Source organism: Rhinolophus sinicus, chromosome 16, assembly GCF_057876585.1.
Source record: "Rhinolophus sinicus isolate RSI-liver-muscle chromosome 16, RSI-T2T, whole genome shotgun sequence".
Taxonomy (NCBI): domain Eukaryota; kingdom Metazoa; phylum Chordata; class Mammalia; order Chiroptera; family Rhinolophidae; genus Rhinolophus; species Rhinolophus sinicus.
In genome coordinates, this window is record NC_142516.1 from 82,850,149 (window position 1) to 82,922,237 (window position 72,089).

Below are 72,089 nucleotides of genomic sequence, written 5' to 3' on the forward strand. Positions count from 1 at the left end.
TTTATTCTTTTTGTTGCAATTGCAAAAGGAATTGTTTTTTTGTATTTCTTTTTCTGAGAATTCATTGTTAGTATATAGGAAAGCAATGGACTTTTGTACACTGATTTTGTAGCCGGCAACTTTACCGTATCGTTGATTGTTTCTAATAGCTTTTCAGTGGAGTCTTTAGGGTTTTCTATATATAGTATCATGTCATCTGCAAATAGTGATAATTTAACTTCTTCATTCCCAATTTGGATGCCTTTTATTTCTTTCTCTTGCCTGATTGCTCTGGAAAGGACTTCCAACACTATGTTGAAAAGCAGAGGTGATAGGGGACAGCCCTGTCGTGTTCCTGAACGTAGAACAAAGGGCTTCAGTTTTTCACCATTAATTATGAGATTAGCAGAGGGTTTGTCATATATGGCCTTTATTATGTTAAGGTGTTTTCCTTCTTACCTATTTTATTAAGTGTTTTAATCATAAATGGATGTTGTATCTTGTCAAATGCTTTTTCTGCATCAATTGATATAATCATATGATTTTTGTCCTTTATTTTGTTTGTGTGATGTATCACATTGATGGATTTGCGGATGTTGAACCATGCTTGTGCCCCAGGGATGAACCCCACTTGGTCGTGATGAATAATCTTTTTAATGCATTGTTGTATTCGATTTGCTAGAATTTTATTTAGGATTTTTGCATCAGTATTCATCAGAGATATTGGTCTGTAGTTTTCTTTTTTTGTGCTGTCCTTACCAGGTTTTGGTGTCAGGGTAATGTTGGCCTCATAAAATGAGTTAGGGAGTACTGTCTATTCTTCAATTTTTTGGAAGAGTTTGTGCAGAATTGGTATCAGATCCTCTTTGAAGGTTTGGTAGAATTCACTAGTGAAGCCATCTGGTCCCGGACTTGTGCTTTTTGTAAGGCTTTGGATGACTGATTCAATTTTATTACTGATGATCGGTCTGTTTAGATTCTCCAGTACTTCATGGTTCAGCCTTGGAAGGCTATATGTTTCTAAGAACTTGTCCATTTCTTCTGGGTTGTTGAACTTGGTGGCATATAGTCCTTCACAGTATTCTTGGATGATCCTTTGTATTTCTGTGGTGTCTGTGATAACTTCCCCTCTTTCGTTTCGGATTTTGTTAATTAGTGTCTTCTCTCTTTTTATCTTAGTGAGGCTAGCCAAGGGTTTGTCAATTTTGTTAATCTTTTCAAAAAACCAGCTCTTTGTCATATTCACTTTTTCTATTGTCTTTTTGTTCTCTATTTCATTTAGTTCTGCTCTAATTTTTGTTATTTCCTTTCTTCTCCTGACCTTGGGTTTTACTTGTTCTTCTTTTTCTAGTTCTTTAAGGTGTAACATGAGGTTATTTATTTGGGAGTTTTCTTGTTTCTTGAGATAGGCCTGTAATGAGATAAACTTCCCTCTTAAAACTGCTTTTGCTGCATCCCAAAAATTTTGGTAGGATGCATTTTCATTGTCATTTGTTTCTATGTATCTTTTGATCTCTCCTGTAACTTGTTCTTTGACCCAGTCGTTGCTTAAAAGTATGTTGTTTAGTCTCCATGTATTTGTGTTTTTTCCCGATTTCTTTTTGCAGTTGATATCCAATTTCAAAGACTTGTGATCAGAGAATATGCTTGGTATGATTTCAATCTTCTTAAATTTACTGAGACTGATTTTATGTCCCAATATATGGTCTATTCTTGAGAATGTTCCGTGTACACTAGAAAATAATGTATAGTGTGATATTTTAGGATGAAGTGCTCTATAAATGTCAATTATGTCCATTTCATCTAATGTGTCATTCAGGGCTGCTATATCGTTATTTATTTTCTGTTTGGATGATCTATCCATAGCTGTCAATGATATATTTAAGTCCCCTAGTATAATTGTGTTTTAGTCAAAATCTCCCTTTAGTTCTGTTAGTAGTTGCTTGGTATATTTCGGTGCTCTCTGATTAGGGGCATAAATATTGATGACGGTTATGTCTTCTTGTTGTACAGTCCCCTTCACCATTATGAAATGTCCATCTTTGTCTCTTGTTATCTTTTTCACCTTGAAGTCTGTTTCATCTGATATCATTATGGCTACACCTGATTTTCTCTGGGTACCATTTGCTTGGAGGGTCAATTTCCACCCTTTCACTTTGAGTCTATGCTAGTCCTTGTAGCTGAGATGTGTCTCGTGGAGACAGCATATGGTTGGGATTAGTTTTTTGATCCAATCTGCTACTCTGTGGCTTTTTATTGTTGAGTTCAGTCCATTTACATTTAGGGTGATTATTGATATGTGAGGATTTCCTGTCATTCTATCTTTAGTTTTCTGGTAAGGCTGTGTCTCCATTGTTTCTTTGCCTTTTTGTTGTTGTCTATTATTTCTGTGTGGTGGTATTCTATGATGTTTCCCTCTGTTTCTTCTTTTATTACAGTATATATTTCAGTTCTGGATTTTTTTTGAGTAGTTACCCTTAAGTGTATGTAAAAGAAAGTTTGATATTTAGAGTATTCCATTTTCTTCAGCACGCTTAGTTTCTTCATTCCCGTATTCCGGTTCAGGTCTTTACTCTCCCCCTTTTTATGTTTTGGTTGCCACAAATTGTCCCTGTTGATGGTGGTCGAATAGCCTCCTTTAGTATTTCATGTAGTGCATGTCGTGTATTAGAAAATTCCCTCAGCTTCTGTATGTCTGGAAAGGTATTTATTCTTCCTTCGTATCTAAAGGATATCTTTGCTAGATATATTATCCTTGGCTCATGATTTCTCTCTTTCAATAGTTTGAATATTTGGTTCCACTCCCTCCTGGCTTGTAGAGTTTCTGCTGAAATATCTGATGATAATCTAATGGGCTTTCCTTTGTGAGTTACTGTCTTCTTTTCCCTGGCTGCCTTGAGGATTCTTTCTTTGTCGTTGACTTTAGACAGCTTCAATACAGTGTGCCTTGGAGAAGGCCTGTTGGGATTGAGGTAATTCGGTGTTCTATTTGCTTCTTGGATTCGAGGATCCAGTTCTGTCCACAAGTTTGGGAAGTTCTCATCGACAATTTGTTTGAATATATTCTCTGTTTTCTTCTCTCTTTCTTCTCCTTCTGGTATGCCCATTATTCTTATATTGCTCTTTCTGATGGAGTCAGAAACTTCATGTAGAGTTCTTTCATTTCTTTTAAGTCTCAAGTCTCTTTCTTCTTCCATCTGTGTCATTTCTAGGTCTCTATCTTTGATGTCACTGATTCTTTCCTCGATCTGGTCAACTCTACTACCTAAGCTGGTTATTTCATTCTTAATTTTTTCTATTGAGTTCTTAATCTCCAGAAATTCTATTTGGTTCTTTTTTAAAGTTTCAATCTCTTTCGTAAAATACTTATGCTGTTCTTTGATTGTGTTTCTGAGTTCATTTTACTGCTTATTTGTGTTTTCTTGCATCTTGTTGAGTTTCTTCAGGAGTGGAATCTTGAATTCTCTGTCATTTAAGTCACATATTTCTGTATCTTTAAATGCCTTTTCTGGAGATTTTTCACTTTCTTTCTGAGCTATCTTGTTGCCTTGGTTATTCATGGCGATTACTGGTTTACTATTTCTCTTCCTAGACATCTACAGGAGTGGCTTCTGCAACAGGTTAATAGGAAGAGGTCTTTCTTTTGTTTTCCAGTACTTGTTGGTAGAATGTTTTATTTTTTCTCCGACTGCAGCTTAGTTTTTTTTCTCCCACACGGTAGTTCTATGGTTTCTCTGCACTATTCCTGCTTCTCACACACTGGGGGGATTCCCTGGGAGACGGGCTTCTCCTCTGTTAATAGTTCGTCTAGGTCACAGGGTGCAGTGTCACGGTGGATATGCGGAGAGCTTTTGAAGTTCCAAAGCTCTTCCAGCTCCAGATTCAGAGCCCGTTTGTTTCAGCAGTTCTGTTTACTCCTGCAGGGATCCGCCCAGATAGGTGGGGTCTGGGGCGGGCTGAGTTGTGAAAGGTGGCCCTGAGCAATGCCCCGACCACCACCACAGCCGGTCCTGCTTCCACAGCTCCCTCCCCTTTGCCGGAACTAGTTGGGCTGCGAATTTGTGTCTGCGATCCACAGTTCTCAAAACAGCAAATGTTCTGTTATTTTGATCTGACACTGCTACTGTTCAGCTTCTAGCACCGGGCAGGTGGGGGCGGGGCGAGCTCTGGGAGGGGTGGGAGGGGGCGGCTAGTCTCAGTGCCTGAAGCTCCGTTCTCTGCTCAGCAGTGAGGGCTTAAACCACCATTTTCAGCCTTCTTCCCTCAGTCTTTTCTCCGAGGTCTCTGCCGTGAGTGTTGGGTTCAGCCGTGGTATATGCTGTCCCCTCAGCCCTGTGGAGCCCTGGCGGAGCCCTAGCAGTCCGAGTTCTTCCCTCTCCCGTAGCTGCGGTAGTTCCGGGAAGCTGCGAGCTCGGAGCACTGAGCTGGGTCTGTGTCCTGCGCCCGCGTGGCTCTGTCTCCGCGCACTTCTCCCTTCCCTCCTCCCCCGCTTGCAGGATTCGCCCACCTGTAGGTGAATTCAGTAGTGGGCCTCTTCGTCTTGCCGGTCTGCTGTACAGGGAGTCCTTTGTGGCGTTATGGTTGTTCCGTTTTTTGTAAATTCCAGGGGAGATTTACAGAGGCTCACCTCATGCTCCCATTTTTTTTTTTTCAAGGAAATGATTCTAATCCTCTAATGTATTTTTCATTTCAGTTATTGTAGTCTTTATTTCTGACTATGTCTTGTTTATGTTTCTATCTCCATTCTTATGTTTCCTATCTCTTTGGTGAAGTTTCCCGAGGTCACTGATATCTTTATAACCAGTGTTTTGAACTCTGCATCTGGGAGATTGCTTGTCTCCATTTTATTTACTTCTTTTTCTGGAGCTTTGTTCTGTTCTTTTATTTGGGACATGTTTCTTTGTCTCCCCATTTTGGCTGCCTCCCTGTGTTTGTTTCTATGTAGTAGGTAGGGCTGCTATGTCTCCCAGTCTTGGCAGAGTGGTCTTATGTACTAGGTGTGCTGTGGGTTCAGTGGCACATTCTCCTTGTCACCAGAGCTGGGTGCTTCAGGTGTGACCTGTATGTGGGTTGTGTGTCCCCTCCTGTTGTAGTTGAGCCTTGGTTGCTATTTGCATGTCAATTGGAGGGATTGATCCTTGGGCTGATTGGTTTTGAGGACTGGCAATGACTACAATGGAGGAGCTGTTGTGCAGGGGCTGACCCTATGGAGCAGGACTGACTTCAGCAGGGCTCTGGTGACTGTCTAGTCTGCCCTTTGGATACATCATCCTTGGAAGAGGCCATGTGATGTCCCAGCTTTGTTGAAAGCTGGCCACTGGGCATGCCAGCCCCAAGGCCACCTGCAAAAGCACCTGCCACCGGACAAGTTCTGTCACAGCCTTTGCCCTGCCTGGGACCACCTCGTATGAGCCACCAAACAATCTGCAGATCGCTACCACTCACGTTATCCTTGGAGGTGCCTCAACAGGCCAAGCCATGAACAAAGGATGGCTGCCACTAGTTCTGGACTTGGGGCCTCTCAGTCAGAGCTACAGGACATTATGAAGTCAGATGATGCTTGTTTGGGTTTGTGAACCTTTGAGAGACTTTATAAAAGTCTGCAGCATGAGCTAAGGCAGGCAGTTTGTATGAAAAAGTCACTGGAAACGATTTGGGTGTGCCTGAAATTTGGGTGGGGCAGGGTGTTAGCCAGTTCGATGGAGATTCAGATATGATGCTGTCTGTGTCTGCAGCTGGTAAGGGGGAGGCCTCAACAAAGCAACAATGGCTTCCACCAGCTTCTTCATCTGGGAGAAAGCTGCCCCACTAAGCCAGACAGATCAGTTCCTTCCCTTATGTCCCTGGCACCTTTCGAGCTGCTGCCCCAGTACTGGAGTTCAGAGTGAGTGAGTGTGACAGTGAGTACATCTGTGTGTGAGCCCTCCAAGATGAGCCCCAGGGAGTTCAGCTACCCTCCATCTCACTCAGTCACAATCTCCATTGGTTTTCACGACCATAAATTATAGGGACTTCTCTCTATGGCACTGGAACCCTGGGCCTTGTGTGGGGCTGGGACCCCTATTCCTCTGGGTGGGGGAAAATCTCTGCAGCTGTGATATCCCTCCTGATTTTTAATGGTCACTCGTGAGTGTGGAACCAGCCTGTTCCATATCTCTGTGCCTCCTACCAGTCTCAAGGTGGCTTCTTCTGCAAGTCCTTAGTTGTAGGGCTTTGGTTCAGCAAGACTTCAGGTGATTCTCAGTGATGGTTGTTTTGTAGTTTAGTTGTAATTTTGATGTGATTGTGAGAAAAGGTAAGCACAGCATTTACCTACTTTCTACCTTGACTGAGAAACCTGAGCCTCCTTTATTTCTGTTCTGTCTTAGAGAGGAGAGGAGAGTCCCAACTACCCACCCACCCAGCCAGCAGAACAGAAAAAGGCTAAGACTGAGTTTTTTGACAGACTGGTAAATATAATATAAGTGTATCACAACAATGTTAACAGTTATTGCTGAGATTTTAGATTACCTTGGACAGAGCCAATCAGGATTTCCCAACACTTGGCTTTAATCTCTTATGTCTGTGGGTATCATTTGCTTTCCATAGCCATCCTAGTAATAGTGTAGTAATATTGCAATATCCTTAAATTACTTCTGGAAAAGTATGAAAGCTACCACTGTTTTGAGATGGGGAGTATTTTTTGATTCCTAGTGCCTTTCCTGCTCTGTGTTAAATCCTTGACCTGCCTTTACTCATTTAAACCTCTCAGCATTCCATACAGAGTTCTACATTATCCTTGTTTTATAAAGCTAAAACCATGGTTTAAAGGGGGTTCTCATGGCCATTCTGAGTCTATTCTCATGACCATTACATTTCCTGGCTACCTAAATAAATTAAAACAGCACTTTTTCATCATAACATTTTGACTTAGAGCAGATATAATCAGGAATACTGCTAGAAGATGCAATATTGCTCAGGATAAAAATCCTATGCCATGATAAACAATCAATTATAAAAATTATTGTTAGCATTATACTTTTTTATGTCACATATTTCCCAGTTGGGATATTTCTCAGTCCTGCTTTACTAATTATACAATTGAATCATGGACTTCACTCTTCCACTAATAATAGAGTAGAAGGTTTTTGCTTTTGTTGCTGTTGTTATTTTTTTATGGTCACTATTGTATCACACTGCAACAATCTGAAAATTCAATTACTTTGCATTAAAAATCACTATGAGTATGATTATATTCTAATAGATGCTTCAACCTATAAAAAAAATCAAATGCTTTCTACATATTTGCCTCATTATTTTCTCTCCTGAAGCTGAAAATACAAAGCTAAGCCATCAAGTTAAGATTCACCTGTAGTACCTATAAATGTTTGTGAACTTCTCTTTTCTTGAGGTACTCAAATATCCCTGGGATCCTGACCTGTCAAGCAGGGAACTTCTTCACTACCCTCTAAGACTTAGCAGTACCCTATAAGTCGGATACCAGCCAGGTTTTCCAGGAGAGTTTAGTTCCTTAAAAGTTGCTAGTCATACCAGATTAAGGGAGCATTATTTTCAAATATGACATTCTGGGCAAGGTCTTGATTGCATAAATATTTTTTCCATTATATCCTGCTAAGAAGGAGAGCAAATTCTTACTTAACTTAAGCAAATCACTATACCACCATGCAAAATAAGAAGGTTTCTGATTCAATAAAGGTTTCTGATTTCTAGGGTGTCCACCTTTGGGAGGAAGAGTCAATAAGAATAATATATTAAAGTGTTTTATTACAGTTTATAAAAGCAGATTCTACTAAATTGTTGTAAAGTTTTATGAGGCTTAAAATGACTGTGGTTAATTTATTACTGGTAATTTTCAATTGTGAGGGTTCTGATGAGAGTTCATAACGAGAACAATGTAACTGACAAAGAAAATTCGACCATGTAAAACAAGATAATAAAGCCAATCCCAAAGAAAAGCTTTAGATAAGATGTCTATAAGAACACCAATTAACATATTATTGAGAAAAGCAGTGAATGTTACATCTCATATATAAAATTGGTGAATATAATTTTTTAAGGGTATAAATCTTGACATTAAATAGTTTCAGTGAATCTGGGATAGGTCCTTGAATCTGTATTTTTATAAAAACCACAAATATGTCTCATATAAATATCCAGTTGAGACCAACTGGCCTAGAAGATGCTAGATTCAAAATGAAAAAGAAAGATTTGGCCAAGTAACCATTTTAAATAATAATTTAAATTATGACTAATAACCCTATGCTGCCATTGCCTAATATCATTAGGTAAAGCACCACCAAAATTCTTTAAGTGTAGGAAAATTCAACGGAACTAGTTTATACTGTTTTAGTGTTTTTCCTAATGTTAATATATAGCAAGTGAGGGCATTGACAAACTCTGTGGACTCTTCAGGAAGCATGTATTTTAAAAAATGTTTGTTAATATTTTACTTAAAAAAATTTAACTTAGAAATGAGTGAGCATTTCTTCTAATTTGACAACTTTTCCCATGAAACTCATCAATAGTAATATGTCAAAAAACTTAATTATTTCTAGCACTTCTTTTTATAAGGTGAAAGAACAAATCTTTGTGAATTATCAGACATCTTCTAGAGAATCTGAGTTTTAGGTACAAAAGGTATCCTGAAAATTTTTATTTATTTTCATTAGATTTAGGATCTGATTTTATGAAGGTAACAAAAAAATCCTGAAGTTGTCAGAGGCAATTTGGAAACTTAATTAACATTGAATCATAAGTGCTTGAGAAAAAACAGCTGGTTACATATTTAATCAAAGTAATAATAAATATCTATAAATAAACATAGAAAGCAACATAATTGTAAAAAACCTTAGCTCTTTCATAAACGAGAAAACTTTGTTTTCTTAAGTAATAAAGGAAATAATGACAACATGAATCAGAAAATAATATATTTCATTGTATCACAGAATTTTTACTGTCTAGGCAGATTACATATATATAAAACAATAATCCTTTGTAGTAGGTGGAATTCCTAAGATGTCCCCACAAGATTCCTGTTCCTTGGTTAATCAATCAAACATGAATCTAGGTCCTGCTCTAAAGGGACTTTCCAGATGGAATTCAGGCTTCTGGTGAGCTGATTTTAAAATAGGGAGATAATCCTGGGTTATATTGGTGGCCTCAAGGTAGTCCAATGACCCTGAAAAGTATAAGGGAAAGAAAGGCTTCAAGATGAGGTAAAAGTGGAGACCAGAGAATAAAAAACAGACATTGACCAACCATTGCTGGCTTTGAATAGAAGGTGGGTAGGGTCATGAAACATGGAATGTGGAGAGCCTCTAAGAGTTGAGAACGTCCTCTGTTGACTTTCAGAAAGAAACCAGAACTCAGTCCTACAACCATAAAGAATTGATTTTGGGGAACAATCAATCATCTTACAAGCTAATTTTCCCCCAGGCTCTCCAGAAAGAAATGCAGTCCTGCCAACACTTTGCTTTGGCCTGTAAGAATCTAAGCTGAAAATCAGATAAACCATGCTGTGCCTGGACTTCTGACCTACAGAGCTATGAAGTAATAAGTGGATGTTTATCACTTTAAACCTCTAAGTTTGTAGAAATTTATTGTGGTGACAATAGAAAAGTAGTGCACCGGTTCCTAGCATAGGCAAAGGCAATAGACAGTAAACAAGTCTATCACAATTGAATAAGCTTTGCTAATAGGTTAACACCTTTCATAGTTCTTCAAACTATGGCAAATAAACCAGGGCAAATAAATTCACTTTCCAAGTTGTTTTTAATGATGTTCTTTCAAGTTCAAAAAATAACTGATACTTTATGTCTGATATCAGGGGGTCTGTGTAATCAGAATTAATTTCATGGTAATACCAGTATGTTATTAACATGAAATGTGTTCATTGTTGCTATTTTCAAATGAATCATTAAATAAAAAATTTAAAAATTCTAAATTTCACTTTCTAATATAATAAATATTGTTAATTACAATCCACACAAACAAAAGGTTTTTGGGGTCCTTAAAAGGTGTTAAGGGAGACTTCCGGAAAAATGGCGGCGTGAGGTGAGCCTCTGTAAAGCTCCCCCGGAATTTACAAAGAATCGAACAACAAAAACTCCACAAAGGACTCCCTGCACAGCAGACAGGCAACATGAAGAGGCCCACTACCGACTGAAATCACCTACAGGTGGGAGATTCGCGCGAGCAGGGGGAGGAGGAAAGGGAGAAGTGCGCGGAGACGGAGCCGCGCGGGCGCAGGACGCAGACCTAGCTCAGTGCTCCGAGCTCGCTGCTTCCCGGAGCTACCGCAGCTTCGGGAGAGGGAAGAACTCGGACTGCTAGGGCTCCGCCAGGGCTCCACAGGGCTGAGGGGACAGCATATAACACGGCTGAACCTAACGCTCACGGCAGAGACCTCGGAGAAAAGACTGAGGGAAAAAGGCTGAAAACGGTGGTTTAAGCCTGCACTGCCGAGCAGAGAACGGAGCCTTAGGCACTGAGACTAGCCGCCCCCTCCGTCCCCTCCCAGAGCTCGCCCCGCCCCCACCTGCCCTGTGCTAGAAGCGAAACAGTAGCAGTGTCAGATCAAAACAACAGAAAATTTGCTGTTTTGAGATCTGTGGACCGCAAACACAATTCCACAGCCCAACTAGTTCCAGCAAAGGGGAGAGAGCTGTGGAAGCAGGACCGGCTGTGGTGGTGGTCGCTGCCATTGCTCTGGGCCACCTCTCACAACTCACCCCGCCCCTGACCCCACCTATCTGGGCGGATCCCTGCAGGAGTAAACAGAACTGCTGAAATATACGGGCTCTGAATCAGCAGCTGGAAGAGCTTTCGAACATCAAAAGCTCTCCGCATACCCACCGGGACACTGCGCCCTGTGACCTAGACGAACTATTAACAGAGGAGAAGCCCGTCTCCCAGGGAATCCCCCCTTCGCGTGAGAAGTTGGAATAGTGCAGAGAAAACATAGCATTACTGTGTGGGAGAAGAAAAATAAGCTGCAGTTGGAGAAATAATAAAACATTCTACCAACAAGTACTGGCAAACAAAAGAAAGACCGCTTTCTATCAACCTGTTGCAGAAGTCACTCCTGTAGATGTCTAGGAAGAGAAATAGTAAACCAGTAATCACCATGAATAACCAAGGCAACAAGATAGCTCAGAAAGAAAGTGAAAAATCTCCAGAGAAGGCACTTAAAGATACAGAAATATGTGACTTAAATGACAGAGAATTCAAGATTGCAGTTCTGAAAAAACTCAACGAGATACAAGAAAACACAGATAGGCAGTTAAAGGAACTCAGAAACTCAATCAAAGAACAGCATGAGCATTTTACGAAAGAGATTGAAATCTTAAAAAAGAACCAAATAGAATTTCTGGAGATTAAGAACTCAATAGAAGAAATTAAGAATGAAATAACCAGCTTAGGTAGTAGAGTTGACCAGATGGAGCAAAGAATCAGTGACATCGAAGATAGAAACCTGGAAATGATACAAATTGAAGAAGAAAGAGACTTGAGACTTAAAAGAAATGAAAGAACTCTACAAGAACTTTCTGACTCCATCAGAAAGAGCAATATAAGAATAATGGGCATACCAGAAGGAGAAGAAAGAGAGAAGGGAACAGAGAATATATTCAAACAAATTGTCGATGAGAACTTCCCAAATTTGTGGACAGAACTGGACCCTCTAATCCAAGAAGCAAACAGAACACCTAGTTACCTCAATCCCAACAGACCTTCTCCAAGGCACATTGTATTGAAGCTGTCTAAAATCAACGACAAAGAAAGAATCCTCAAGGCAGCCAGGGAAAAGAAGACGGTAATTTACAAAGGAAAGCCCATTAGATTATCATCAGATTTTTCAGCAGAAACTCTACAAGCCAGGAGGGAGTGGAACCAAATATTCAAACTATTGAAAGAGAGAAACCATGAGCCAAGAATAATATATCCAGCAAAGATATCCTTTAGATATGAAGGAGGAATAAAGACCTTTCCAGACATACAGAAGCTGAGGGAATTTTCTAATACACGACCTGCACTACAAGAAATACTAAAGGAGGCTATTCGACCACCATCAACAGGGACAATTTGTGGCAACCAAAACTCAAAAAGGGGGAGAGTGAAGGCCTGAACCGGAATATGGGAATGTAGAAAGTAAGTGTACTGAAGAAAATGGAATACTCTAAATATCAAACTTTCTTTTTCATAAACTTAAGGGTAACCACTCAAAATAAATCCAGAATTGAAATATATACTGAAATAAAAAAAGAAACAGAGGGAAACATCATAGAATACCACCACACAGAAATAATAGACAACAACAAAAAGGCAAAGAAACAATGGAGACACAGCCTTACCAGAAAACTAAAGATAGAATGACAGGAAATCCTCACATATCAATAATCACCCTAAATGTAAATGGACTGACTCACCAATAAAAAGGCACAGAGTAGCAGATTGGATCAAAAAACTAAACCCAACCATATGCTGTCTCCAAGAGACACATCTCAGCTACAAGGACAAGCATAGACTCAAAGTGAAAGGGTGGAAATTGACACTCCAAGCAAATGGTACCCAGAGAAAATCAGGTGTAGCCATAATGATATCAGATGAAACAGACTTCAAGGTGAAAAGATAACAAGAGACAAAGATGGACATTTCATAATGGTGAAGGGGACTGTACAACAAGAAGACATAACAGTCATCAATATTTATGCCCCCAATCAGGGAGCACCGAAATACACCAAGCAACTACTAACACAACTAAAGGGAGAAATTGACCAAAACACAATTATACTAGGGGACTTAAATACATCATTGACAGCTATGGATAGATCATCCAAACAGAAAATAAATAACGAAATAGTAGCCCTAAATGACACATTAGATGAAATGGACATAATTGACATTTATAGAGCACTTCATCCTAAAACATCAGACTATACATTCTTTTATAGTGTACATGGAACATTCTCAAGGATAGACCATATATTGGGACATAAAATCAGTCTCAACAAATTTAAGAAGATTGAAATCATACCATGCATATTCTCTGATCACAAGGCTTTGAAATTGGATATCAACTATAAAAAGAAAGCGGGAAAAAACACAAATACATGGAGACTAAACAACATACTTTTAAAGAAGGACTGGGTCAAAGAAGAAATTAGAGGAGAGATCAAAAGATACATAGAAACAAATGACAATGAAAATACATCCTACCAAAATTTTTGGGATGCAGCGAAAGCAGTTTTAAGAGGGAAATTTATCTCATTACAGGCCTATCTCAAGAAACAAGAAAACTCCCAAATAAATAACCTCATGTTACACCTTAAAGAACTAGAAAAAGAAGAACAAGTAAAACCCAAGGTCAGCAGAAGAAAGCAAATAACAAAAACTAGAGCACAACTAAATGAAATAGAGAACAAAAAGACAATAGAAAAAATTAATGTGACAAAGAGCTGGTTCTTTGAAAAGATTAACAAAATTGACAAACCCTTGGCTGGACTTACTAAGATAAAAAGAGAGAAGACACTGATTAACAAAATCAGAAACGTAAAAGGGGAAGTTATCACGGACACCACAGAAATACAAAGGATCATCCAAGAATACTATGAAGGACTATATGCCACCAAATTCAACAACCTAGAAGAAATGGACAAGTTCTTAGAAACATATAGCCTTCCAAGGCTGAACCATGAAGAACTGGAAAATCTAAACAGACCGATCACCAGTAACGAAATTGAATCAGTCATCCAAAACCTTCCCAAAAGCAAAAGTCCGGGACCAGATGGCTTCACTAGTGAATTCTACCAAACCTTCAAAGAGGATCTAATACCAATTCTGCACAAACTCTTCCAAAAAATTGAAGAAGAGACAGTACTCCCAAACTCATTCTATGAGGCCAACATTACCCTGATACCAAAACCTGGTAAGGATCACACAAAAAAAGAAAACTACAGACCAATATCTCTAATGAATACCGATGCAAAAATCCTAAATAAAATTCTAGCAAATCGAATACAACAATGCATTAAAAAGATTATTCATCACGACCAAGTGGGGTTCATCCCCGGGGCACAAGGATGGTTCAACATACGCAAATCCATCAATGTGATACATCACATAAACAAAATAAAGGACAAAAATCATATGATTATATCAATTGATGCAGAAAAAGCATTTGACAAGATACAACATCCATTTATGATTAAAACACTTAATAAAATGGGTATAGAAGGAAAATACCTTAACATAATAAAGGCCATATATGACAAACCCTCTGCTAATCTCATAATTAATGGAGAAAAACTGAAGCCCTTTGCTCTATGTTCAGGAACACGACAGGGATGTCCCCTATCACCTCTGCTTTTCAACATAGTGTTGGAAGTCCTTGCCAGAGCAATCAGGCAAGAGAAAGAAATAAAAGGCATCCAAATTGGGAATGAAGAAGTTAAATTATCACTCTTTGCAGATGACATGATGCTATATATAGAAAACCCTAAAGACTCCACCAAAAAGCTATTAGAAACAATCAACGAATACGGTAAAGTTGCCGGCTACAAAATCAACGCACAAAAGTCCATTGCCTTCCTATATACTAACAATGAAATCTCAGAAAAAGAAATACAAAAAACAATTCCTTTTGCAATTGCAGCAAAAAGAATAAAATACCTAGGAATAAACTTAACCAAGGATGTGAAAGACCTATATGCTGAAAACTATAAGACATTTTTGAAAGAAATTGAGGAAGACACAAAGAAATGGAAAGACATTCCGTGCTCATGGATTGGAAGAATCAACATAGTTAAAATGGCCATATTACCCAAAGCAATATACAGATTCAATGCAATCCCCATCAAAATCCCAATGGCATATTTTAAAGAAATAGAACAAAAAATCATCAGATTTGTTTGGAACCACAAAAGACCCCGAATAGCCAAAGCAATCTTAAGGAAAAAGAACAATAATGGAGGTATCACACTTCCTGACTTTGGCTTGTACTACAGGGCTACAATAATCAAAACAGCATGGTATTGGCAGAAAAACAGACACATAGACCAATGGAATAGAATTGAGAACCCAGAAATAAAACCACATAAATATGGACAGATAATTTTTGACAAAGAAGCTAAAAACATACAATGGAGCAAAGACAGCCTCTTCAATAAATGGTGCTGGGAGAATTGGATAGCCACGTGCAAAAGAATGAAACTGGACTGCTATTTGTCACCATGTACCAAAGTTAATTCAAAATGGATCAAAGACTTAAGCATAAGACCTGACACAATAAACTGCATAGAAGAAAACATAGGTACTATACTTATGGACCTTGGGTTCAAAGAGCATTTTATGAACTTGACTCCAAAGGCAATGGAAGTAAAAGCTAAAATAAACAAATGGGACTATATGAAACTTAAAAGCTTCTGCACAGCAAAAGAAACCATTGACAAAATAAAGAGGCCACCAACTGAATGGGAGAAGATTTTTGCAAACAGTGCCTCTGATAAGGGACTAGTATCCAGAATATACAAGGAACTCATGCAACTCAACAACAAAAAAACAAACAACCCAATTGAAAAATGGGCAGAGGACTTGAAGAGACATTTCTCCAAAGAGGACATACAAATGGCAAATAGACTTATGAAAAAATGCTCAACATCACTAATCATCAGAGAAATGCAAATCAAAACCACAATGAGATATCACCTCACCCCAGTCAGAATGGCTATCATCAACAAGACAAATAATAACAAATGTTGGAGAGGCTGTGGAGAAAAAGGAACCCTCATACACTGTTGGTGGGAATGCAGACTGGTACAGCCGTTATGGAAGGCAGTGTGGAGGTTTCTCAAAGAATTACGAATAGAATTGCCATATGACCCAGCAATCCCTCTTCTGGGTATCTACCCAAAAAATCTGAAAACATTTAGAGATAAAGACACGTGTGCTCCAATGTTCATTGCAGCTTTGTTTACGGTGGCCAAGACATGGAAACAACCAAAATGTCCTTCGATAGATGAATGGATAAAGAAGTTGTGGTATATATACACAATGGAATACTATTCGGCAGTAAGAAAAGATGATATAGGAACATTTGTGACAACATGGATGGATCTTGAGAGAGTAATGCTGAGCGAAACAAGTCAGACAGAAAAAGCAGAGAACCATGTGATTTCACTGATATGTGGTATATAAACCAAAAACAACAAAAGAACAAGACAAACAAATGAGAAACAGAAACTCATAGACACAGACAATAGTTTAGTGGTTGCCAGAGGGTAACGGGGGCGGGGGGTGGGGGGTGGGAGATGAGGGTAAGGGGGATCGAATATATGGTGATGGAAGGAGAACTGACTCTGGGTGATGAACACACAATGGGATTTATAGGTGATGTAATACAGAATTGTACACCTGAAATCTATGTAATTTTACTAACAATTGTCACCCCAATAAATTTAATTAAAAAAAAAAAAAAAAGGTGTTAAGAATGTAAAGATATCTGGAGACTAATGAAAAAAAATATCTCCTGAGTACTGCTACTTTCAGAATTACTCTTTTTAAAAATAGAAGTATGTACACAGTTATATTTCTGATCACTGTTGTTCCTACTATAATATCAACCACTTATATTAATTATCAATTTTAACCAAAATAACTAACTTCTGTTTTACAGAGGAAACTGGAGAGTGGAAAATTGTGAACTGTGAACTGTTAACACACCAGGATTTTAACAGAGATGCTAGACTTATGAGAATGCATAACAACTGTGTAGAGCCTCAAATATCCTTTCTACATATTCTCAAAGTGGCAAAAATGAATACATTTATTAACATGACCCAAAGATATAGCTTCTCTGTAATTATGAATTAAAGAGCAAAAGTATTTGAACTTAAAATTATGCTAAGTAATCAAATAACTTAGAAGTGACCTAAATATCCAATGATTATTTATCAAATAGCTCAATTGAACATCAGTACAGGTTACTGATAAGTTACCCAAAGATCCTGAAAATTACAAGTTACTGATAAGTTACCCAAAGATCCTGAAAATTGTGTTCAAACTTTATAGCAGAAAAGGCAAAAATAAAAAGCATAACAATTAAAAGAATGAAACAAAATTGTTATTAATTTGAATGATTATAATTTGTCATTTGTAAACAGTTCTCTACAAGAAGCAGGATTCTTCTCTTGAATTGTTATCTTTATTAAAAGCAAAACTTGTTTGACTTGAGGAAAAAACACTAGCATTTAAAATATTAATAAATATCTGTGCTCGCTTCGGCAGCACATATACTAAAATATTAATAAATATTTGTGGAAAATCAAAGGTGGTTTTAAATTTTTTAATTCAAATAGAGTCTATTTGAGTGTTTTTGAATAAGTAGGAGATATAAAAATAAAAGAACAAATTTAAAAAAAAAAATTTACAGGCTAGTGAAGAATGGTTTTAGTAAAAATGTCCAAATTAGGCTCCAAAATGTTACCCCTCAATTAAAGAAATGATGACACTAGCAAAAATTGTCAGTGCTAATTTGTTTTAGAACTTTGAAAATTAACCAAAGATTTGCAGCCACCCAGGAGAATGTATTCAAGAAAAATGGCTGAATCTCAGTAAGAATAGTGAGATTAACAATGGCTTTATGACATAGTCCCTGAGTCCCACCCCTGTTCCTCAGTTCTTCAGCAGCAGCCTCAGAAAAGAACATACTGGATTTTCAGTTACAGAGGAAACAGAATGCAGCAGTAGCTCTTTCAAAGCCTCATTCCTCAAAAACAGTACATATAGGGCTAAAAAGCCTCTCCTCTGAGATATTTTTGAAAGTATCTACGAGAAAAATATTTCAACATCACTACTGCCTGAGGCAGTGAATACCAGTAGGAACAAGCAGCAGACTACAAAAAGTCTTAAAATGAAAAGCTGAGGAATGATATGTCCATGAGAACTCTGAATATTCCTTGAAATCTATAATGCAATGCACATGAAAAGGGCTGTTTTCATGCCCAGATAACACTTGAGAAGGTTATAATCTCTCACCCCTCACTGACGTTCAAGCCAGGAGGAACCGAAGACTAAGGCAGAGTTGTAAATTGCCTGGATGTGTGTTCAAGGGACATCTGAACACATACATAGATCTCACCAACAAAGACTAGGAATTATTTTGGTTGTAGATGATTAAGGAAATCTCTGCACAATCATTAGATGACAAATAATCAAATTGAACAGAAACTTCAATGATCACATATGACAAAGAATATACACATTACAGAATTTAGTTCAGAAAAGTCACTAAAAATAAAACTACTACTACAACAAGCAGCAACAATAATAAATCCTGGGAATGGAAGAATCTAATTTTCACAGTTGTCACATTATAATACTTTAATTGTCCATTTTTAACAAAAAATTATGACGCATATATTACAAAAAACTGAAAAAACTTTGGCCCATAATAATGAATAGAGCAATCAAATATCATCCAGGCCAAATGTTGGAATTACTAGAAAAAAATTTTAATCAGTAGCATAACTCCTATTTCTGCCTTCATCATATTGTGTTCTCTGTGTATGTCTCTATCTTCATATGGCTATTTCTTATAAAGACACTAATTATATCAGATTAGGGGTCCACCCTACTCCAGTATGACTTCATCTTAATCCAAATAATTACATCTGAAATGACCTTATTTTCAAATAAATTCACATTCTGAGATACAAAGGGCTAAGACTTGAATATATCATTTTTAGGGGTGACACAATTCAACCCAAACACATCTATTTAAAATATGTTCAAAGAACTAAAGGAAGTAAAGTGTATATAATTAAACAAAAGTATGAAAATAATGTATCACTAAATAGTGAATATCAGTAAGGAAATAGAAATTGTATCAAAGAAAACAGAACAAATTTTGAAGTTCCAAATTATAACTGAAATGAAAATTCTTTAGAAGGGTTTGACACCACATTTGAACAGACAGGAGAAAGAATTAAAAACAAAACAAAACAAAAAACTTTAACATAAGTCAATTGAAATTATTCATTTTGAAGAACAGAAAGAGAAAAGAACAAATAAAAATGAACAAACCCCCAGAAACCAGAGAGACATCTGATTATATCTATATCCGACCAACATATGCACACTAGGAGTTCCAGAACAACAAATGGAGGGGAAGAAAGCAGAAGGAATATTTGAATAATCAATGGCTGAAAACTTCTCAAATTTAATAAAAAGCATTAATCTGTACATCCAAGAAACTCAGTAAATTCCAAGTAAGATGGACCCAAATACATTACACCTAGATACATCATAGAAAAACTGCCAAAAGCCAGAGACAATGAGAATCGTGGAAGTAGCAGAAGTGGCTTATCATGTATAAGGGATTCTCAGTAAGATTTAACAGTTCATTTCTCATCAGAAAGCTGTGATGATAAATTCAAAATCCTGAAAGAAAAGAATAAAAAAAAAATCTTGTCAACCAAAAAATCCTATATATGGCAAAACTATTATTTAAAAGTAAATGATAAATCAATATATTCCCAGATAGACAAAAACTTACAGAGTTTGTAACTAGCAGACTTATCCTACAAGAAATACAAGAGTGAAGAGTCCTACTGTCTGAAATAAAAGACACTAAATGGAAACTTGAATCCATATGAAATAAAGAACACTAGTAAAGGTAAACACAGGTAAATATAAAATACTATATGAATGCATTTGGAGGATTGTAACTCCTTTTTTTTTCCCTCTGTGATTTAGAAGGCAATTATATAAAGCAATAATGATAAAACTACTTTGGTGGACACACAATGTATAAAGATATAATTTGTGATGGAGCTATGTGGGAGGAAATGTTTTGTATACTATTAATATTAAAATCAAGTTGGTATTAATCCAAACTAGATTGTCATAAATTCAGATATTTATTATAACTCCAGGGCAATCACTAAGAAAATAACTAAAAAATACATAGTAAAATAAATCACAATGGAATTCGTAGAATACAATAAAAAATATCCATTTAACACAAAATAAAGCAGTAATCAAGAAACTGAGGAACAAAAATGACATAAGACAGATGCAAAAAATAGCAAAATGGCAGAAGTAAGTCCTACATTATCCATAATTAAATATAATTGTATTAATATGCAGAAATTGGCATACTGGATTATAAAACATGATCCCATTATACGCTGTCTATAATAGATTCACTTCAGATTAAAGACAAAAATAGATTGAAAGTAAAGGATGGAAAATAATATTAAATGCAAAGACAACTAAGACAAATGAAGCGTGGCTATGCTATGTAAGACTTTAAGACAAATATTGTTACTGTAGACAAAGGACATATTATAGTACTAAAAGGGTAAATCATCAAAATGATGTAACTATTAAACATACATAGGCACCTAAACAACAGAGCCTAAAAATACATAAAGCAAAAACTAGCAAAACTGAAAAGAGAAATAGCAAGTTCTATAATAAATATTGTAGAACAATTGCTAGAACGACTAGACTAAAGATCAGTTAAAAAAAAAAAAAGAAGGCTTGAACAAAACTGTAAACCATCTAGTTCTAACAGCTATCTTTAGAACACTTAATCCAATAACAGCAAAATACATATTATTATGAAGCACACATGGAATATTCTTGAGGATAGACTATATGTAAGGTCACAAAACAAGTTTCAAGATTGAAATCATATAAAATATGTTTTTTACCACAATAAAATGAAATTAGAAATCAATAACAGAAAAAAAATTGAAAAATATTCAAATATATGGAAATTCAACAATATAATCCTAAACAATCAGTGAGCCAAAGAAGAAATCATAAGTGAAATTAGAAAATACCTTGAGATAAATGAGAAGGAAAATACAATATACTAAAACTTATGAGATTCAGTGAAAGAAGTACTTGAAGGAAATGTGTATCTGTAAATACTTCTTTTTAAAAAGATCTTAATTCAATAAACTAACCTGCCACCTCAAGAAAATAGAAAAAGAAGAGCAAACTAAACTCAAAGGCATCAGAAGGAAGGAAAGGACATAATAAATATTTGAGATCAATGAAATAAAGAATAAAAACAATAAAGAAAAAACAATAAAATCAAAAGTTAATTCTTTGAAAATATTAACAAAATTGACAAACATTTAGCTAGACTGACCAAGAAAGAAAGAGACAAGACTCAAATATTAAAATTAGAAATGAGAGCGGAGTCATCACCACTGACCTTATAGAAATCGAGCTGTTGTAAAATAATATTAAGATGAACAAATTCCTAGAAACACACAAACTACCAAACCTGACTCAAAAAGAAACAGGAACTCTGAATAGACATATAACAAAAAAGAGATTGAGTAAGTAAACTAAAAACTTCCATAAATAAAAGCCCAGGACAAGATGACTTCATTTGCAAATTCTACCAGTTGTTCAAAGAAATATTAATACCAATCCATGTCAAACTCTTCCAAAAAATGGAAGAGGAGGAAATACTTCCCAAACTTTATACACATGTCACATATCAAAAGTTAGAAGTGTGATGTGATGTACATTCCCACCCAAATTTGCAGTAATACGGTCCAAGCTCATATAATAGTTCCACAGCATTTTCAAAGCATTTCTATGAAAATTCAAAGGAAACTGTCATGTTTCAAAATTTATTTAACACCAATTGAGATGTTTTCATTAACTTTCAATTGGAAGTGACTAATCTGTGATTTTATGACAAGATAAAAAACAATATGAAGAGTAAAAACTAATAGAATTCTATATGCTAATGGATTTATGTCAGTGTTTTACAGTACATATCTATGTGAAAAGCATTTTCAAAGATAGAAATATGAAAAAAGTCTCATTACAGATTAGCATTAAAGATGAACATTCCAATCAATTTGATGGTAGGGAATACTATCTTTGAGCCCCAATTAAGAAAACCATATTTCTTCCTCTCCCTCTAAAATAGAAGAATTTCACTCATCATCAGCAGACCTACAATTACATATATATACTCAATTATTATTATTATGTTTGAATTTCATAGAAAAATGTGGGAATTTGTGTTTAATAATCTGAGTGAGTTTAGCACAAATATAAACTACTGATGAGTAGGAATTCTGTATTGGGTTAAGTAAATATGTACATTAGTACCTTTGTCAGTGATGTTTGCTGAATAATTATCTCACTGAATAAAGTTTTTGAAGAAATATCTGGTAATTACATAGGAATTGAATAGAGAATGCTCTTGCTTGGGGCCAAAAGACAATGACGGAAATGTTACAACATCTGCGATGAAGTAGGAGAAGGATTCAATTTAGAAACACACAAAAAGGAAATTCAGCTAAACATTAAGACTTGATCTCTATTACAGAAATGAAAGTGTTCCCAATAGACTTCCTGGGCTTTACTGGTCTTTAGGAAAACTAAATGCCAGTGGTGTCACAGTCTGTATTTTCTGCACTTTATTCCTTCGTAACATGTTTATCTTAAAATCAAAGGTCTTTATGACTATTGGAAGTGCTGTGAGGATTACAACTGTTTCACTAGATGCTTATAGCAGACGTTTACGTAAGCTGGAAGATTTAAGATTTACTTCAGAGATGACTATTCCAGTTTAAGAAGAAAAACCTTTGGTACAATATAATATGCATATAAAAAATGAAACACAGATAACCTGATGAGAACAATTTTTTTAAACTATTAAGTTAATTAAATATGGCTGAGCTATTTCTCATGAGACTGGTAACAGGACCCAAACTTGTTATTTATATCCTGCCAAATTACTGCTGGTAAACAAAAACAACCATTCTTTCCATGGTATAAGAAATTCAGACACAATATTTATTAATGACCCATTCGGCAGTGGCTCTTTATGTGCATTATTTCATCTAAATAAATTTTTAAGAATTTAGATTGTTACCAAATTGAAGGATTGAGTGTTTAGAAAGCTGGAAATAGTTTAAATGGTTTCTTTTTAACATTTTATTGTGGAAATTTTCAAACATTATGCTAAGTGAAATAAGTCAGATGGAGAAAGACAAATACCATATGATCTCACTTATATGTGGAATCTAAAGAATAGAATAAATGAGCAAATTAATTAGAAACAGTCTCAGAGAAATAGAGGAAAAACTGAGGGTTGCTATATGGAAGGGGGGTGGGGATGAGGGAGAAGGTGAGGGGATTAGAAAGCACAATCAGTAGCCACAAGATTGCCGCGGGGATACGAAAGATAGTTTGGGGAATATAATCAATAATGTAAAGATTTTGTAGAGTATCCTATGGACACTTGTCTTATTAGGGAAACCACTTCATGGATGGTATAGGTGCCTGAGCTATTCTTTTTGGCTGTTCTCAGAGAAGGACAGAAAAATGCTCAATATTTGCAAACTCAAAAATTATTCCTTGTGCATTCATTTGTGAAATAACTGGTCATTAATCTTTATTTTCAGTGATCAAATTATGTAGGCTTATACACATATTTTCAAATTGTGTCACTTAGCTATAATTATTGTGTTTTATGGCATGCAATTGGAAATTACTTTTCTTTCTTTGCACAAACCTGCTTTTCTTTTTCATAGCTCTAGGTCACATTGAAGCTTTCTTTTTACTGTTTTCCTATGTTTTTCTCTATGACCAGGAAGGGTGTTTGAAAAAGGAATGAAATGTCATTAAATAATGATGCAAGCAGTAATATTTAGGGAAACAGCATAATCTTAACTCTTAAAAAACATTATTTTTAGTATCTATCAAAGAAATGTACATTGAACCTTTTCTTATACCAGTATTTTCTTTATTTACACATGCTGGGCAAGAGTCATTTGGAGGAAGGTGGGTTTTGGGTATTCACAGTAAAACCTAGTTAGTGAGGATGTTTAGTGTGTTCAGTGAATAGGTGATCATGTTTAATATTTTAATTCCTCTACACTGCTAAAAAAATTGTATGTGGTAGTCAGCTTTCTTGATGGCTGCCTATGATCCCTGCCTCCTAGTTTTCACACCCTTTACATAACTATGCTGAGTGTCATGTCAGCTGGACTTAGTGACTCAGCTTTAACAAAAAGAGTAAGAAGTGACAGTGTGGCTTGCAGACAGACCATAAAAGGCGGCATGGCTTGGCCTTCTCTCTTTTTCTCTGACTTTCTCTCAGGTTGCTCACTTTGGGGAAGCACCTACCGTGTCAGGCAGTCCTATGGAGAGGGTAGGAACTGAAACTGCCTGTTGTGCGGGAGACCCTGCTCGCTGTGCCATTTGTCGTGCGGGGTGGCCTGCAGGTTCTCTGCTCCCGCTCCCCACACAAGAATGCAGGATATGGTGAGGGCAAAAAGCAACACCCATGGAGCCATAGGGAGGGGAGTCATACCACTATGGTCTCACTGGAGGCTGGGTTCACCGGACATGCGACCTGCTGTCCGTTTTTCTGCCAACCGACCAACGACTCTCCTCCACTCTCCTCGGCTCTGTTCCTCTACTCTCTTCCGCTCTCCTCGGCTCTCCTCCGTAGCCGCAGCAGTTATATTAGCGGCCAATTGGCTAATTGGCCACAGCCGACGGCCAATCAGCCACAGCTGACGGCCATCTACTACCCGAGCCAGCACTCCTCCACGTGAGGCCGAGAGCCTGTAAACTACTTTCTGGGGCTCTGTCCCCACACTCCACCCCTACAGGGTCTCGCCTCACAATCTACGCAACAAGCATCTTCCGCGAGGGTCCCTGTGCCATATTAGCCTACTGACACCTACGGACGAAAAGAAACGGTAGTCTTAGGAACCAACAATGGCAAATCCCTTCCATCTGGGAGGATACACGCTAGCTTTTTGTCCCGGGAAAGGAGGGTCGCTGCCACTGGCACCTTTCCCGGTTTGTGGTACCAGACCTTTATGGCAGTGCTTGGGGTCCCTTGCATAGTTTCAACATGTAACAGAACAGGGGACCCCATAATAGGCCATAGTGAGAGCACATAGTTTCCTCGCAAAATCATCCCAGTATCGGGACCTCTGTATTCTACAGTCACTTGCGGTGGCCACCCAGCCACCACCCCTGGCGTCACTTGCAAATCATGAGTCAAACCGGCCCCCTATGGGGCTATCAGGCCCAACCACCGACAGTGGGGGCTTTTGACCTGCCAGGGCCAAGTCCATTTTTGCCGTTCCCCTGCTTTCAAGCATGTGGGTGCTGGCAGCAAAATGTTCCCATTTCTGCCGTAGCCTGGCTTTAACAGTCTAATTTGTGGTAACTTGTAATTGAATGGGAGCGGCCGTTCGATGTAGCAGAGCTTCTACTGGCGCGGGCCCTCCCTTCCGTGGTCTCTCATTCAGGACTCTCAGGACGTCCCATAGACATGAGGCCCAGTCACGCATCGTGGGAGGGTGTTTTGACACCCGGAGACCTTGCTTCAAAAGGCCATTATAGCGTTCAATCATGCCAGCTGCTTGTGGATTGTACGGGGTGTGAAACAACCATTGCACGTCCATCCTGGCAGCCCAGCGCTGCACTTCTTGCCCCGTAAAATGGGTACCCCTGTCACTTTCAATGACTTGGGGGCGCCCATAGAGGGCGCACAGCCGTGTAAGGGCAACCACTGTATGCCGCTGATCCGCAGCCGGACAGGGCCAAGCAAACATCAACCCCGTAGCAGTGTCCACTGCTGTAAATGCGTATATCGCATTGCGGGCCTTAGGCAGGGGTCCAATGTAATCCACTTGCCAGCGAGTGAGGGGCACCCTCCCTCGCGTAATCTGCTGTGTCTCCCAGGGGAGCCTCCGCCTTTGGGGGCTGTCCTGGGCACAGACGGCACAGTCATAGCAGGCATCTGCTATCTCCTGCCATTTCAAAGGCAGGCCCCAGCGTCTGCTCACCTGCCACATGGTTCGGCTTCCAGCGTGCTATAATTTCCTATGCAGCCAGTGGGCCACATCAGTGGCAGGAGCCCGCTATAACCATCGTACCCGTGCTAGGGCGTCTGCTTCATCATTACCTGGGGACACTAAGGGGGAGTGACCTGTGACATGCATTAAGGTCACCTCCTTTTTCTGCCCTAGGTCCCAGAGGTCCTGCCACATGGCTTGACCCCACAGTGGACGGTGTCCCACCAACCAATTTTGGTGTTTCCATGTAGGGAGCCACAACATTAGGCCCCGGAACACCGCCCAGCTGTCAGTGCAAATAACTAGGGGCCCAAGCTCGTGGCTGATTACCATCCACACAGCCCATAATTCAGCCCACTGGCTACTCTGGCCCGTCCCAGTATCAAACCAAATGGTGTCTGTTTTGGGCTGCACACCAATAGCCGTCCAAACAGCTGCAGCCCCTCGGCTAGAACCATCGGTAAACCAGACATCCTCAGGTACTGGGGGCTGTCCTTCTCTGTAGGGCGAGGGCTCCAAGTCCTCCCCACTAGGCAGAGAGCTTGGCTCAGCCTGGGCTACAAGCTCCACAGGCCCCAGGACCTGTTGTAGCTCTGTGCTCAAAGGGCTTGAACTAAGGGTGCTACGTTGCTCCAAGTAGGCACCCCGCTTGGCGAAGGTGGTGGTCTGTGCCACCCCCGTTTTGGGTCCCTGGGTCCATGTACGGACCCACCCCTGGACAGGATAGGCTGTTCGAACCAACACGTGTGCCATTCCTGTGATGGCTTCTGTGGCCACTAGGGCTGCATACACAGCAGCCAGCTGTTTCTCTATTAGAGAGTAGCGGACCTCCGCTCCTTTCCATAATTGGGACCAAAATCCCACTGGCAACCGGAGATGCTCCTGCCTTTGCCAGAGGCCCCATCCATACCCCTCTTGGGTAACGTGAATATCAAGTTCAAATGGGCGGCCGGGGTCCACTATTGCAGAGCCTGTGCCTGCTGCACTGCCCATTTTGTGGCAACGAAGACTTGCTCTATAGCCTCTGTCCAATCCCATCAGGACCCCTTTTTTATCATATTGTACAAGGGCCTTGCCATTTGTGCTAAATGGGGTACAAACGCCCGCCAATATCCTAGCAGACCCAAATACGTCTGCAGTTGGGAGACCTTGGTCGGCCGGGGAAAGGCTTGTATTTTATCAATGATTGCCGCAGGTATAAACTTTGTCTTACCCGACCACACAACACCCAAAAACTTGACGGATAAGCCAGGGCCTTGGACCTTTTCCTCATTCACTGCCCAGCCACGTGACTTCAGGTGGTGGAGAAGAGAGGGAGCTGCTTGCTCTAAATCAGAAAGAGAATCTGAGGTTAACAGAATGTCGTCAACATAATGAAACAAGGCCACAGAGGATGGGCGATCCCACTGTGCCAAATCCTGGGCCACAAGCCCGTGGCAAATAGTGGGGCTGTGCAAGTATCCTTGCGGAAGGACTTGAAAAGTCCACTGCCGCCCATCCCACGTAAAAGCAAACTGCTCTTGACACTCGGGTGCAATGTCAATGGAGAAAGAAGCATTGGCCAAGTCCACTACATAGTGATAAGTCCCCAGGCGGACAGTCAGACGATCCATTAAATCATGAATTGAAGGCACTGCAGCGTGCAAGGGTGGCGTCACCTTATTTAACTCCCTATAGTCCACAGTCATTCGCCAGGTCCCATCTGGCTTCTTGACAGGCCTTACTGGGGAGTTAAAGGGACTGTGCGTTGGCCTCACAATATGTGCCTTCTCCAATTCCATTATTGTATGACCAATCTCCTCCTGTCCTCCTGGCAGGCGGTACTGTCGCACTGTAACCACGTGCCAGGGCTGTGGCAACACTTGAGGAGGGTGGTGAGCATGCCCTTGTGTCACCGCTTTCACCACCCGGATCCGGAGACAGAACTCTCCTACCAACGTCTGTAAGCTGAGGCCATGTAGCACGTCCACCCCTAGAATATACTCCGGAACGGGGGAGACATAAACCTTGTAGGTACGAGGAGGAAGCCTTCCTATACCCAGTGGTAAGGAAACGGCTTTCACAGTCACAGTTTTTCCCCCGTAGCCATCAATGCAGATTGCTGGTCCAGGGAACAGTTCTGGGTTCCCATAAATGACACTGCAGTCGGTGCCAGTGTCAACTAGAACCAAAACCGTCTGTACATTCAAAGGGGACCAATGTATGGACAGTTCCACGTGGGGCCTCCGGTCCCTGCTCGTCCCCTCTGACCGGGTACCTTGGCCCCACCCCTAATCAAGCTGCAAGGAGTCGGCCTCAAGCGGCTGCATGAAGTCCTGGAGGGACACGGGTCGCGCTTTGCCAGACTCCTCCTTTATGCTTCTCCGGAATTGTTGTTCCGGACGCAATTGTTTCCAAAGTTCCAGCAGGAGTGCATTGGGTTGTCGGCCTATTTTCTTCCTATCGACCCCTGCTGCCACGAGATCACGCCACATCTGTGCGCGTGTTACTCTCTGAGGCCCGCGACCTCGCCCCTTTACCTTTGGTTTGGGCCTCCAGGTCTCAACTGTGCGGACCTCCTGTCTTAACTTCCTTCGCCTCCGACTTTCTACATCCCCTAGGGTGGCCATGGCAGTTGTAACTTCATGGATCCGTCACCCTACATACGGTGTAAGAATAGCAACCAAGGAGCCAAAAGCACTCACAGGTGCAGTATCCAAAACCAGATCTCTCATTCTGGCTGTAAAAAGCTCGTCATCTGGGCCCTGCATGTTGAGGTTAAAAATAGCATGTCTCATACCCATTTCACAGATTATTTGTGTAAGTTCTGTATATGACTGCCACTGACTCACAGTGTCTGGCAGCTCGCCAGCCTGTCCCCATACGGTGCGTACCACAGCAGTGAGCCACGCCGTTAGAGAATGGTTGCCCTGGTTGTTGGCCAACCTATGGCAGTTTTGTAACCTTTGTCGCAGGGACGGTTGCACTGTCACGAAGGCTAGCTTTTCCATCTCTCCTGGGGAGCAGAGAATGCTGTCTGCTCCATCATCCCATAAACGTAATAGCCAAGCCGAGACTGGCTCTCCAGGGCACTGTCTGTATTGCCTCCCTAGCTCCTGCAGCTCAGTGGGAGTGCATGGGGTGTAGGTTGTGAACTCAGTCACAGCTGGGTTGCCGGCAGCAACGCCCCCGGGGCCCAAATGTTGCTCACGTTTTACCCTTTGCTTCAAGATTGGCTGGGCTTGGGGGTTGGGAGCTACATTGTCTCCACTTGCTTCCTCTGCCTCTGCCTCAGAGTCTCCACCTTGGGGCCCCTGTTCTAACAGGCGGACCCGGGCTTCCAGCGCTTCCAACTGGGACACCTGGTCCGGCACCTGGGCCATTTCATTAAGCGCATTTTCTGAGTTGAGATTCAAGGCCGTGAGGAACATCCAGCCCACGCGGCCTGCTGTAGCCTTCTCCTCCTCCGGCAACCGCTCAGCCAGAGCCTGCAGGGCCCTCTCTACACTGGCTGGAGAGCCGTCCATGTCCTCCCACCTCTCCTTGGGGGGTCCAACTCTTGAGAACAGTGGCCACCGAACACCATATACTGTGTGGGGGCCACACGTCCTCCTGCCCAGAGTCAGACTCCATTCCTACCTGGTCAGAATCTTGCTCACCGTGCCAGGTGTCTGAGTGGGTGGTGGCCTTGGTGTATAATGTCCACAGTCCTCAGAGCCTACAGCAGAAGCAGATCAAGAAAAGGAGGACAACGCCCTCCATGGCCAAGAGGGAGGTGTGCCATCTGGAGGCTCAAGTCTCCCTGGCAGACCGTGCCTCCCACTCCCAGCGTAGCTCCTCGCGGGCCTCCCGAAGTTCAACTTTTGTATGCATAAACTGCTTGACCACCCTTCGGTGAATTTCGGCCGGTACCATACCCTGCTCGCTGCGCCATTTGTCATGCGGGGCGGCCTGTGGGTTCTTTGCTCCTGCTCCCCACACAAGAACGCAGGATATGGTGAGTCCAAAAAGGAACACCCATGGAGCCATAGGTAGGGGAGTCATACCACTATGGTCTCAGTGGAGGCTGGGTTCACCGGACATGTGACCTGCTGTCCGTTTTTCTGCCAACCGACCAATGACTCTCCTCCACTCTCCTCGGCTCTGCTCGGCTCTCCTCGGCTTTCCTTGGCTCTCCTCAGCTCTCCTCCGTAGCCGCAGCAGTTATATTAGCGGCCACTTGGCTAATTGGCCACAGCCAACGGCCAATCAGCCACAGCTGACGGCCATCTACTACTCGAGCCAGCACCCCTCCACGCAAGGCCGAGAGCCTGTTAAACTACTTTCTGGGGCTCTGTCCCCACAGTGCCTCACACGGCCTCACCTTGGAAGTGGCTCCCCCAGCCTCCGTCAGGTTTCCAGATTCCAGAGGCCCTGGCCGACATCTTGACTGCAACCTCACGAAAGATCCTGAGCCAGAACCAGCTGGCCAAGCCACTCCCAGATTCCTAACCCTCAGAAGCTCTGCAAGCCATTACATATTTCTTATATTAAGACGCTATGTATGTTTTGGGATAATTCATTACGAACAATAGCTAATTAGTGCACACATGGGTGACAAGAGGCACTATGCTCAGCGTGGCTGAGGAATAATAATCTGTCTTTCTTAATGTTTTAACTTCTCTACAACACTAAAAATCACATTTTCATCCTTTTTCTGTGCTTTCCTTAAGCTCTCTAAGAATTATCAGCACAGTGCTATCAGGGTAAAAGTCATTGAAACCAATTTCCATGGTGGAATTCCTTTTTGAAGAAGTAATGTTTTTGTTTGTTTGTTTGTTTTTTATATGGAGAAAAAAACACGTGATCTTTATTCAGTGAACACACCACTGAAATGTGCATCTATTCGGTGATCTGACAAAACAGTTTATCTTTTTTATGGACCAAAATCACTACATATAAAGAAAATCCAAGCACACATTTGTCATTTCTCAGTGCTTCAGCAGGAAAACAAATAAAATAAAAATCTTCCTGTTTTTTTCTCTCTTGTTTTTAATTAGGTTTTATTTGTAACAACTTTTTAATGTTGTAAACTGTGAAAATGAGGATTTAAAAGCAATCAGATAATTCCATAATCTTGGCGCAGTGCACATGACACAAAGAGAAGATGCATGCATATGGAAATAACCTACTGATTTTTTCTTCTGTTGTTTATACCCGAAGTAATAGCTTAGCAAGTGGGACTATTAATTTAGAATGAGAATCCATATGTGTTAGGCCCCAGCATATTCACATAGTTTAACTTTTTTTTTGTCCTAGTGAATTGTTTTCAGTTTAATTTCAGTAGTTTTACAACCGGATAAGGAGGTGGCTTGTTCTTAACTCTCTGTCATTGTATTTAAGATAAATGTAGTCACCCACAGTCACACTGGAAATTTCACCGAAAATATGTTTCTTTATTCAAGTTGTCATTACCTATTAACAGCATACTCCTTCTAAGACCATTTATTCATATACATAGAAATATTTTATAATTTTTTTGTTATAGAAACAAGTTGCAGTGGGATTTAATGGAAAGCTCTGAATGAAACATAAAAAAGACAAAATCACTAAATGTGAACACATAAAAATTACGGAACAACCTCAGTCTGATCCTCTTTCTGTCGCTTATTAAATTGATCACCTTAAATAAACACAATTTTGTGAATTGCTTTCTTTAAATATTCAAAGGAATATTTACTTCAAAAAGGTTTATGTCAACCAAGGGAAATAGTGACAGATTTGGGAAGTGTTGAGAATTGCTGTATTAATTTATTTAATCTGAGTGTGAGGGAAATGCTGCAGCTTTGGAGAAACTATTTCTCAGTGTAAATTCCCCACAGCAATTGAAAAATGTAGCTGCGAATTTCAGTATTTTGATGTTGAACTGCAGTACTAATTTATCCGATTATTTTGTCTTGGCTTATCTAATTTTGAGGACACCACAATATATGAAAAAATTGCAACCATATTTCACAAATATTTTTCCTACATTATTTCCTTTAGTATTTTTTAACATATGAAATTGATGAATGCACTGATAGCAAAAATTCATGTCAAGATACTGCCACAATGCATCCAAATGTAACATTTTATTCTCTGACTCGTGCCCTTCACTCTGTTTGACCTGTTTCATCATTGTTCAGTGACTATGTTAATTTCAACGCTATACTCTTCCTTCATGAGTTAACCTCTCTTAACAATTCTCCCCTTATTCAACTCCTACATTCTTTTTTATATTCATCTCTGTAATATTTTCAAACATTAATATATCTCAGAAAACTAATAGCCCCTGTGAAAAAAAATAACATTTTATATTTCTTATGAAGTACACATTCAGATGGAGTGAGATTAAACCTTTTTTCTGTAGTTATAGTTTCCTCATGGGCAGTTATTGATGAATGATAATTATCATTTCAGTTTTCTACTTGAATTGGCATCACCACATTCAGTAGCCAACGTTCTAAGGAAAACATCCAAGGAGCCAACTTAATGTTAGCTTCAAAACTATCTGATTGAAACATGTGGAGTTCTAAAAGCCATTAACTTTTATGTGCAGAGCGAAAAGTTTGCTCCATTGGTACATAATTTCTTATTTTTTAAAAATTAAATGTAGTAGGGTAACATTGATTAATAGCATATACGTTTCAGGTTGTACAATTCTATAATACATCATCTGTATATTTATTGTGTGTTCACCACCCAAAGTCTAGCCTCTTTCCATCACCATATATTTGACCCCTTTATGCTCTTCATCCTTCTCCCAAACCCCTTCTCCTCAGGTAACTACCATACTGTTGCCTGTGTCTATGAGTTTGTTTTGTTTGCTCATTTGCTGCTTTTTTGTTTTATAGCCCACATATCAGTAAAATCATAAGGTTCTTGTCCTTTTCTATCTGACTTATTTCACTTAGCATGCTACTTTCAAGATCCATTCATGTTGTTGCAATGACAAAAAATCCAGTTAAAAAATAGGCAGAGGAACTAAACAGACACTTTCCTAAAGAAGATATATGTGGCCAGCAGATACATGAAAAGATGTTCAACTTCACTAGGTATAAGGGAAACACAATTCAAAACCACAGTGACACCACTACATAACTGTTAGAATGGCTATCATCAAGAAGATAAGAGGTAACAAGTGTTGGCAAGGATGTGGAGAAAAAGGAACCCTTGTACACTCCTGGTGGGATTGCAAATTGGTGCAGCTTCCATGAAAAGCAGTGTGGAGTTTCCTCAAAAAATTAAGAATAGAGATATCATGTGACTCAGCAATCCCTCTTTTGGGTATCTACCCCCCAAATTTGAAAACTTTCATTTGTAAAGATGTATGTGCTCCGATATTCATTGCAGCATTATTCATGGTGGCCCAAACATGGACACAACCCAAGTGTCCTTTGACTGATGATTGGATAAAGAAGATGTGGTATATATACACAATGGAATACTATTCAGCCATAAGAAAGGATGAAATATTTCCATTTTCAACAACCCCTACATTCTTTAATGGCCTTTCTTTTCTCTCCATTATCCTCAAATAATTTCCCACAAACATTTCATCAGATAATTCCTCTTTGGGGTCAGCTCTAAATAAGTGTGCTTTTCATAAGGAGATGTCATACCTGTTTCTCTGGGGAATAGCCCTGCTTCCTGGAAATAATTTTCCAAATTGAAAAGCAGCACTCTGCCCCTTCTCAGCAGGTCCTTCAGTAAATGACAATTGTCAGTCCTTAGAATATGAGGCAAGCCACATTAGTGGCTTTAGAAACCTAGAGCTAACATGTCCAAAAAAAAGAATAATGAGCTCTGATTTAAAACAAACAAACAAACATCGTATCTACTCATTTTCTCCTGTCCATATCTCTTGACTTTGCCTTGGAGTTCTGTCTGCTTGTTGCTTTCTTTGTATTTGGGTCTCTATGCATCTTCCACCTCCTCAGCTGATCCATCCATTTACTTTCACTAATGTCCACCTCGAGAGCCCCCTTCTCTGCTAGTCTCCGCCTTCTCTTAAATTCCTCTTAAATATGAGGCTTTGGTTACAATTAAGATCCTTGAAGCCAAATAAGGAGTAGTGAAGAAATTCTACACAGAGTGTCTTATATTAATGGGTGAGACTCAGGAACGGCTGACAATAAATTAAGGCAGTGAGAAAGGAAAATTGGTGTGAAACGGATGGGGACACACTTTAAATTGTTTGTGTCTTTTATGGCAACCAAAGGAGGATTTCTTTTTAAGTACCACCTGCATTTTGGTAAAAAGAGCTGAGTTTTTAGGAGACCAGCCTTTTTCTGATTAAAAAATAAACAAATAAACTTGATGAGTTAAGAAAAGTAACCATCCTCATTTGCTGAAGACATGTAGGCAGAATTGGCACATTCTGTAAATCCAAAGACTTGAGACATGATAGGAACTCTATTTATTTGGCAATCTTGAATCTCCTTTTCTGAGCTCTTGATGATGGCTAGATGTTGAGCGAACACTCATAAACCATCTGCTGTGTTCTAATTTCTGATTGTTCTATTACGTGCAAGCACACACCTTATTTTACAAACATGTTTAGACAATTAGTTGATTTTTTAATTTGAAAAAGAAAGCCTAAACCTAGGTGTCAGCCTTCTCTCTCTGATAGGAAATAGAAGTTAAATATATACTTTTCAATTGAGCTATAAGTGGATTGTTTAGTGTCTAAGAATTTATGTCTTTACTTTTGATTGTTTTTTAGTAATTTGCACCATCTGTAAAATTGGAAAAACAAAACTGAACTCAGATCGGTTCAGTTAATCAAATATTAAGCACCGAGTATGTAGCCAGTGCTGATGCAGGCCGTGGGATCCTGGGTGAGGAGGGCATGGTCCTTGCCCTCCAAGAGATTACAGTCTTCAGGTTCCTTTGAGCGCCTTGCTAGTGTTTCTGAGGAGAGGATTCAGCACTAAGTCAGTGTGGAACACACATCACTACTCTTCCTTACCACACATATCCCTATTCTCACCTTCCAGATATGAGGACTTTCTAAACAGTGGAGCATGCACACATTACAATCCTTCCTCAGTTTAGATTAATTTCTTCCTACGGATTTAGGGTCTTTGACAGAATCGGCACTGTCTGTACTCACGTAGCATTTTGCATAGACTTTTTCCCCTTAACAGCTTTGTTGGAATGTAATTCACATATTTTACCATTTACATTGAAAGTATATAATTTTAGTATATTTACAGAGATGTGAAACCTCACCACAATCTAATTTTAAATCCTTTTGTCATCCCCCAAATGGAACCCTGTATCCATTAGCAATCAGTCTCCATTCTTCCTCCTACCCCGACCCTGGCTTTAGGCAACCAGCAATCTACTTTGTGTCTCTATAGATTTGTGTACTCGAGACATTTCATATGAAAGAACTCATATAATTGTGCCCTTTGTGTGACGCTGCTTTCACTTGGCATAATATTTTCAAAGCTTACTTATGTTGTAACATCTATCAATACATCATGTTTGATGGCTAAAATATGTTCCATTCTTGTGGATATTCCACATTTTCTTCATCCATTCAGCAGTTGATAGTCATTTGGAGTCTTTCAACTTCTGACTACTAGGAATAATGCTACCATAAACATTTGTGTACTAGTTTTTGTGTGGACACAACGTTTCATTTCTTTTGGGAAGTTTATACCCATGTTGGAAGAAGTGAAAATGACTCGTGTTCTGCACTGAGCAACACAAAATGGTACAACACTTCTGGGATATAATAATGATTCATTACAGTTTACTAAAATGTAGTTATTTATCAAATTATACTCCTAAGAAATTTTCCTAAGCAATAAAGGCAATAAATATATTTTTTAAATGTTAATTATAGTATTATCTATTTTGAGGAAAATGAAAAAAATTAAATATCTAATAATAAAATAGAAATAAAATACAAACCAGGAAGTTGAAAAAGAATATAGTCAATAATATCGTGATAAGTTTGCATGGTGACAGATGATTACTAGACTTAATGCAGTGATCATATTGTAAGGTATATAAATATTAAATAACAATATTGTACACCTGTAACTAATATAATATTGCATACCAACTATACTTTTGTAAAATAAAAACCCCACAAAACATGAAGCGGTTAATTTAGAAAGTCATAACTTTGGTATCTACAAAAATTCTTTAGAAGCATAAAAACGACAAATATGCAAAAAGTGCATATAAATTATAGTTTTACTATCTTTAGACATGTACACATGGACTAAACAAAGTTAAAAGTAGGGGCTTTGTTAGGGTAGTGAATGTATCAGTTATTTTTCTAGGCTTTTAAATGTGTTAGTATCTTGACTTTATGGATATAAGTTTTCAGTTATGCGAGATGAATAAGTTCTGGAGATCTACTGTACAGCATAATGATATAGTTAACAATACTGCATTGTGCACAGAAAAATTTGTTAAGGAGGTAGATTCATGTTAAGTGTACTTACCACAATAAAAAGTAAAATTATAAAAATAGGAAAAATAAAACCCTAAAATGTTGTTCAAACAATGTGTGTGTGTGTGTGTGTGTGTGTGTGTGTGTGTGTGTCTCACCAGAGGAAGATTCTGATTCAGTAGCTGTTATGGGTTGAATTATGTCCCCCAAGAGACATGGTGAGGTCCTAACTCCCAGAATGTGACCTTATTTGGAAATAGGCTGTTGGAGATGTAAGTAGCTAGGTTATGGTGTGGAGACACTGGAGTAGGTGGACTCCTCTTCCAATATGATTGGCATCCTTATAAGACAAGGAAAGAGACACACAGAGGGATGATGACAGTGTGAAAACAGAGGCAGACATGGAGTTACGCTGTCCGAAGCCAGGAGCATCTGGGGCTAACAGAAGCCAGAAGAGGCAGGAAGGGTTTTTTCCTAGAGGTTTCAAAGGGAGCACTCCCTCGACTTCTAGTATCCAAAACTGTGAGAGAGATTTCTGTTATTTTAAGCTACCTAGATTTGGGTACTTCTTCTACGTCAGCCCTAGGACGCTAATTCAGTTGCTGTAAGGGCTGTTGTAGCACTTATCACCTGGACAGCCATTGCTTAATAATACTGCACCATACCCAGTTGTTCAGAGCACAAATATGGCTACATCATGGCTGCTACCTGATAAAGTGACAAAGCCTGATTCTGGGATTCAAATGACAGCTCTGCTCCTTCCTGTGTGTCTGGTTTTATGCAGGTTATGTTATTTATCTGTGATTTAGTTCCTTGTCCATTAATGCAAATAATAATAATAAATACTTACTTTAGAATATGATTATGAGGATTCAAGAACACTTACAATAGTACCTGGCTCTAACTTAATGCTACATAATGCTATTCATTAACCTCATGGTGGTTTAGTGCTCACATTAAAAACGGGATTATAAGAATACCGGTTACATGTGGGAACATACAGAGCGCTTAGAATAGTGCTCTAAAGATAAGTAGATGCTGAAATATTAGCTGTTACCTTTTTGTAAGTAGCTAACACATTGCAGTTGTTCTGAAAGTTTTTGCTAAATGAGTAAGTAGATGAATTAAGTGCAATGCAAAACGTATTATTGTTTTACTCATTTCTCATTTCATGAATTACTTTCTATCTTTTGAAAGTTAATAATTAGCATATGTGTCATCTCTCTCAATGTATTCTATGTTGGAATGGTCCTTAATTCAGAACTGATGAATTTGGATTCAGTCTCTGCAGTTTCTCAGGTATATAACTCTTCGATAAATAAATTACTGGATTTTATTTTCTATCTTCATTTCCTTATATCCATTATGCACAAAAGGAGAATATTGTCATAAGTAATCTCTCAGATTTTTTTGTGCTCTTAATATTCAGTGACTCTGATATTTTGAAGACTAGAGTCTGGAGTTGATTCCTCTTTGTATACCAATAGTCTCATACAATCTATTTTAAAACTACAATGACTTAAATGAAAAATATCACAGTAAGGGCTCAATAAAATATTTGAGCTAGCAAAAGAAATAATCATCAAGCTTTAGGATAGATCAATAGAGATTATCTAATCTAAAGAATGGAAAGAAAAAAATAAAGAAAACTAAACAGCGTTAGAGAAATGTGAGATACCATGAAGTGTGTCAATATAAATGTAATGGAAGTTCAAGAAGGAGAAGAGTGAGAGAAAGGGAAAGACATTTTATGTGAAGAAATAATGGTGAGAAACTTCCCAAATTTGATGGAAAACTTTAGTTTATAATTCCAAGAAGCTCAACACACTCCAATTTCTCTTCAACAGAGAGAAATCCATATCTAGACATGGCATACTCAAATTGTAGAAAGGCAAAAACAAAGAGAAACCTTTGAAAGCAGCAAGAGAAAAATGACTCATAATGTACAAGAGAATATCCATAAAATTAACAGTTGACTTCTTATCCGAAATAATAAAGGTCAGATGACTTTGCAATGACAGATTCAAACTGCTGAAAGAAAAACCTGTCAGCCAAGAACCCTATATCTAGCAAAACTTTCAAAAATGAAGGGGAAATAACAACACTTCTAGATAATCGAAGACTTCTAATGAGACTCACAGGCTCTTTCTTCCTGCATTGGACATGCTCTGGCCTACATTAACATATTAGGCTTTAGCAGAGGTGTGTGGTAATCTTACTTATACAGGAAATGCCATTTGGGTTGTGAATCATCCCCATTTTATACTTGGTTGCATAGCTTAAATTACAGTTTCCAGGCAACTGTGACCAATAAATTCAGACATTTCAGGTCTGGGCTGTTTAAAAAACAAAACAAAAAAAAAACACAACAAAACAACAACAACAACAAAAATCCAGGAGCAATTTTAAACAACAGTGCATATCATGCTGAAAGCATCTGATGGAAAAAGAATCTATTGTGTCAGTAACGTGCTTAGACGATGATAGGATTAAGTCATCTGGCTTCTTTATTTTTTTTTTTTCTTCACTTTTTTTAAATTTTATTTTATTAAATTTATTTGGGTGACAATTATTAGTAAAATTACATAGATTTCAGGTGTACAATTCTGTATTACATCATCTATAAATCCCATTGTGTGTTCATCACCCAGAGTCAGTTCTTCCAAACTCATAGACACAGACAATAGTTTAGTGGCTTCTTTATTTCAATGGGATTTCCCCAAAACAAGAGAAAACAGCATGTAGACCTGCTTCTCAGCCTCTTCTTTTTTAGATTCTTGGAATGTTGGTGTCAAATTCTTAATAGTATTTACAAAACACTCAGCAGAGCTCTTTGGGCAGGATGTGTACATATTGTAAATGCATGGAGAAAAAGTTCAGAACCATTAGTGTTGGTAATTATCTGTTTAATTTCTTTTCACATCAGTGGAAGAACAGATTTCTCAGCAATTGTAGAGTATAAGCATATTAAAGATATATGAGGGCAGAGAATTAAGTTCGCGAACTCATCCTAGAAAAAGTGCTATCTTTACCCTCTGGTAACCACTAAACTATTGTCTGTGTCTATGAGTTTTTGCTTTCTCATTTGTTTGTCTTGTTCTTTTGTTGTTTTTGGTTTATATACCACATATCAGTGAAATCACATGGTTCTCAGCTTTTTCTGTCTGACTTATTTCGCTTAGCATCATACTCTCAAGATCCATCCATGTTGTCACAAATGGTCCTATTTCATCTTTTCTTACCGCCAGATAGTATTCCATTGTGTATATATACCACAACTTCTTTATGAATTCATTTATCGAAGGACATTTTGGTTGTTTCCATGTCTTGGCCACCGTAAATAAAGTTGCAATGAACATCGGAGCACACGTGTCTTTATGTATAAATGTTTTCAGACTTTTTGGGTAAATACCCAGGAGAGGGATTGCTGGGTCATAGGTAATTCTATTCGTAATTTTTTGAGGAACCTCCACACTGCCTTCCATAACAGCTGCACCAGTCTGCATTCCCACCAACAGTGTATGAGGGTTCCTTTTTCTCCACAGCCAAAACTTGTTACTATTTGTTGTGTTGATGATAGCCATTCTAACTGGGGTGAAGTGATATCTCATTGTGGTTTTTATTTGCATTTCTCTGATGATTAGTGATGTTGAGCATTTTTTCATATATCTATTTGCCATTGGTATGTCCTCTTTGAGAAATGTCTCTTCGGGTCGTCTGTCCATTTTTCAATTGGGTTGTTTGATTATTTGTTGTTGTGTTGCATGAGCTCCTTGTATACTTTAGATATTAGCCCTTAATCAGAGGTACTATTTGCAAAAATCTTCTCCCATTCAGTAGGTCGCCTCTTTATTTTGTCGATGGTTTCTTTCGCTGTGCAGAAGCTTTTAAGTTTGATATAGTCCCATTCATTTACTTTAGCTTTTACTTCCCTTGCCTTTGGAGTGAAATTCATGAAATGCTCTTTGAACCCAAGGTCCATAAGTTTAGTACCTATGTTTTCTTCTATGCAGTTTATTGTTTCAGGTCTTATGCTTAAGTTTTTGATCCATTCTGAATTAATTTTGGTAGATGGTGACAGATAACAGGCCAGTTTCATTCTTTTGCAGGTGGCTATCCAATTCTCCCAGCACCATTTATTGAAGAGGCTGTCTTTTCTCCATTGTGTTTTTTGCTTCTTTGTCAAAAATTATCTGTCCATATTTATGTGGTTTTATTTCTGGGTTCTCAATTCTATTCCATCGGTCTATGTGTCTGTTTTTCTGCCAATACCATGCTGTTTTGATTATTGTAGCCCTGTAGTACAAGCCAAAGTCAGGAAGTATGATACCTCCAGTATTGTTCTTTTTTCTTAAGATTGCTTTGGCTATTTAGAGTTTTTTTGGTTCCAAACAAATCATGATTTTTTGGTTCCACTTCTTTAAAAAATGCCATTGGGATTTTGATGGGGATTGCATTAAATCTGTATATTGCTTTGGGTAATATGGCCATTTTAATTATGTTGATTCTTCCAATCCATGAACACGGAATGTCTTTCCATTTCTTTGTGTCTTCTTCAATTTCTTTTAAAAATGTCTTGTAGTTTTCAGCATATAGGTCTTTCACATTCCTTGTTAAGTTTATTCCTAGGTGTTTTATTCTTTTTGCTGCAATTGCAAAAGGAATTGTTTTTTCGATTTCTTTTTCTGAGATTTCATTGTTAGTATATAGGAATGCAATGGACTTCTGTACATTGATTTTGTAGGTGGTGACTTTACTGTATTCGTTGATTGTTTCTAAGAGCTTTTTGGTGGAGTCTTTAGGGTTTTCTATATATAGCATCATGTCGTCTGCAAAGAGTGACAATTTAACTTCTTCATTCCCAATATGGATGCCTTTTATTTCTTTCTCTTGCCTGATTGCTATGGCAAGAACTTCCAACACTATGTTGAAAAGCAGAGGTGATAGGGGAGAGCCATGTTGTGTTCCTGAATGTAGAACAAAGGGCTTCAATTTTTCACCATTAATTATGAGATTAGCTGAGCGTTTGTCATATATGGCCTTTATTATGTTAAGGTATTTTCCTTCCATACCTATTTTATTAAGTGTTTAAATCATAAATGGATGTTGTATCTTGTCAAATGCTTTTTCTGCATCAATTGATATAATCATATGATTTTTGTCCTTTATTTTGTTTATGTGATGTATCGCGTTGATGGATTTGTGGATGTTAAACCATGCTTGTGCCCCAGTGATGAACCTCACTTGGTCGTGATGAATAATCTTTCTAACGCATTGTTGTGTTCGATTTGTTATAATTTGTTTAGGATTTTTGGATCTGTATTCATCAGAGATATTGGTCTGTAGTTTTCTGTTTTTGTGTTGTCCTTACCAGGTTTTGGTATCAGGGTAATAATGTTGACCTCATAAAATCAGTTAGGGAGTACTGTCTCTTCTTTAATTTTTTGATAGAGTTTGAGCAGGATTTGTATTAGATCCTCTTTGAAGGTTTGGTAGAATTCACTAGTGAAGTCATCTGGTCCAGGACTTTTGCTTTTGGGAATGTTTTGGATGACTGATTCAATTTCATTACTGGTGATTGGTCTATTTAGAATTCCAATTCTTCCTGATTCAGACTAGGAAGGCTATATGTTTCTAAGAACTTGTCCATTTCTTCTAGGTTATTGAATTTGGTGGCGTATAGTCCTTCATAGTATTCTTGGATGATCCTTTTGTATTTCTGTGGCATCCGTGATAACTTCCCCTTTTTCATTTCTGATTTTGTTAATTAGTGTCTTCTCTCTTTTTATCTTAGTGAGTCTAGCCAAGAGTTTATCAATTTTGTTAACCTTTTCAAAAAACCAGCTGTTTGTCACATTCATTTTTGCTATTGTCCTTTTGTTCTCTATTTCATTTAGTTTTGCTCTGATTTTTCTTTTTTCCTTTCTTCTGCTGACCTTGGGTTTCATTTGTTCTTCTTTTTCTAGTTCTTTAAGGTGTAATGTGAGGTTATTTTGAGATTTTTCTTGTTTCTTGAGATAGGCCTGTAATGACATAAATCTTCCTGTTAAAACTGCTTTCGCTGCATCCCCATAATTTTGGTAGGATGCATTTTCATTGTCATTTGTTTCTATGTATCTTTTGATCTCTTCTCTAATTTCTTCTTTGACCCCGTCATTCTTAAAAAGTATGTTGTTTAATCTCCATCTATTTGTGTTTTTTCCTGCTTTGTTTTTGCAGTTGATATCCAATTTCAAAGCCTTGTGATCAGAGAATATGCTTGGTATGATTTGAATCTTCTTAAATTTGCTGAGGCTGATTTTATGTCCCAATATATGGTCTATCCTTGAGAATGTTCCATGTACACTAGAAAAGAATGTATAGTCTGATGTTTTAGGATGAAGTGCTCTATATATGTCAATTATATCCATTTCAACTAATGTGTCATTTAGGGCTACTATTTCATTATTTATTTTCTGTTTGGATGATCTATCCATAGCTGTCAATGATGTATTTAAGTCCCCTAGTATAATTGTGTTTTGGTCAATTTCTCCCTTTAGTTCTGTTAGTAGTTGCTTGGTATATTTCGGTGCTCCCTGATTAGGGGCATAAATATTGATGACTGTTATGTCTTCTTGTTGTATAGTCCCCTTTACCATCATGAAATGTCTATCTTTGTCTCTTGTTACCTTTTTCACCCTGATGTCTCTTTCATCTGATATCAGTATGGCTTCACCTGATTTTCTCTGGATACCATTTGCTTGGAGTGTCAATTTCCACCCTTTCACTTTGAGTCTATGCTTGTCCTTGTAGCTGAGATATGTCTCGTGGAGACAGTATATGGTTGGGTTTAGTTTTTTTATCCAATCTGCTACTCTGTGCCTTTTTATTGGTGAGTTGAGTCTGTTTACATTTAGGGTGATTATCAATATATGAGGATTTCCTGTCATTCTATCTTTAGTTTTCTCCATTGGTTCTTTGCCTTTTTGTTGTTGTCTATTATTTCTGTGTGGTGGTATTCTATGATGTTTCCCTCTTTTTCTTCTTTTATTACAGTATATATTTCAGCTCTGGTATTTTTTTGAGTGGTTACCCTTAAGTGTATGTAAAAGAAAGTTTGATATTTAGAGTATTCCATTTTCTTCAGCACGCTTACTTTCTCCATTCCCATATTCCGGTTCAGGCCTTTACTCTCCCCCTTTTTGTTTTGATTGCCACCAATTGTCCCTGTTGATGGTCTTCGAATAACCTCCTTTATTATTTCTTGCAGTGCAGGTCATGTATCGGAAAATTCCCTCAGCTTCTGTATGTCTGGAAATGTCTTTATTCCTCCTTCATATCTAAAGGATATCTTTGCTGGATATATTATTCTTGGCTCATAATTTCTCTCTTTCAATAGTTTGAATATTTGGTTCCATTCTCTCCTGGCTTGTAGAGTTTCTGCTGAGAAATTTGATGATGATCTAATGGGCTTTCCTTTATAGGTTACCGTCTTCTTTTTCCTGGCTGCCTTGAGGATTCTTTCTTTGTCGTTGATTTTAGACAGTTTCAATACAATGTGCCTTGGAGAAGGCCTGTTGGGATTGCGGTAATTAGGTGTTCTATTTGCTTCTTGGACTCGAGGATGCAGTGCTGTCCACAAGTTTGGGATGTTCTCATCAACAATTTGTTTGAATATATTCTCTGTTCCCTTCTCTCTTTCTTCTCCTTATGGTATGCCCATTATTCTTATATTGCTCTTTCTGATGGAGTCAGAAAGTTCTTGTAGAGTTCCTTCATTTCTTTTAAGTCTCAAGTCTCTTTGTTCTTCCATCCGTGTCATTTCCAGGTTTCTATCTTCGATGTCACTGATTCTTTCCTCCATCTGGTCAACTCTACTACCTAAGCTGGTTATTTCATTCTTAATTTCTTCTATTGAGTTTTTAATCTCCAGAAATTCTATTTGGTTCTTTTTTAAAATTTCAATCTCTTTCGTAAATACTCATGTTGTTCTTTGATTGTGTTTCTTAGTTCATTGAACTGCCTTTCTGTGTTTTCTTGCATCTCATTGAATTTTTTCAGAACTGGAATCTTGAATTCTCTGTCATTTAAGTCACATATTTCCATATCTTTAAGTTCATTTTCTGGAGACTTTTTACTTTCTTTCTGAGCTGTCTTGTTGCCTTGGTTATTCATGGCAATTAGTGATTTATTATTTCTCTTCCTAGACATCTACAGGAATGGCTTCTGCAACAGGTTGATAGGAAGAGGTCTTTCTTTTGTTTTCCAGTACTTGTTGGTAGAATGTTTTATTTTCTCTCTTACTGCAGCCCTTTTTACTTTCTCACACGGTAGTGCTATGTTTTCTCTGCACTATTCCAGCTTCTCACACAATGGGGGCATTCTCTTGGATTTGGGCTTCTACTCTGTTAATAGTTCGCTTGGGTCACAGGGTGCAGTGTCCGTGTGGGGAAGTGGAGAGCTTTTAAAGTTCCAAAGCTCTTCCTGCACCAGATTCAGAGCCCGTTTGTTTCAGCATTTCTGTTTACTCCTGCAGGGATCCGCCCAGATAGGTGAGGCCAGGGGTCTGATGAGTTGTGAGAGGTGGCCCAGAGCAATGGCAGCAACCACCACCACAGCCGGTCCTGCCTCCACAGCTCCGTCCTCCCTTCTGGAACCAGTTGGGCTGCGAATCTGTGTCTGCGGTCCACAGTTTTCCGAACAGCAAATATTCTGCCCCTTTGATCCAACACTGCCACTGTTCCGCTTCTAGCACTGGGCAGGTGGGGGCCGGGTGAGCTCTTGGAGGGTAGGGAGGGGGTGGCTAATCTCAGTGCCCAAGGCTTCCATTATCTGTTCGGCAGTGCGGGCTTAAACCATCAATTTCACCCTTCTTTCCTCCGAGGTCTCTGCTGTGAGCATTGGCTTCAGCCATGTTGTATGCTGTCCCCTCAGCTCTGTGGACCATAAACGGAGCCCTAGCAGTCCGAGTTCTTCCCTCTCCCACAGCTGCGGTAGTTCCAGGATGCAGCGAGCTCAGAGCACTGAGCTAGGTCTGCATTCTGCGCCCGCGTGGCTCCGTCTCCACGCTTCTCCCTTCCCTCCTCCCCCGCTTGCAGGATTCGCCCACCTTTAGGTGAATTCAGTAGTGAGCCTCTTTGTCTTGCCTGTCTGCTGTGCAGGGAGTCCTTTGTGGCGTTATGGTTGTTCCATTTTTTGTAAATTCCAGGGGAGATTTACAGAGGCTCACCTCACGCCGCCATTTTGATGATGTCTGTATAGGTTCTTAACCAGGTTCTATTATTATTGATTTGAACAAACAATTTGATTAATTGATCAAAAATAAAAAAAATAAAAGATTTTATTTTACATTTACTCCTTCTCTAATATTCTTCCTTTCTTTATGTAGATTCAAGTTTTGGACCCATACAGTCATGTGTCACTTAACGACGGGGGTGCATTCTGAGAAATGTGCTGTCAGATGATTTCTCATTGTGCAAACATCACAGAGTCCATTTAAACAAACCTAGGCAGTACAGCATACTGCACACCTAGGTGCATGGTCCAGCCTATTGCTCCTGGGCTACAAACCTGTACAGCATGTAGCTGTACTGAATACTGTAGGTAATTGTAACACAATAGTAAGTGTTTGTGTATCTAAACATACCTAAACATATAAAAGATACAGTAAAAATATGCTATAAAAGATAAACAATGGTACACTTGTATAGGGCACTTACCATGAATGGAGCTTGCAGAACTGGAAGTTGCTCTGGATGAGTCAGTGAGTGAGTGGGGACTACGTGTGACAGCCTAGTACATACTGTCCACTACTATAGACCTTATAAATATTGTACACTTAGACTACACTACATTTGTTTTAAAAATGTTTTTCCATTTTCAATAATAAATTAAGTTTACCTTACTATAATGTTTTTGTTTTATAAACTTTTTAATTTTTTTAACTTTTTGACTTTTCTGTAATAACACAGCTTTAAACACGAATATATTGTACAGCTATAGAAAAGTATTTTTTATATCCTTATCTTATAGGATGTTTTCTATAAAATTTTTTTTTTTACTCTTTAAACTCTTCTGTTAAAAACTAAGACACAAACACACACATCAACCTAGGCCTACACAGGGTCAGGCTCATCAATACCACTGTCTCCACCTCCACCCTTGTCCCACTGAGAGGTCTTCAGGGTCAGTAACAGGCAAGGAGGTGTCATCTCCTGTGAAAACAATGCCTTCCTCTGGGATACCTACTGAACAACCTGCCTGAGGCTCTTCTTTAGGAGGTGTCACTCTTTTCAGAAACATCTCTATGGTGCTCTGCTTGGTTTTTTTCTTTCTTTTTTTTTTTTCTTGCTTGCTTTCTTTTTTCTTTCTTTTTTTTATTTTTATTGAGTTACAAGTGACATACAACATTGTATTAGTTTCAGGTGTATATTGAAACTAATAATTCAATATTTGTATATACTGCAAAATGTTCATCCCAATAACTCCCATATTCCTCACCATACATAGTTAGAGAATATTTTTCCCTTGTGATGAGGACTTGTAAGATCTACTCTTTTAACAACTTTTAAATATGCAATAGAGTATTATTAACTAGAGTTATTGTGTTATATTTTCTATCCCTAGGACTTATTTATTTATATGTAACTGTAAGTATGTACATTTTGATTCCCTTCACCCATTTCATCCACCCCTTATCCTCTGACTTAGGCAACCACTGACCTGTTCGCTGTACCTATGAACTTTTTGGGGTTTTTTGTTTTTTGATTCCACATACAAGTGAGGTCATATATTTGTCTTTATTTGTCTGACTTATTTTACTTAGCATGATGCTTTCAGAGTCCGTTCATGTTGTCATAAATGACAAGATTTCAGTTCTTTTTATGGCTGAATAATATTCCATTACACACACACACACACACAAACACACACACACACACACACACACACACACACGACAATTATGTTTGCGAACTTGTTGCAACAATGTTGCTAACCTTTTTTTGGTATCAGAGGGATTATTCGTTATATATTTGTACCAACTGGACAGTTAACCCAGTTTGCTATTTGGATATGCTGAAAAGGAATGTTAGACGACCTGAACTTTTCACCAATTTTTCACCAACAATTCATGGCTCTTGTATCACAACAATGCCCCAGCCCACATGGCACTGTCTATGAGGGAGTTTTTAGCCAGTAAACAAATAACTATATTGGAACACCCTCCCTACTCACCTGATCTGGCCCCCAATGACGACTTCTTTCTTTACCCAAAGATAAGGCAATATTGAAAAGAAGACATTTTGATGACATTCAGGACATCAAGGGTAATACGACTGTTCCAGGAAAAGAGCTCCAAAATTGCTTTGAAGGGTGGACTAGGTGCTGGTGTTGGTGCATAGCGTCCCAAGGGGAGTATTTCGAAAGTGACTGTAGTGATATTCAGCAATGAAGTATGTAGCACTTTTTCTAGGATGAGTTTGCCAACTTAATTGTCCAACCGTGTGTGTGTGTGTGTGTGTGTGTGTGTGTGTGTGTGTGTGTATTGGGGTACCAAAAAATGTATACAAGTGAACACATTGGTCAACGTTGCTCAAGTAGTAGTTCACCACTATCAGAAGTGTCTGGACGCTGATGGTAACCACTTTGAGCACCTCTTGTAATTGCAGAAGTCAAACGTGACTTGTATTGAGTATTACAATTTTAATACAGTTTTCTTTTCTTAAAATGTGTATACATTTTTTGGCACCCTCTGTATGTATATCACATTTTGTTTATCTATTCAGTGGTCACTGTACACTCAGATTGCTTACATATTTTGGTTATTGTAAGTAATGCTGCATGAACATGGGAGTGCATGTTTTCAAGTTAGAGATTCCATTTTCTTTGGATAAATACTGAGAAGTATGATTGTTCAGTCATATGGTAATTGTATTCTTAATTTTTGTGAAGCATCTCCATATTATTTTCTATAGTGCTGTACCAATTTATCTCTTGTCATTTGATAATAGTCATTCCAGCAGGTGAGGTGACATCTCATTGTGGTTTTTATTTGCGTTTCCTTGATGATTAGTGATGTCAAGCACCTTTTCATGTACTTCTGGGCCATCTGTATGTCTTCTTTTGAAACATGTCCATTCAGGTCCTCTGCCCATTTTTTAATTGGATTGTTTGGGAGTGCTTTGCTGTTGACTTGTATGAGTTCTTTATATATTTTGGATATTAACCCCTTATCAGATAAGGGGTCAGCCCTTATCTCCTAGCTCATGTCTCTGCCTCTCCTACCAATCTCGATGTGGTCTCTTCTTTTTATCTTAGTTATAGTGGCTCTGTTCAGCTGGTGTTCCGATGAAACTTGAGGTTGGTTTTTTAATAATTTCTTTGTAATTTTGGTGTGATCTTGGGATGCAGTAGGCATAGTATTTACCTAATTTGCCATCTTGAATCCTCCTCCACTATTGAGAAATAGTTTCTTATACAAACAAAAATCAAGGGAATTTCCTGCCAGTTGACCTGCCTTACATGAAAGGTTAAAATAAATTCCTTGGAAAGAAAACAAGTAATACAGTTATGTGCCACATAAGGACATTTTGGTCAACAATAGACCACACATACAATGATGGTCACATAAAATTATAATGGAGATTTAAAAATTGTACCATTTAGTGATCCAATAGTCATCATAACATTGTAGCATAACACATTACTCATATGTTTGTGGTGTTGCTGGTGTAACTAAACTTATTGTCCTTCCAGTCATATAAAAGTATAGCACACACAATTATGTACAGTACATAATACTTGATAATGATAATAAATGACTATGTTACTGATTTATCTATTTATTATACTATACTTCTATCATTATTTTAGAATGTACTTTTTCTACTTTTTAAAAGAAAATGTTTGTTGTAAAACCGTATGCCAAGTTAAACCAGCAGCAGCAACCTCATACATCTTGTGTTTACCTTGTCTCTTGATTGTATCATTTTCTATTGTGCTTGATATAATCTTAAGTTGTTTTGTTCACCCTGGACCCTAAGCATAAAAAATCTACTGCCAATGTTGCTGGTAAGAGGATACAGTGAGTGATTGACCTGGAAACAAAATTAAAAATAATCAAGGACTGCAAGTGTAGAAAATCAGTGATAATTACTGTTGGCCAGCCAGGCATCCACCATAGCAAATATTTTTAAAAACAAGAACAAAGTAACAGAAGCTGTTAAAGGATCTGCTTCGCCGAAAGTAATGAGGCTAACAAAAATTCAAGAAGGGCCTATACCAGACGTGGAGATACTTCTAATGACCTGAAGACCAGACACAGCAGCATATCATTCTCAGCACCACGATGATTGTGGCCAAAGGAAAAAGTGTTTGTGATGCTGAAAAAAAACAAACTTGAATCTGAGTATAATGTTGAGTTTACTGCTAGCTGTAGGTGATTTAAATAATTCAAGAATCATTAATCATTACATAATGTGAAAGTGAGTGGTGAGTAGTGAGTCTGTGAGTAGTGATGTGAAGGCAGCTAAAGAATTTGGAAACTCTAGTATGCTGATTATGGAGGAAAATTACCCAAGGAGCCAACTTCCTGTTAGCTCCAAAACTATCTGATTGAAACATGTAGAATTCTAAAAGCCATCAATCTCAGCTTTAGGTGTATAGAACAGTGGTCAGGCATCTACACAATCTATGAAGTGATCCCCCTGATAAGCCCAATACCCATCTGGCACCCTACATGATCTTTACAACATTATTGATTATATTCCCCAGACTGTATTTCATATTCCTGTGACTATATTGTGACTACCAGTTTGTGCTTTCTAATCCCTTCATCTTCTCTCCCATCTCTCAAAACCCTCACATCTAGCAACCATTAGTTTTTTTCTCTGTATCTCTGAGTCTATTTCTATTTTATTTTCTCATTTATTCTGTTTAGATTCCATATACAAGTGAGATCAATGGTATTTGTCTTTCTCAGTCTGACTTATTTCACCTAGCATAGTAATCTCTAGGTCCATCCATGTTGTTGTAAATGGTAAGATTTCATTCTTTTTTTGATAGTAGAGTAATACTCCATTGTATAAATGTACCACAGTTTCTTTATCTGATCATCTATTGATGGACATTTCAGTTGTTTCCATATCTTGGCTATTGTGACTACTGCTACAATAAATATAGGGGTGCAAATATTTTTTTCAAATTAGTGTTTCAGATATCTCTGGATAGATATCCAGGAGTAGAATTGCTGGGTCATAAGTTAGTTCTATTTTTAATTTTTTGGGAAACCATACTGTTTTCCATAGCGGCTGTACCAATTTGCAATCCCACCAACAGCGCATGAGGGTTCCCTTTTCTCCACATATTTACCAACACTTGTTTGTTGATTTATTGATGATAGCCATTCTGACAAGAGTGAGGTGGTATCTCATTATAATTTTTATTTGCATTTCTCTAATGATTAGTGACGTTGAGCATCTTTACACATGTCTATTGGTCATGTGTATGTCCTCTTTGGAGAAATGTCTATTCAGGTCCTCTGCCCATTTTTTAATTGGATTGTTTGGTTTTTTGGTGTTGAGTTGTATGAGTTTTTTATAAATTTTGCATATTAATCCCTTATCAGTGTATCATTGTCAAATATCTTCTCCCATTCAGTAGGATGTCTTTTGTTTTGTGGATCGTTTCCTTTGCTGTGAAAAAACATTTTAGTTTGATGGAGTCCCATATGTTCATTTTTTTCTTTTGCTTCCCTTGCCTGAGGGGATAGATCAGTAAACATATTACTAAGGTTGATGTCTGTGAGTTTACTTCCTCTATTTTCTTCTAGGAGTTTTATAGTGTTGGGTCTTACATTTGAGTCTTTAATCCATTTTGAGTGTATTCTTGTATATGGTGTAAGAAGGTGGTCCATTTTCATTTTTTTTTTTTTTTTTGCATCTAACTGTCCAGTTATCCAAGTACCACTTATTAAATAGACTGTCGTTATTCCAATGTAAATTCTTGCTTCCTTTGTCATAGATTAAGTGACCATATAGGCATGGATTTATTTCGGGGCTCTCTCTTCTGTTCCATTGATCTTGTGTCTGTTTTTATGCCAGTACCATGTTGTTTTGATTACTATGGCCTTGTAGTATGATTTGATGTTGGGTAGCATGATACCTCCCACTTCGTTCTTATTTCTCAGGATTGCTGTGGCCATTCAGGGTCTTTTATGGTACCATGTAAATTTTAGGATTATTTGTTCTAGTTTTGTGAAAAATGTCATTGTATTTTGATAGGGATTGTGTTGAATATATTGCTTTAGATAATATGGACATATTAACTATATTAATTCTTTCTATCTATGATCATGGTATATGTTTCCATTTATTTGTATCTTCTTTAATTTCTCTCTTCAACGTCTTATAATTTCTGAGTACAGGTCTTTTACTTCCTTGGTTAAATTTATCCCCAAGTACTTTCTTTTATGCAATTGTAAATGGGATTGTTTTCTTATTTTTTATTTCTGATAGTTCATTATTGGTGTGAAAAATTCAGCTAATTTCTGAATATTAATTTTGTGTCCTGTTACGTTACTAAATTCATTTATCAGTTTCAATAGATTTTTGGTGGAATCTTTGGGCTTCTCTCTACATCGTATCACATCATTTGCAAATAATGACAGTTTTACTTCTTCCTTTCTCATTTGGATGCCTTTTATTCCTTTTTCTTGTCTGATTGCTGTGGCTAGGACTTCCAGTACTATTGTGAATAAAGTGGTAAAAATGGGCATCGTTGTCTTGTTCCTGGTTTAAGGGGAACACTTTTAGCTTTTCCCATTGAGTATGATATTAGGTGTGGGTTTGTCATATATGGCCCTTATTATGTTGAGATATGTTCCCTCTATTCCCACTTTGCTGAGAGTTTTTATCATAAATGGATGCTGGATTTTGTCAAATGTATTTTTTGCATCTATTGATATCAATAGATGCAAAAAATACATTTGACAAAACGTATTTTTATTTTCCATTTTGTTTATGTGGTGTATTATGCTAATTGATTTTCTGATGTTGAACCAACCTTGCACACCAGAAATGAATCCCACTTGATTGTGGTGTATGATCTTTTTAATGTATTGCTGAATTCAGTTTGCTAATATTTTGTTGAGGGTTTTTGCATCTATGTTCATTAGGGATATCAGCCTACAGTTTTCTTTTTTTGTAATGTCTTTGTCTGGTTTTGGGATCAGGGTAATGATGCCCTCATAAAATGAGTTTGGAAGCCTTTCCTCCTTCTCAATATTTTGGAATAATTTGAGGAGAATAGGTATTAATTCTTTTTTGAAGAGGTAAGTGTCTTATGCAAAAATACTACAACACAAGAAGAATATAAAGGAATGGAGGAGGTGGATGAAGACTCAATTACCCACCAGAAAGTCTGTGGGTAATTGAGGCAAAAGTTATAAACACAGAATCCCCAACATCTGAATAAGTTTTTGAAAATATGGCCTCTTTGAAACAAAGGATCAGAAAGATTTTTTTTTAAAAGTTACAAAAACAGATTAAAAGGATTCAAGAAAGAATGGAAGAGAGAATAGTTCTTATAAAAACAAAAATAATATTTTATGTAACAGAAAGAAGACTAAACACTGCTGATATGCCATTGAGGGTCACAGAGGACATAGAATAAACAAGATATAAATATAAATGAAAACAAAATAGATAGTACAACTGGTTAGCAACAACACAGCACATATGTGAGAAAGTGGAAATGAAATGAAAAAGAAAAAGAAAATTAATACAAAAGACAATATGTCTTGCCTATAAAATTTTAAAAGATTAAAAATGAATATTGATGCTCAGGAAAGCAAATTCCATATTTTCTGATAAGAGTGTGTTTTGGCAACATACCAAGTTCTTAATTTCATTTTAGAAAACATCTTGAAGAAATTAATTTAAATATGGGGAAAACATAACTAAAACAGTATTTTGTCCTTCCATGATACTTACAGCAACAAAAATTTGGGAGAAACCTAAATGTCAAGCAATATAGGGTCACTAGAAATGATCTCTGTGGTGCATAATACCCACTCAAGGTAAGGACACTGGTTTTCAGCCTTAATGGCATTTTCTCAAAGGGCGTGAGCAGGGCAGACTTATCCCTTGGATACAGTGTGCCCAGGTCTGGGAACATACAATATTGTTATGGGCCCATGAATGTTTTAATTTCTTTTAAAATTAGAAGGAAAATGAATATTATTATTCTGGTTTATATTCCAGTTTTTATACTAATACAGTCGTGAAATGCAATTTTTAGTATTAATTTTCAAGGAAGGAACCCATGAAGGCAAAGTGCCTTGGACCCTCAGAGTCACCACAGGACCATGAAAAGGAGGATTTCCAGACATGGCCACCAATCCACAGTCTCTGCTCTTATTGTAACAGTGGCACAGAGGAAGAGAAGGAAAGAGAACAGGGCTCAGCCTCAAGGCTATGGAATGCCCTAGGGACAGAGCAGTAGAAATCCCAGAAAATTGACCAACTAGAGCTTGTCCAGGCAGTGCTCTGAAGCTACTGAAGGGCAGGCTATCTGACAATCTGCTGGATTTGTTTTAAGATTAATATTTTTAAAAATTATACTTAAGTGGGTATATTTCCATAATATATTTTTTAAAATATAAACCACAAGATAAGAAACATCATATACAATATGATTCTGTTGGCACATGAGTGAGTGTTTTGGTTTGTATACGGGTAAGAAATGGCTGGGTTACCTCCAAGGTGGGATTGTATGTAGGGAAAGATGGAAAAAGGGGGGGCGATAAATAGACAGAGCACAGGGGATTTTCAGGGTAGTGAAAATACTCAATATTATACTATATGGTAGAGATGTATCATTACACTTTTGCTTAAACCCATAGAATGTACAACACCAACAGTGACCCTAATGTAAACTATGGACTCCGGGTGATGATGATGTGTCAGGGTTTATCTATTGCAACAAATGTACAGTCTGGTGGGGGTCTTGATGGTGGAAGTGGCTGGGAGGTATATGAGAAGTCTCTGCTTTCCACTCAGGTTTGCTATGAACCTAAAATTACTCTAACAAGTAAAATTTATTTAGTAAGTGTTCTTTTAAAGGCCTCTCTATGCTATGATAGTTGGGAGAGAAAGTGCTACTTTATGAATAACTTTCATACCTTACAAGCCCGAAAAGAGGTTTTAGGTACCAAAACAAACCCCAAAACTCTAATGATGTACAGTCAATCCCCAAGTCCCCAACCCAAGTCCACATGAATTCCATCAGGTTGGTGTTAAAACTACACACCGACTCTCTATAATTCAGGGATTTCTCACTTTGACTCAAGAATTTCTCTTAAATTGAAATCTTGTCAATAACTATAAACATTGCCAGTAATCAAACATTTTCATGTTGCAACTGCGAGAGAGTCAATCCTGCCACAATCAAATAAAAAAGGACTGGACCCAATATCATCACCAGATCAATGAACATTCAAGAAGCATGAAGAAATCATGTATAAATATATATAAATGTGTGTGTATATATGATACATGTACAAATATACATGCTTAAAGAAAGGTGATCACAGCCAGTGGCTTCCTCAAGCAATATTTCAAGAAATCCAGTTGAAGCACAAATTTTTTGTCCACAAATTTTTTTCTTAAGAATTGTCTTGGCTGGAATTCGCCCTTAGACTTCATATTCAGAAGACTTCCCCAAACCCCATTATTAGTACACATAACAGTACAATATTCCCTCAGTATCCACAGGGGATTGGTTCCAAGACCCCCTGCAAACCGAAATCTGAGGATGCTCAAATTCTGTATATAAAATGGCATAATATTTTGCATATAACCTATACAAATCCTCCTATACACTTTAAATCATCTCTAGAGTACTTACAAGGCCTAATACAATGTAAATGCTATGTAAATAGTTGTTATACTGTATTGTTTAGGAATGAGGACAAAAACAGTCTGTACCTATTCAGTACAGATACAACCATTTTAGGCCTAACTACATAGTATATGTGAACAACAATGTAACAATTTTTTTCTAACTATTTTTATCTGGGGTTGGTTGAGTCTGTGGATTTGGATCCTGCAGATACGAAGGGCTGACTGTGCTTGCCCTCCAACACCACCTGTGCTCTGACCACTTCCAATATGACTGCTACAACTGCAAGGGATGTGGCCTCTGTGTTCAGTCCCTTGGATGCTCAAAACAGGCACACACAGGTGGCTGGCCCAGCTCAGGGATGTACTATGCACCAGTTCTGCTTTCTCAATGAAAGTAACACTTGTTGAGTGTTATATGTTGAATTGTGTCCCTCCAAACGATGTGCTGAAGCCTAACCCTTGGTGCCTCAAAAAGTAACCTCATTTGGAAATCAGGCATTGTAGTACAGTAAAGTTAGGTCACGGGAGAGTAGGGTGGGCCCCTAACCCAATATAAGTGTGTCCTAATTAAAAGGGGGCATTTGGACACAGAGAAAGACACAAGGAGAATGCCATGTGAACATTAAGGCAGAGACAGGGGTGATGTGTCTACAAGCCAAGAGACACCAAAAATTGTGGGCAAACCACCGGGGCTAAGAGAGAGGTCTGGAACAGATTCTCCCTTACAGCCTCAGAAGGACTAACCCTGCCAACACCTTGACCTCAGACTTCTAGCCTGAGGAGCGGTGAGAGACTGAATTTTTGTTCTTTAAGCCAAATGAATAAACAAACAAACAAACACAATGTGTGACGTGTCAATATGAGCCTGTTGCTGTGTGAGAGAGTGTGCAGTTTGTATATGGGTAGGTTGCTGGCTTACTCTGAGGTGGGATTGCATGTAGGAAAAGAGACACTTCAGAATTATCTTCTTCTCTACAGTGAGTCTATATTCTCAATATTATATTTCATTGTCCATTATATTTTTATAATGTGTAATTATCATGTTTTTACAGAAGTAATAAAATCTATTGAAAATAGCTGCATGAAAGTAAAATGAGGAAATATATTACTTGCCTTCGCTATTTCCTTATATTGATAAATTTGAAGAATATTATTTCCTCCTTACTGAAAGAAATTTGTAGCTATGAAATATTCAATCTCCTTTCTGCCTTGATACCAAACTATCATAGATTTGGACCATTCATAATCCTTTCTAACTCAGAAAAGTGCCTGATTTAATAAATATGTAAAACACTCATTATTATTAATGAATGTTGAAGGAGAAAATAAATCACCATGCTTCAGCTTCATAAATAGTGTGAAATAGCTAGAAGGAGTGATCGTCTCTGAGGGGAGCTGGCACCATTAACAGGAGTGGCCCATGGCCCAGGGCAAGGAGGGCCCGGCCACTGCCTGCCATGGGACATTCACTCTGCCAGAGCCAGGCCAGAGGCCTGGACACAGATGGAGGAAAGTCAGCATGACTGTCAAAGCCATGGAACCAGTGGCTGAATATCTGAAGAGACTACTTTATTCACTATTAGTAAAAGAGAAGTCCCTCACTATTGCACATTTATAGGCATGGCTTTTATTTGTCTTGTATGCTCTGTGGACATCACAGATGATGATGAAAGTCATTGCAAGGGAAGTCTGCCCAGATGACCAGAGCACTCTTCTTGGGCCTTTCCTAATAAACCATAACTTTCTTCTCTCAGAGGAATGCCTCCCTTTAACAATTTTGCAAATTATCGAAAACAGCAAGATTGAAATTTCTTTCTCAAACTACCCAGATGGAGCCATTTGGTCCCAAACTCAAGTGATTAGGGTAGACATGGTTGTTGCACCCATCAGCCAACTGATGACTCATTTTTGTCTTCCATCATGCCTCAGGTGAGGAATTTCTCCAGTGTCCTTTCCATACTAGGTGCCCGGGTTGCTGGGCTCTGCTGGCACCACTGGTGTCCTGACCTGGGTCTCAGTTCTGTGAGGGATGCCTCACTCAGACAATTTTGGAGTTAGGCTTGGTGATAAAACATGCACACAGATACACATGCCACATACACACATGTATGTATTCCTGAACACTGCATACTGAATCTAAACACAAATACTGTAGGTTATACAGAATCGTTTTAATTTGTCAACTTCAAAATTAGAACTTTTTGAACAGCTAAAATACATTTTCAAAAATCCATCCTTAGATTCTGCATGTTGAAAAAATACATACAGAAAAAGTCATGTAGATTTCATGCCACTAATTCTTATTCAGATTTGAGAATCATTATAGCTATGTGGAAAATTGAACAGCCTTTGAAAAAAAGCTCATACCCATAACATAGGAGAGACCTTAACCCTAACCTTAATCCTAAAAGCTTCTTTTATATTGGTCTTTTATTCTTTAGTAAAATCACAATGTTAAAAACCTAGTCAATTAAATAAAGAGAACATGGAATGGTTCTCCTGAATTTCATAATAAAGTGTAGAAAGAGTATTTTGAAAAACTTTCCACTAACCTAAATACTTTGAAAAATAATGTGATCACAAATGAAGTGAAAAAGAAAAGTCAGGATTGCTAATTAAAAACAGGCATGTTTTGAGAGGAATATCACTCATAAGTTTGCAATCCAGTCAATGACTTCACATTAGGGTATTTGAAAAATAGCCTTAAGGAATAAATATTTACTAGTTTATAAAAGTTTAACAATATATAAATGAAAATGTCAATGCATATATTCTTTGCTAAGAATGAGAAATTTAACTTTTATAAATGCAAATATATATTTATTGTGCAAAGATTGATTATCCTTGTAAATCAAATGATATTAATTTTTCTAAGTTTGCATGTTTTTAAAAATCTATATACTGTCTCCAGAAATCCACTTTTTTATATTTGTCATTGTATGAGCATTATTATTTTTAAAAATTTAAGATTTTTATTAAAATATAGCCAACATACAACATTATATTAGTTGCAGGTGTACACCAGTTATTCAACATTTCTATACCAAAAGAAGTGATCACCATGATAAGTCCAGCAGCTATCTGACATGGTACCATACTATCACAATATTATTGACTGTATTCCCTATGCTGTACATTACATCCCCATGACTTATCTGTTTCATACCTGGAAATTTGGGCACACTGAAGTTAGATGCTGCTTGTTTGGGTTTTGTGAACCTTTTAGAGATTTTAGAAAAGTCTGCAGCATGAGCCAAGACAGGTCATATGTATAGAAAAGCCACTAGAAGTGCCTTGGGTGTGCCAGAACATTGGATGGGGTGGGGGTCTCAGAATCACCAGGAAGGGATGGATGAACAGTTTTAGCTAGGTTGATGAAGACTCAGATATGGCAGCCACCTGTGTCTGAAAAAGGGTGTGGGGGGAGGCTCAACAAAGTAATAATACATTCTGCCAGCACCTTCATATGGGAAAAGGCTGCCCTTCCAGCTCTCGCCATGAAGCCAGACAACTCAGTTCCTCTCCTTATGTCCCCCACACTTTTTGAGCTGCTGCCCCAGTGCTGGAGTTCAGAGCAACTGAGTCTTTCAGGAAGTAAGTTCATATGTGGCCCCTTTAACAGGACCCTTTGGGCCACTAGCTGTTCTGTCTCACTCAGCCATAATCGCCACCAGTTTTCAAAGCCAGAAGTTATGGGGACTTTTCTTCCCAGCACTGGCACACTGGGCTGGGAAATCTGTTATGGAGCTGGGACCATTAACTCCTCCAGGGGAAACTCCACAGCCAAAATATCCCTCCTGATTTTTAACCATATGTTGTTGTGGGATAAGTCCGTTTCATGTCACTGATCCTCCTACCAGTCTAGAGGTGGCTTCTTGTGTATGTCCTTAATTACAGAGCTTCTGTTGAGCTAGACTTCAGGTGATTCTCAATGATGGTTGTTCTATAGTTTAATTGTAATTTTGATGTGGTGGTGAGAGAAGGCAGCACAGCATTTACCTACTTCACCATCTTGACCAGAAATACTTAAAATTTTTATTAAATTAGCAAACAGAATATGTATATTATATATGTATATATATATATATATATATATATATATATATATATATATAACATATATGTATAACATATTTATATACAATATATAACACATATTATATATAACATATATAATTTACATATGTATATATCTACATAAAACTTTAAAATATCTACTCCTAAAACAGTAAGCAATATTTTTGAAATAACAAGTAAGTAGACATTGTATATCATTCAGTGATAAACAATTTCACAGCCCATATATCTACACTATCAATTTTGTATTAAAATTGAGAATCTGTTGAAATTTTTATTGTCTCAGAATAACTAAGTATATTTTCTTCTGCTTTCATGTTTAACTGAGTCATATTAATCACACATAAATGATCAGCTTTAAGGTTTATATAATTATATTAAAACTTGTATAAAATTTTTATTGAAAATAATGTAACCTAAAGCACTTCTACTTTTTGAGATGAACATAAGGTATCATTTTCTGGTAATGGATACCTCTATGTACAAGCAAGTTTAGGCTGAGTGAAAAGAGTCAACAGAGAAAGAGAGATAAAACATGCATGGTATTTGGGATAATGGATGGAGCAAGTATTCAAAGTTTACAGGAGGCAATGGGGTGAAGAGATTAGTGGAAAAGAGCAAGCATTATTCAGTATATTCCTCAGGAAAATGAACTATCAAAGAAGGAACAAACTTTAAAGCAATTTTGAAGTTGGGAAAATGGAATTTGAGGGAACATGCATTTAGGTCCTTGCTCATCTTAGAAACTGTCCTGAGAGCAAAGAAACAGCTGTGAATTGGAGGATATGAAGAAAATGTGATTAAAATTACTATGGAAAATGTGATAGAAAATTCAAAAAAACAATTTGGGTCTACATTTCTGTGGCTTACTCCTTTTCTAAATTTTGCCTCACGTCAATTTCTGGTAGCTAAGTTTGCTGCTGATTCTGCCTTCTCATTCTTAAAGCCAAAAATAGTGCAGATTTTCTATAAGGATTTTAGCAGTGATGCTGACTAGAGCTTCTTCCTTAAATAGAGGACATTTAAAAAAAAAAACAAAAAAAAAACCTGGAGAGTTCATCCATTGCCACTCCTATCTTCTAGTTGTTGACTTCCTTCTAATTGTTAACTTCCTGTTTTTGTTGGCTCTCCAATGCCTTCAGATAGTTTTTTAAATTTATACAAAGCTTATAGTCATGTGCTGGAGAATCAGTTCAATAGGAGCTTACTCTGTTATTACTGAAGTGGAACCTAACAGTATTTTTTGAAGTAAAGATAATGCAAATCAAGAGAAAAGCTTATATGAGATGATTAGTTCTGCACAATTAATTTGTATAAGATCACCAAAGTTAGTTACTCTAGCCCACATACCACAATGTGGAAAACATGGAATTATAAAAAAAATTCCTTTGTACATGTATTTATAGCATTGAATTATAGGACTGGAAAATAAGTTTTGGTAGGAATCTTAGTGGTTATGTAATATAACTGCAAATGGAAATCAGTGAAATGCCACTGTACACTTCCAAATGGTCATTTATCCTGCATCTAAACATACAAAATAGCAAGAGTGTAATTTTCTAACTCTGGTTTATAATCAGAATTAAAATCCAATGGTGATATCTCCTGGTTCAATTCCCACAAAGACGTGCATGTTAAATAAAATAGTACTTTTCTATCACATTGATGTAATTATTAATATTTTGAAGAGTGACAGGATTATTTGATTTTAAAATATTTGGTTCTCAAAATAAGCCTACTAGTATAGCTGCTCAAATAGTTTGAACTTAGGGAAATATAAAATGAAAACAATCAAGTATTTAATTGCATTTCATTGCTTACTCTGCATTTTCTCAAACATTTTACTATTTAAAATAGCATTAGTAAAGACATGAAGAAACTGAGACTTGAAGAAGTAAAACAAAAATTTTAAATGATGCTCTTTGACTTGAATGCAGTTTCCCAAATACAAATACTCTCTTATTTTAGTTCACTGTCCTTCTTTTCTTTCCTGTGATGATGAATTCAATGTTCAATGCCACCTAATATGGAAACTTTGTTTATTTTTGTAATTTTTCCATCTTTACAAACACAAAATTAAATTAAACTTAGCTACCAAGTTAAAAATACATATTTTGTTTTATTTTATTTTTCTGAATGGTGTTTTGCCTGGGGAGGGGGGTGGATTTTACTTGTCTTGATTTGGCGGTTTGGCTATTTATTTTTATTTGGCTGTTGTTGTGGGTACTAAGGAGAAAGCATATTGTTAGACACACTGGTGCATTGTAGACACAACTTGAGTGAAAGTGTTCGGGAATAAATTTGAACAGGTAGAAGAGGCTGGTGCTGTAATGTGAACGGAAAGGTCTGAGCCTTAAAATTGTTAATTAATTAACTGGAGCTACAGTGTCCTCATGTGCCTTATATATATATCTGATGTTCCTTTTTTGGGAGGTTGGGTAGGACCAATTATGATGCATTTTGATTGAGTTATGACTAATGATACACATAGGCAGACCACATTAAAAATATTGCAAAGCAGAATTTGTACTCCTGAAGGATTTATAAAAATAGAGTACACCATGTTGTTGACTCATAATTCATGTTTCCCATGACCAAGGAACTGACAGATTTAATAGAGGAAAGACTTTACAGTATTTTCTTGCTTTATATCTCCATGTCTTTATGAACATGCAGACATAAACATGCAGTATTTTATTATTTACAATTCCTTTTGTACTCTAGATATATTATTTTCAAAATATTTTATCTAGTTAAAGGATGCATATCTCATAGGAAACCATACACATCTATTCACAGGAGGAGAAGAGATGTGTGATACTATTGGTGCAGAGGGTATCTTAAAATATTTATAAATCACCAGAAATAATCTTCATTCAGAAAAGTTATAACTGGCAAGGACAAATATCTTGAGATTAGGCCACTTGCTAACTCTCACTTGAACATACTACTTATGAACTCAATTTTTAAAGAAAATGATAACAAAGCCATTAACCATCATTCACACTCTCGAGAAGAAAAATAACTCCACCTGCCATCACTTATGAATTCAAAAGTTTATTTTTTCATTCAAACTTGCAGTTTAATTGTGTGAATTCTTCCTGTCATTTAAGAGAAACTTAGGAAAACTTGAGTTTTTAACTCAAGAATGCAGGGCTGGAAAGAGTATTGCTCTCATCTTTACAACAAGAAAAAAGTCAGACAAATTGTAAGTTTGACTTTAATTGAACCCACTAGAGACCTGAGGTTACAGGGAAAATGACTAACCCAAAATCTAGAGAGAGATTTTCCTGCATGAAGAAACAGTATCTGAGCATTTGCTTTGTCTAGGATAGACATCACTGAATGCCATATAAGCCAGTTCTAATGGAATGTAGACAACATGGAAGATCAGGTAGTAATTTAATCAGAGTAATAGAAACTATGAGTCAAATGCAAGTGTTAGAAATGAAAAATATAGTAACAGATTGAAAAATACCTTCAACAAGCTTCAAGAAAGAATCAGTAAACTTAAAGACAGGTCATCAGAAACTATGTAACCTATCCATGAAGAGAAAAATTGTGAAACTATCCCAAAAAACAGTGTATCCACAAACTGTGAGACAATATAAAACAGTCTAATGTATGCATAATTAGAATCTTAAAATGAGAGTAATAAGAGAATTCTCAGAATAAATATTTGAAGAAATAATGGCTAAAAATTTTCCAAAATTAGTGGCAGACACCAAAAAAATATAAAACAAAACACAAATAGCGCAGAGGATACCAAACAGGGTAAACTTAATAAACAAATTTAAAAAAAAACTTTAAAACATATAGGCATGTCATATTCAAAACAAAGCAAATAACAAAACAAAAATATGTATGCAAATATAACACTCATATCACAATTGCTGAAAAAGTAATACAAAGAGGGGCAACTACATTACATACAGAGCAATGAGGATAAGAATTGTAGCAGCCTTCTTGTCAGAAACCATGAAAGAAAAAGACAATGGAGTGACATCTTTAAAATGCTAATAGAAAAAAATATGTCAACCCAGAATTCTATATCCAGTGAAAGTATCCTTCAAAAGTAAAGGAGAAAGAAAGACTTTATAAGACAAACAAAGGCTGAAAAAACTTTGCTGACATACCTGCTCCATAAGAAATGTTAAAGGAGTTCTTCAGACAGAAGTAACATGAGCTAGGTAAGAAATATGTATCTATACAAAGAAAAGAGGAAAGTCCAAAATGAAACAAATAAATAAATGAATAAAAATAAAATGAAACATTTTTTCTTTTGGTTTTTAAAAGATAAAATTACACAACATTTTACATATCCATTTATTACTATGGCTATAAACCACATAAGGCAATAACAGTAAAAATGTATTAGGTGTTTATAGCACATATTAAATTAAAATGTATGCAAACAAGACATTTTCTCAATAGCACAAGGATAGCTGGGAGAAGTGGGAAATGAATTGTTAGAAGTTTCTTATGCTGCACATGAATAGTATAATATTATTTAGTAATAAAATCAAATTATTTAAATATGTATACTGTAAACCGTAGGGCAACCATATACAGTTTTTCTCCCAGAGGTATAATTAATAAGTCAATTGAAATATAAAATAATAAAAACATGTTTAATTAAACCTGGAGAAAACAGAAAGAAAGAAAAAACAAAGAGCTAATGGGACAAATAGAAAACATCTAGCGAGATTAAATATTTTATTCATACACTATCAATTACTACTCTAAACATGAAGGATTTGAACACAAGATATATAACACTGAGATTGTCAGATGTATAAAATCTACTGTATGCCATCTTCGTGAGCCACACTGAATATAAAGACATGGGTAAAATTAAAGGAATGGAAAAATATATACAATACAAACACAAGCAAAACCCAAAGAAAACTGGAAGAGCTATATTAATTTTAGACAAAATATGTTTCAGAACAAGTTCTATTATCAGAGATAAGAAGGGACATTGCATAATACTAAAGGAATCAGTTTCCAAGAAAATAACAGTCCTAAATGTTTATGAACCTTGCAGAAGAATTTCAAAATACATGAGCCAAACATTAACAAATCTAAAAGGAAACATGAAGAAATCCACAATTATAGTTGGAGATTCCAACACTTCTCTCTTAGTAGTAATTCATAGAACTAGGAGCCAGATATCAGTAAGGATATAGGTGACCTAAATAACATTGTCAACTAACTTGACCTCATTAATATTTATGGAACATCCCTATCCAACAAGAGAAGAATACACATTCTTCTCAAGTGCCCATGGACCATTCACCAAGATAGGCCATATTCTGGGCCATAAAAGAAAGTTTACCAAATGTAAAATAATAGAAAGCATAAAAATAGGTCAGGGGCATAAAACATTAAAATAGAAATCAATAATAAAGATACCTGAAAAAATTCCCTGTATATGAAATTAAACAATATACTTCTAGAGGGTGCATGGGTCAAATAGGGGGTATAAATGGAAATTTAAAAGTATTTTGAAATACATAAAAATTAAAATACAGCCACATCAAAATTTTGGAATACAGTTAAACCTCTGATGAGAATTTTATGGCATTAAATGTTTGTATTAGAAAAGAAGAAAGATCTAAAATCTCTCAACTCAGAAGTTCAAAAAAGAAGAGTAGTTGAAATCTAAAGCAGAAATAAGGAAATGATAAAAACTATAGTAAAAAAAGAATTTAAAATGAGAAAAGCAATAGAGAGCATCAATTGTCCCAAGTATTTATGTATGTATGCTTTAAAAACTGAATCAAATCAATGACATTGTAACCAGGCTGAAAAAGAAAAAGGAAAGAAGACACAAATTACCAATGTCAGGAATGAAAAAGGGGACATCACTGTGGATCTCACAGCCATTAAAAGGATAATGAGGGAATACTGTGAACCATACCACATCCATAAATTCTACAACTTAGAAAAAATGGATCAATTTCCTGAAAGACTTACACTAATAAAACTCACTCAAGAAAAAAAAAGATAACCTGAATAGTCCTATATATAGTAAAACATCTAAATTTGCAGTTTAAAAACTTCCCATAAAACACTTCAGATCCAAATGTATTCACTAGTGAATTCCACCAAACATTAAAAAAAATAATAATAATACCATTGACTGTATTTCCTATGCTGTACTTTTAAAAATATAGTTGACATTCAATATTATTTTATATTAGTTTCAGGTGTACAGTTTAGTGGTCAGGCATTTATATGATTTACGAAGTGATTCCCTGATAAGTCAAAGATGTGTTAACAATGTTTATTGTGGTAAACATTTTGATTCACACGTGCGTGAGGTCAGACAAGTAAGTTCAGGAACTCATCCTAGAAAAAGTGCTACCTGCTGCATTGCTGAATATCACTCTGGTCACCTTTGAAGTATTCCCCTTTGGAAGCTATGCACCAACAAAGCTGGGCTTTGGAAGCCTAGCCCAACTTTCAAAGCAATTTTGGAACTCTTTTTTTGGAATGGCCATCAGAGCTCTCGTCGTATTACCCATGATGTCCTGGATATCATCAAAATGCCTTCCTTTCAATATTTCCTTTACCTTTGGGTAAAGAAAGAAGTCATTGGGGGCCCAATCAGGTGAGTAGGGAGGCTGTTCCAATACAGCTATTTGTTTACTCTCTCACAGACAGTGCCTTGTGAGCTGGTGCATTGTCGTGATGCAAGAACCATGAATTGTTGGCAAAAAGTTCAGGTCATTTTCATCTTTTTTCATGCAGCCTTTTTAGCACTTCCAAATAGTAAACTTGGTTAACTGTTCATCCACTTGATACAAATTCAAAATGAATAATCCCTCTGATATCAAAAAAGATTAGCAACATCATTGCAACAAGTTCACAAACTTAATTGTCATATATATGAAATCATCAGATTGTTACCTTAAACTTACACAATATTAAATGTCAATTGCATCTTAATAAAGCTGGAACAGGAGAAAAAATATTAATACCAATTCTAGACAAGCTCCTCCAGAAAAGAGAAGAGGCGTAAACCACTTTTAATTCTTTTTATGAAGCCAGAATTATCCTAATACCAAAGAAAGAATAGAAAACTACAGACCAATATCCCTCATGAACATAGAGGCAAAATCCCTCAACAAAATGACAGCAAATTCATTCATGATTGAAAAAAGAAATCAACAAACCTGTGTAAAGGAGATCCCAAGCTAAGCAATGGCATCAACACAAAACTGGCACCTAATATCGTACCTGATAGTGAGGTACTGAGTGCTTTCCCTACAGTCAGAAACAGGGAAGGATGTCCACTCGCACCGCTTTGATTCAGTGTCATTGCTGTGTCGTGTTCTCGTGTGCTCAGTGTCCATGCTGTGCCCAAGGCCCAGTGTTCAGCTGCAATCCCACCTGCGGTAACTAATGGCTGATACTTGAACTCTGCACAGATGAGATGCCGCTTAGGGGCACCAGCCAAAGATGAGGTAGGACCCTCTCAGGAGAGTCATTGTGGCAAGTCCCCGTTGCTTCCTATCCTTGCAGGGCAGAGGGATCTTTAGAGAACTTTCTTCCCTGAGGGTGTGGCACCCTGCTCTCTCAGTGCTGCCTGGGATCTCAGCTGGTGACCTCAGTTCCCCTGGGGATGATGTGTCTTCCGGGTCTATTCCAGGATAAAAAGACTTGGAAGAAGCTCTAACTTGGAGGAGAGGCTTCAGGGTGTTGGAAGTATTTAAGAAAAAACAATCATGATTACCAATTACCTCTGATAAACGCAGTAAATCACAATACAACTTTAAAGTTAAACATTCCTGCCAATGTGTCACACTTTTCCTGTTAAAGCAAGCATTGTGTCTGTCTAAGTGTTCTGACTCTGGAATAAGCAGTGATCTGATTGGAACCTAGAGTGTAGACAGGGGTGAGGTGTGAGCTTCTGTCATGCAGGTCAGATCTGGTGCATGAAAAAAAGTGATGTCTTGTATATAAGTGTATCTGTATGCAAGAAGTAGTCCACACTTTGAATAAAATATGGCCCAAACTACAGGTTGATGTCCAGGCTTTTTTATTAGCCATATCAACACACTTAATACTTTTGTTGGATGCAAGATCATTAAGAAGTTGGATGTTTAAATATGTACCTCGAGGAAGCTATATTTTCACTCAATAAGAATTTTTTTTAAACTATAAATATTACATTATATGTGCTATGGACAATAACAAGTGAAGAAGGATAAGGGGTGAGGAGTGAGCACCATTAATTGGCTGGTCTAGGTGGGCTTCACTGAGAACATTTGGCTGTAGACTCAAAGTGGCCACTCCAAAGGGAAAGGCAACCAGAAGGCTCAGAGGCCACGATGCTGAGGAACAGGAAGGCCGGTTCAGTGAGTGTATCAGACAGGTTAAGAGGGGCTGAGAGTTTGCAAAAAGCATTCTGGTGGCTGCTGAAAACACAGGGGAAGGAGGAGCAAAGGTTAGCAGTTAAAAGGCTATTGCACTAATCCAGGTGAAATATACAGGGATTTTGCTTCATTTCTACATTATAAAAAATGTCAACACTTTATGTAAATAGGAAAAATATAGTGAGTCCACATTCAGTTTCAACAGATAAATTTATAAGCAACTTGTTTCACCTACAATCCCATCCAATGCCTACCCCAAGCCCACCTCAAATATTTCAAAGCAAATCCTAGGTGTATCACTTAATATTTCTTAAAATCTGAACCATTATAATAATTAAACCAAATAATATGTATTTAAAGTATGACACATGGAATTAAGAGATTATGGACGGATTATCAGTTTTTAAACATACCAAGGACTCGGATATGGGAGTAAATGGCTGAGGTGGGTGGAAGGTGACACTGAGGACCTTGGACCACAGCAGCCATGTTTGTCACCAACACAACTGCATCTTCTAACACTTCTAAGGCTGATGTTAACTCACTCGTTCCACTTCCCAGCTGCTTTTTCACAAAAAGTTACTGGTATACAGGCACACTTGTCTCACAAATATTCAAATGTATGTCTCTGAAAAATTACATACCTTCAGAACATCCCTCAAATCCTACATCTGATGAGGAACACCCACAGTCTATTGCCTGTCACTGGTACCATATTCCTCTTGTCTGAAACACCCTTGATACTCCTTCAAAAACCAGATTTGAGTCTTTGCTCCCATGGAGTCTTACTGGAGTAAACTGTTCTGTTCCTCCTGTTTGTTGTTCTTAGCACACTAGAATTTACTTAACTGTTTACTTGCTAAATAGCTGGAAAGGATAATCAGTTTAAGAAAAAAGTCCCAAATCAATACACGACTTTTATTGCATCTTCAAAATATCACAAAGCAGTCTAAAGAATTAGCCGACATCTTGGCGTTTCTGAAGCTGGACCACTTAGATCTTATTCATCAGCCTGCTGAACTGTTCCTCTTTCAGAAACATAGATACCATCCCCCAAATTTTGATATCCTTGCTTTTAACTGTTGTGGCTTGTTGAATCAAAGCAGCTGAATTTGATAAAAGTTCATTTCCTTCAAAAATTAACTCATCTTTCTGGGTCTAAGATACTGGACGAGCAACACCTGACCCCGTCCGAACCTGTGGATGTATTTTTCACCCAGGAAATTTCGGTTTTCAACAAGAGAACTGTTCTCCTGAATAACGACGTTGATGCGGAAGTGAGCACACACAGACCTCATCTTGTAACGGACGCCCAATGTGACACCCTTGACCATGTTCTGTGACTACAGATAGTGTGGACAGGAGCCAGTTCCTTTCTATGTCCCCACCATTTGTCAACCCGGAGCCTCTTCTTTTTCTTTCCAAGGAGACCGAGTTCTACACTGATGTGACTGAAGTCCCTCCGCAGGGTGGCTCCGGGGCCCTTCACGATAAATGTGGGCGCTTCAAAGTGCCATCCACGTTTTCTGGAATGTCCACCGTCTGATTGCTGAGAATGGGCTTCATCCTCCCAGTAGATGTGGCAAATAGCCTTTTTTTTTTTTCTTTTTTAATAAAAATAATTAGCCAAGCAGAATGAGCTCTCAGCTAGAGCAAGACAATGCAGTGGACCAGAGCCCTGAGGGAGGCTGGGGCGCAGCTCCTGTGTGAGGTAAGGCTCACCTCACTGAGGGTCTCTGAACTGTTGCTTGGTCTCCACCCATCACCATTGTTGGGGGCGGGGGAAGGTGAGGCCAGGACTCTGCATCACTTCTCAGCAAGAGCAATCCTGCATTACCTCTTTGCTTACGGACACCCTGGGAAAGAGTTCATTCAAATGATGTGCCCTGCAACCATGTCTAAAGTTACAAAACTAGGTATCAGGTCTTTCTAACTTTTGAAGTCTTTGATGCCACACGAGTGAGAGTAATAATACGATGATCGTACAACTGATATTGCTAAATTAAAATTTAAAAGGTGTAATCTTGAGGAATGCTTCTAGTGAATTCTCACAAACTTAAAGAAGTTTACAAAAATATTTAGTTTTCCTTAATTATCCAAAAATTGTATTTACTTTCTAGTTTCCCATATAAAATGCTGCAATAGAATTAAGCTGAAGAGATGGCAACGGTTCCAAATTTAGTGTATCTTTGATATTGGAAACCAGGAAAGTAGAAATACCCTTATAGCAAGCAGACTGATCACCAACACACCACTTATACACATACATATCAGAGTACCCCTCCACAATTAAAATAAGATTGAACTTTGCAAAAAAATTCTAAAATAAAATGCTATTATGTAATATTTGATACAACATTTTTACTTTCTTAGTGGCTCCATAAAACCATGTAAAAACCAATAAAAATATAGATATTGTGTACTAGTATTTATGCAATTTTCCAAAATGATACAATTTTATGCAAAAATGTCTAAATTGCCAGTTTGGCAAAACATGTCAGTTTACATGTTTAGAAGGACCAACGATTGTTCAATAGTGCAATCTGTGATCAGGGAAAGCAGAGATGACTCCCCTTAGTTATCCCAGAAAATTCCCCCTAGTTATCTGGCAATTCTATTTAAGATAGGAGAAGAAACTAAAATCATTTAGGCCTTTCTGAAACTCAGAAACTAGTGCTATTTTTCCAAAACTTGATTAGATTTTAGTGATGTGTAACATTTCCAGAGTAGATGAACAATAGTTTATTTCCACGTGGACCAACATCAGGAAAAATGGGAAGGGACCGATGGAGTCAGCCACATGGGGCTTATTGCTGTGTCCCTGATTTCTTTGGCTCTACACTTGCACCCCAAGTATTCACCTAACACTTCTGGGGGCACAAAAAAGATGCACCTCCCCAGGCAAGGCTTGTGAAAGGTATCTAAGACCAGAAAAGATGACATCTCCAGCTATAAGGGAACCAATGGCTTAACTATCAAAAGAGGTCAGAGGCCTGGGGGTGGCAGTTTATAAAGTGCCTGTCCAGGACCAATTATCAGCCAAGTTCTAGATCTGAAAAGCAGAGAGGCAAGCTGTCGACACCAAGGAGCCCGCACTTGACCTCCTGCGAGGGCGATTCAGTGAGTGGAATGATGAGTCCTCCCTTCCCATTTGACATAAAAATGCTATGGAATGTTCTCAGTTTTAAGTGCAACCCACTTAACAGTCTGCTCAGCTATACGTCTTACTCTCTTTTATTTTGGATAATATCACTGGGAATTGTTTTCATTAGTTTCTGTGAGTAATTTTGGAGTAACTCAAGTTTTTGTCTCAGGAGAATTTTCTCTTCTTGATGCCAGCATGCTACGTGAATCACACCAGTAATTGCTTGTTAATAATTTGATCATCTTGACAAAAACGACTTAAGCAATTTTTTAAAATTCCACAATCTACAGATACTGATAATTATTGGGGAAATATTTACTAACTTTGAATCATTTCAGTTTTAGTTTAGACACATTATGTTGATGGGCAGGGATATCTACCTTTGTTTACTAATCATGTTTCCCCATGCATTGCAAAGTTGGAGAGCATTACTTTTCCATTCAAGATGCATTGAATGTACAATATATGTATTTTTTAGTCTAGCTCTTACCTACTACATAAAATGCTGGTCAGAGTACAATTGACTGGCTCATGTAAGCAGAACAGAGTTTCTAAGGAAGGATGGCAGTGGAGTTGAAATCTCCCAGGAATCTAAGAATCATCTTCAGGGATACCGACAGCATTACACTTGTCACAAGCTTCTGTGCATATGGATTAGACCAGTCTCTGTCACCCCAGAGGACAGAGCAAGGTGAGTGGCAGCAGAGGCTTGGGCCTCTCTTAGCTGCCAGCCAGGAGTTGCAGCCCAAGACGGGAGGTAGCAGCATGCGGGGTCCTGAGGTTTGAAGCAGTTTTACAGTAGGAGCTCTCAGTCCTTCCAGGATGGGCAGGAAATCTAAAGCTGGTGTATATGTGCAGGGGTAGTGGTGGTGGGCCTGTGTGGCTAAGTTAGGAAAGCGAGAGAAGCAGGTAAGCGGGGCGCAAATTCTGTAATGTCCAGCCTGCTGTGTCTTATAGCACCTCGGGTCTCTGCCTGCTGAAATCCAAAGATTAATATCCTCATTTGTACAGCTCTCTGCTCTACCAAGTCACTGATTCAGAATAATTGGGAGGCATGCAAGAGCCACAGACCATTTCTAAAGAAGTTCAGCCTTTTTAATTGTAAGGAAAAGCAGTAATGAAGTAGCTGGTGACCAATTACTGCAAAAAAGGGTCCTGAGGTAGCCGGCCAGTCTTCATTACCTGATGGCAAAGATTTTTCTCTGCTCTCTCAACTGCTTATATAGAAATGCAAAGTTCTCAAGAATTTAAGGGTCCTGCAAAACCATATGTTCCTTTGTCATTTAAACATTCTGTCTCACCTCATGTCTTTTATCAAGATTACATTTTTAACATACCCCTAAATTCCTTCTTTAT